General features: G+C 36.5%; 3 protein-coding genes across 4 annotated transcripts in view; 1 reads left to right on the top strand and 2 right to left on the bottom strand.

The window, feature by feature from the left end:
- Window positions 1–11,734: 11,734 nt before the first annotated feature.
- Window positions 11,735–44,487, bottom strand: LOC140171341 (glutamyl aminopeptidase-like). Its single transcript, XM_072194578.1, has 20 exons — window positions 43,591–44,487; window positions 31,912–32,065; window positions 30,619–30,744; window positions 29,474–29,594; window positions 28,836–28,990; window positions 28,412–28,525; window positions 24,848–24,982; window positions 23,263–23,328; window positions 21,383–21,448; window positions 20,781–20,947; window positions 20,002–20,081; window positions 19,539–19,675; window positions 18,920–18,975; window positions 17,919–18,066; window positions 16,883–16,956; window positions 16,298–16,399; window positions 15,004–15,174; window positions 13,457–13,597; window positions 12,335–12,416; window positions 11,735–11,963 (listed from the first exon to the last, which is right to left on the bottom strand). The coding sequence occupies exons 1-20, from the start codon at window positions 44,292–44,294 to the stop codon at window positions 11,808–11,810; spliced, it is 2,955 nt and encodes a 984-aa protein (XP_072050679.1). The 5' UTR covers window positions 44,295–44,487; the 3' UTR covers window positions 11,735–11,807.
- Window positions 44,488–48,459: 3,972 nt separating this feature from the next.
- LOC140171340 (glutathione S-transferase 1-like) lies at window positions 48,460–59,188 on the top strand. Of its 2 annotated transcripts, XR_011861587.1 has the most exons (6): window positions 48,460–48,787; window positions 53,360–53,452; window positions 55,329–55,441; window positions 55,933–56,034; window positions 57,158–58,538; window positions 58,804–59,188. XR_011861587.1 is itself a non-coding variant. In XM_072194577.1 (5 exons), exons 1-5 carry the CDS (start codon window positions 48,652–48,654, stop codon window positions 57,320–57,322), a joined length of 609 nt encoding a protein of 202 aa, XP_072050678.1. In that variant the 5' UTR covers window positions 48,460–48,651; the 3' UTR covers window positions 57,323–58,797. The 2 variants fall into 2 exon arrangements, 1 of the variants encoding a protein (XP_072050678.1); XM_072194577.1 differs by lacking the exon at window positions 58,804–59,188 and having other exon boundaries at window positions 57,158–58,797.
- Window positions 59,189–62,011: 2,823 nt separating this feature from the next.
- The window catches only part of LOC140170747 (sulfotransferase 1B1-like), a 9,855-nt gene continuing 7,839 nt past the window's right edge, over window positions 62,012–64,027 (bottom strand). Inside the window, exons 5-6 of the mRNA XM_072193977.1 lie at window positions 63,028–63,217; window positions 62,012–62,782 (exon numbers count right to left, since the gene is read on the bottom strand). Of these exons, the coding sequence (XP_072050078.1) occupies window positions 62,670–62,782; window positions 63,028–63,217 (303 nt within the window). The 3' untranslated portion in view covers window positions 62,012–62,669. The remainder of the gene's footprint in view (window positions 62,783–63,027; window positions 63,218–64,027) is intronic.

Here is a 64,027-nt window from a genome sequence, read left to right as displayed (position 1 = left end):
TAATTCACTGAATGGTGATATGGATAGACACATAATTCACAGCACTGAATGGCGATATGTATAGACACATTATAATTCACTGAATGATGATATGGATAGACACATAATTCACAGCACTGAATGGCGATATGGATAGACAACATTATAATTCACACCACTGACTGGTGATATGGATAGACACATAATTCACACCACTGAATAGTGATATAGATCGATACATAATTCACACAACTGGATGGTGATATGGATAGACACATAATTCACACCACTGAAAAGTGATATAGATCGATACATAATTCACACCACTGACTGGTGATATGGATAGACACATAATTCACACCACTGAATAGTGATATAGATTGATACATAATTCACACAACTGGATGGTGATATGGATAGACACATAATTCACACCACTGAATAGTGATATAGATCGATACATAATTCACACAACTGGATGGTGATATGGATAGACACATAATTCACACCACTGAATAGTGATATAGATTGATACATAATTCACACAACTGGATGGTGATATGGATAGACACATAATTCACACCACTGAATGGTGATATAGATTGATACATTATAATTCACTGAATGATGATATGGATAGACACATAATTCACAGCACTGAGTGGCGATATGGATAGACACATAATTCACACCACTGACTGGTGATATAGATAGACACATTATATTTCACACCACTGAATGGTGATATGGATAGACACATTATAATTCACACCACTGACTGGTGATATAGATAGACACATTATAATTCACACCAATGAATGGTGATATAGATAGACACATTATAATTCACACCACTGAATGGTGATATGGATAGACACATTATAATTCACACCACTGACTGGTGATATAGATAGACACATTATAATTCACACCAATGAATGGTGATATAGATAGACACATTATAATTCACACCACTGAATGGTGATATAGATAGACACATTATAATTCACACCAATGAATGGTGATATGGATAGACATTATAATTCACACCACTGACTGGTGATATAGATAGACACATTATAATTCACACCAATGAATGGTGATATAGATAGACACATTATAATTCACACCACTGAATGGTGATATGGATAGACACATTATAATTCACACCAATGAATGGTGATATAGATAGACACATTATAATTCACACCACTGAATGGCGATATGGATAGACACATATTCATACCACTGAATGGTGATTATGAATAGACACATAATTAACACCAAATAAACCTTTCCAATGCGAATATTGTCAGCAATGTTCAATAGTTAATCTTAAGGAACCAAAAGTAGGATATAGCCTCTTTAAAAGACACGTGCGGAGTCATACCTGTGCAATAATTATGAGCCCTGGGGAGGGTAAAATTGGGGGGTGGGCAAAGAAATTTTTTGGCATGCCTAAAGGGGAGGGGCAAGCAATATTTTGCTAGCCGGTGGGGGGGGGGAGCGAATTTTGGCACACGTTCATGGGGCGCCTTTTAAATAAAAGGCTCATGAAAACAGTACGGAAACGCTTTAATATGCAAATTTTCCTGTTTGCTGCACTCGCAACATATCTAGACCATTTAAGGTTTGCAAATTAGGGTTTGCAAAGGGGGGGGGGTTAAATACGCCTTAAAAATAATTGTTTTCACAATATTTCAACATAGAAAGGAGGATGATTTATTTATGCACATTTTGATATAAAACCACGTGATTCGTGCTTGATAATTATTTTTCTAACATATAAGGCATAATGTTATCATTGCCGGAGACCCCCTTTAAAAATGGTATATCATTTGACTTCAAACGATATCCAGAAGCGGGGTTATGGTTTGTTAAACTTTGCCCCTTCAACAAAATTATAGCTTTTTTCGTTTCTACCTGTGTCTCTTTTTCCACATTGCTGGCAATAAATATCAAACAGTCATAATTGGCGGTCATTTCAAATCATCCCCAAGTCAACGAAGTTTAAGAAAGTTCTCTCATTGTTAATTGTTGGTTATGCATACCTATACAAAATACAATGCCTGGTAACCCACCACCTGAACAGGATTTAGCAAAAGCAAACAAAGACCAGAGCTATTAAAAGTTCTATAGCCATCTAAGGTAGAAGCTTATTATCCACTTCAACAATAGAATAATTGATTAGTGTTTCACTATCAAAATGAGATCGATGTCGGGCCAGCTTAAGTTACCGATGAATATGACCTTCGTACACATTTTACACCGTAACTCAGAATACAATTTAGGGAATTTACGGCTCATTTGTGCTGCCGGGTCACATATTCGTGTCAGAAGTGTTTTGCACTGATTAGTGATTTGAAACGACACTTCAGAAATCACACCAAAGAGAAGTCACACCAAAGAGAAACCATATTAATATGTCAAGCAAGATCTCGAGATAAGTGCACTGAAAAATAAATCAGACTTCATACCAAAAATACTCTTTATCAGCTAGTTTTACTACAATTGCTACAGTAGAAGTGACGTAGTTAATCGGATTAACTACAATTGGAGGAATACAATTTTACTATCTACAACGTTATCGCGGTACCTATCACAGGCGGATCCAGGAATTTTCAATAGGAGGGGCGCCCAGCCACCGCCGCTATGCAAAATACACAAAAGTCAGGCGCCGCTCTGCAAAAATTAGATGGGGTGTGTGGAAATGTGGAAAAATGAAGGCCCAATCGAAGCCATTCGTGGACCATTATTCACCATTACTGTAGGCCTAATCATTCAGTTATTACTTAAAACAATCATAGACCTTAAGTGTACGGGTGTCCGAAACAAAAGCGAAAACGGCCAGTTGTTTAGGCATACGTAGGCTAGGGGTGTCGGGGCCGGGGGGATTTAGCAACATGAAGGTCCACTTGAAGCCATTTGGTGCATAATTTTTACACCATTTATATCATTGCTTTAAACAAAAAAAAGGCCCGAACTCAATTTGCAACATTTTAAACGTTGCCCTGGTCCATTGACCATGCTGACACTTTGTAAGACTTGAGACACACAATTACTAGGCCTACTAAAGCTGGCATAGATTGATGTCAGCATTGACTCCGTGTTAATACTGACTTTGGTGATATGTGACGGGCCCTGCATAAGCCTATCAGAGCTTTACTAGTATATCAGCGGGCTCGCAGTACTATGATTTTCACGTGCTTTTAGGCCGAGGACCTGCCTTCAAGCAATGCCTAAAATAATCACAGGCGTATAGGCCTATCCTACGCCTATTATTCCTTCGATCGACCCGACTGTGCAATTTTTAGGCACGGGCCTACTCAATTATGCATAATTTAACCTTTCTCTTCTCTTTTTTCGCTTTTCTCTGCTCATTTTCTACTTTTCTCTTTCTCACATTTCCATTTTTACGGGGCGCTCGCCCATCTTTCCTACTTTTGCTATTTTTTTACGGGCGCGCCCCTCCGCCCCCTGGATCCGCACCTGCATACAATACATACTGGTCGAGCTTATGATTTGAAAAGATAGCCACTTGACGATAATTTTATTCATAGCATGTTGCAGATTCAAGTATTTCTGGTATTTAATCCTAGCTATAGGCCTAATGACAAATGTATGTTGATGGTGCAGGTCTGAGCTGAAATGGGCTATGCAGCATGGCGGTGCCATATTCATTTGATATTATTTTTGAAACCAGTTGAATATGGTCATTTTCACAGTAAAGGGTGTAACTTTTGATTTTTAGGGTCAAAATTTCAAACCACTTAAATATGTTTCTGTTTACTGAAAACATGCATAGAAGCAACTTAAATTCCAGTAAAATAATGTTTCAAGGCTTAAACCTTTTGAAAACTAAAAAAAAATTTGACATTTCCATAACATTTTGGTTAAAATCTAAGAAAAATGTATTTTACATAACCTCAGAAAATTATGACATGAAAGCTGGAATACATGTGAAATCCCATTCCAAAGTAAGTCAACAGATATAAGTTACATTTTATACCATGTTTTGCTATGTTTGTAATTGCAGTTTTGAAAAATTTTAACATCAAGTGTCATTTACAATGGAAATTTCCAAACCTTAAACATATTTTTAAGTTTTAATTGGGTTCCTAAAATAATTTGAATGTCTAACTTCATGTACAAATACTACTTGATGAAAGGAACCTCCCAGCCAAGTTTCACAGAAATTGGAGTTATTTTTTAGAATTGGCAATTCAAGCGATTTGTGTTTCGGAGGCTTCAGTGAACAACACAGGTGATCATAAAAGTAAAATATTTGGCTAACTACTACAAGTTGACATAAAAAATAGGTAAAAAATATCACAATTACCAATTTTCATGCTTTGCTTCTAAGTATTGAATTTCAGTTGTGACAAAAATTAAATTATCACAGCAAGTCATTTTTTTTGTTTCGAGGCTTCATGTTAACAATTGTTAAACATTGCAGAAGTAGTTTTTTGAAAACAACAGTGTTGGGATCATCTAAGCTGTTATTTTCTTGTGTGTATTGAATCAATGATTCTATGCGGCAGATATTGTAGATTTATCACATGTTAATTTTTTCACCCATTTGTTAAGTATGGTGTTTTTTGCATGTGAAGCCTCCGAAACAGGCTTTTATGGGTATCAGTTTATTTTTCAAACATTAACCATAATGTCAAATTTTTTTTTAATTTATGACATTCTGCACATATCAAGTAATAATTACAATGCAGATATCAGTATGAAACACACTAATTTAGATATGCATAGATGATAATTAATCTTATTGTTGTTTCGGAGGCTTCATTTGTTTCGGAGGCTTCAATTGTTAACGGAAAGTTTGTATTGGGTCCCATTTTCAAACGGTAATATATATCTCCACGATTTAAAAACATGTGACTTGAGGATCTACTTTGCTACATTTTGATAAATATATGGGATGAGCTCTTTTATTTATATTTGCACAAGCTTGCTGAACAGTTTGTTTCGGAGGCTTCAAAAAAGTTAACGGAAAAACGGCTCTTTGAAGTCAAGATTTTATAAAAATTTTAAAAGCTTGCAAATCGACTAATTTTTGTTACCGATTTCAAGTTAAGATAACAACTGTTATGAATCAAGAAGAAGTGAAGAAATAACCAAGAATTATGAACCAAAGCTACACCCATAAAGTTTGTTAACAATTGTTAACGGAAAATGAAGCCTCCAAACGACAAATATCGAAGTCCGGTTCTCAAAAATACAGGGCTGTTCACAATTAAATCTAATGTGGCAGTGTTTACTGAACATATGACTGTACTTTCAGGATAAGAAAAATTATCCATGAACTAACTGAAGAAAACACAGGGTTTTACAAAAATGTTACTGTTTTTATAGTTTTTCAAAATGGCAATATTACGTACATTTAAGCCTGCTAAAACTGAACGCAGTAACTCCCAAAGCTGATTATGCTACCCAAGGTAGCTGCTAACTAGATGACTTATGTGGCCAAAAATCATGGAATTCTGTGGCTTTATTAGAACACTACGGATTAAAATGTTAAAAATCCAAAGTTACACCCTTTACCGTGAAAATGACCATATATCAAATTACATGTATTAACGGGCAATTTAAAAAACTGCAGTTAAATATATGTGTTGAAAGATGGCGGCAATCGCACGCAGCTGAGTGTATTGGAGCTCCAGTTAGTGTATTGAAAACAAAACCTGAGTTTTACCTGACAACAAATCGAATTTTCTTGTAATAGCAACGCCAGAAGGGGTACTGATCATGCGCAGATCGTAAAACGTGTCATTTCAGTTAATGAATGCTTTTGAAAAACGAATGGATTCGCCCTACTATCACGGCAATTTTTGACACGAAGATATAGGGATGATGACTTTTGGTGGGGGGGCTGACAAATATGTAGGGGTCATAAAATTTTAGGAGTTCTGAATGGGGTTGTATGAACAGGGGGTTAAAAGTTTTTTTGCACGCGTGTGGGGGGGGTATGAAAAAACTTTAGCAACATTAGTCCTGAAGCAAAAAATACAAATTCATAGCCTGAAATTTTTCACACGCTGCGCACAGTGTCGACACCATGTAGCCTACTAAAGATTTTTTCCCTGAACTTAATATTCCCTTGGTGAGCGACGGGCGATTGGTATTTCACCGAACACAAGAAAATGAGTCCTATCTGATTGGCTAGGACTCGATCGAGATTGCTCAGTGCTGAAGTAGGCCTACAAACTCAAAATGTAGAGATGTATTCAATTCGATAAAAATCAATATTATATTATTGACGCAGATAAAGAAAGTGGCATAGTTTCTGGATAGCTCTCGATATAGTGCATTGTATTATAGACTTGTGCAGGCCCATACGCAGGGGGGGGGGTGCGGGGTGTACAACAAGTCCCAAAGTTTCAGAACTTATGCGGCGTAGCTTTCAAAAAAAAAAATCAGGTTTTTCATCAAAAAAGGTCCTAATTTTGGAAGAAAGTTCACTTTTCACAAAATGCCCCCCCCTTATTTAAGTTTTAAAATTGTCTTGTCTTAAACTTAATTTTGAGGTTTGTGTCAGTTCCTTCGGGCTCTTTAGGGGTGGTGCAATAATTATGTGTACCCCGGGTGGTGATTCAAAATGCCCCCCCTTTGGCCATGCCAAAAATCTTTGCCCCCCTTTTGACGTGCCAAAAACCTTTGCCCCCCCTTTTGGCGTGCCAAAAAATCTTTCCCCCCCCCCTTACACATGCAAGATTTTGGGGAACCCTAATTTAAAACCTTAAATTGTTTTATCATATAATGCGAGCGCAGCGAGCAGGAAATTTTGCATATTTAAACGTGTTCCTAACGTTTTCCTACGCCTTTTTAGGGCATAATATAAAATGGTACCCAAAATATCTGTGCCAAAAATTGCCCCCCCTTTCGACCTGCCAAAAATCGCTTGACCCCTTATAATTCACCACCCCGGGGTACACATAATTATTGCACCACCCCTTAAATCATTAAAAGGCTGCAATATCTTTGTTCTTCTTTTAATATACATGTACAATGTAGTATTTGCGGACAAGCACCAACACTTTGCAGTAAAATTTCACTTTTATTTCAGTTCCCGTGACAAGCTTAATTGTTACCATGGCTACCAACGACTATGTAGTTAAATCCAGCTATAAAGCAGCGTGAAGGAAATTGTCTTGCTAGCTATTATAACTTCACTGGAAAGATATTTTTCCATAGTGGATCTGAAGTCCCAGTCTGAAGTGGACTCAGTAACATCAGGTAAACTGTGAATAGATCTTCTCATGATAATTGTATGCATCTTAACTCAACTTAAACGCAACCATGTTCAATATTCAATGTTCAATGATCAATATTGAAAAAAGAAGAAAGGAAGCTAGACATTTGAAACTGTTCAATTGTAAATTTTGTAGAATCAACCTCCATTCATTTGATAGATGGAAAACCCATGTTGAGACATATTATAAAATATATCCGTGCTTATAACAGGAAAAAGTGTGTGTGTTGTCCAAAAACCTTGACAAATATTGGTGTCCATGAAAGACATTTGAAAATTCCCAAGAGGATATCTGACAAATCATGTATAGAGTGTTTGCAAGGCTCTATAAATATCAAAGTACATAACAAGACTCGCACAAAAGAAAAACCTCATCAGTGTGAGTATTGTCAGAAATGTTTTACAATGAATAGTAATTTGAAAAGACACATCAGAATTCACACAAAAGAGAAACCATATCAGTGTGACTTTTGCCAGAAGAGTTTTGGACAGAATAGTCAACTGAAACGACACATCATAATTCACACAAAAGAGAAACCTTACCAGTGTGAATTTTGTCAGAATTGTTTTGCACGGAGTATTCAACTGAAACGACACATATTAATCCACGCCAAAGAGACACCGTACCAGTGTAACTTTTGTCACAAACGGTTTGCAGTGAATGGTGATATGAAAAGTCACATCAGAATTCACTCCAAAGAGAAACCGTATCAGTGTCACTTTTGTCAGAAGTGTTATGCACAGGATCGCTATCTGAAACGTCACATCATACTTCACACCAAAGGGAAACATCAGTGTGTCTTTTGTCAGAAATGTTTTGCAATGAATAGGGATTTGAAACGTCACATCAGAATTCACACCAAAGAGAAACCATATCAGTGTGACTTTTGTGAGAAGTGTTTTGCACAGAGTAGTCATCTGAATCGTCACGTCAGGTTTCACACCAAAGAGAAACCATATCAGTGTGACTTTTGTCAGAAATGTTTTGCACAGAATTGTGATCTGAAACGACACGTCAGTATTCACACCAAAGAGAAACCTCACCAGTGCCAGTTTTGTCAAAAATGTTTTGCATTTAAAAGTCATCTTAAAGTACACATCAGAATTCACAAAAAAGAGAAACATTTACAGTGTAAATATTGTCAAAAACGTTTTGCACTGTTTGGTGATCTAAAACGACACATCAGAACTCACACCAAAGAGAAACCCTGTCACGCGAAGCGATGATCTGAAGACAGCCAAACTCACATCTAACACAAACCTAGTCAGTGTGAGTCAGAGTAGTGTTGGTATACTTTACTTTGCAGGATGTGATGAAAATATATGATGCATCAACTCAAACCCTTCAGACGGCCCTGAGGTTTGCCGCATGACGCATGACGAGCTACGAGTGAGTGCAAATGAACAGTGACTATTGCACTCTCACATAGTGGTGGTACTACGGGGGAGGGCGCAGGTGGGCATTCCCCAATATTATTTTCTTGTTTGAGTTGTTTCCCCAGTAAAACACCAAAATTCCGAAAATTTCCAATTTTTGATTTGAAAATTGGTTGATTTTGCACCCCCTGAAACTCACTTTGCCCCTAATGCACCCCACACCTACGCTGCCACTGCTCGCACGGAATGCAATTTAGTCAACATACAGACCAGAGGTATTACATGTATGTATATAGCTGTAAGCAATGTAGGCCTATGTTATGCTCAAATGAGTCTTAGAACAAGTTATGCCTTAATTCAGTTGCAAAATTTACGGTTTTCATAATATGTCGTGCATGTTCACCACAGAGTGAGCCCGTATTTGAGACTTACGGCGTGTGGATTTGTGTAGCCCCCAAAAGTGTGGTCCAAAAACAAGCTTAACTCAATTTCAGGTTGATTTCTCACAGTTGAAATTGTTGTTTCCAAGTTTTTGTTGTATATCCTGAAAGACTGACATCTTTTTGAAAGTATTTGGTGAAAAATTGAGTGAGAAGAATGTAAATTTCGAATGTGGTGCCAGTTTTAAGGTAAAGGGTCAAAATAATGTCCACTCCACACGTGAGCCTATGGGAATTGTCTTCTTTTCAGACTTTTCAATTTTGTGATATGAAGCTTTGAAATTGGGTAAAGTTGTTTTTGGATCACCCTGTACTGGTGTGAAATGCCTGCAGTGAGGGGAGAGAGTATACGGTACGTGCCGCTCAAATTGGTCCGTTTTTGTAATTTTTGCAGAAAGCCCCCAGACTGGTGCATGTTTTGAAGTTGTCACAAACATCCAGGAATTTTGAAAGTGGGAATTTCATTATATTCTGGTTGTTTGCGTATTAATTTGCGATTGTGAACGAACTAATTAATCTTTTACCAAAGACAACCACTAAAACAATGATATTTTGTCAATTATTTAATACTTTCAAACATGTAACTTTACATTAATTAAAAATTAATCTTTTTGACTGTCGTGAAGATAAAACCTTTCGGGTTATTATGTCATTAAATTTATAATTATTATATCACATGAAGAGAGTTTTGTTGTTACGTTAACCTAATAGGTGGCACGAATTACATTCAATAAAATATGTGGGGTCAAAATAATCCTTTTTTAGTAAATATTTGAAGTCACTTTATGAGTCCGTAAAGAAAATTAAACTTGAAAGAAACACACAAGTGAATCCAGAAAGGTCAAATGTCTTGAACTTTTAGATTCAAAAAAGAGTGTAAATCTCTTTTTGGATTACTTTTCTGATATAGGCGGCATGAAAACAAAACAGAAATATTTTGACCTCACATTTTTTAATGTGCACATTTATCACAAAAAGACAACACTGCCATAGATTGTGCATCAGATGGATGCAATGAACCATGTATAAATCTATATTAATTACTTACGATTATCAATAAGATTTTACATGTGACGATGTGAAAAATAAAATAAACATGCATACTTCCGTGTTCTGACCAAGTTTTTCAGGCCTAATTTTATTAATTAAAAAGATTCTTTATAATTATTTTTACTAAATGTGATATCCTGATTTTAACTGTTCACCTTAATCAAGCCTCAAAGTAAGCAGATCTGGACCAGGAGCCACACATTTAGAAAAAGCAGCTCCTGGTCCTGTGATTATCTAGTGAATCATTTTTAGAGAGCTAACATGGCTAAGAGTCATTTTAATTTAAATTGTACACATTAAATACAAAACCTGTTTTAACTACCAAGCTCTGTTTAAAAAAATGTAGAGCCTGGTTTTTGGTGTGGACCAGAAGCCAAAATGTTATGACCATTTGGTAAATGGCTCCTGGGTGCCTGCTTATTTTGAAACTTGACCTTAATGCGCTATTATTGATGACAACTGTTTACAATATGTACAATAAAATTGTGCGTAGTTTATCACTAAAACTGTGAAGCATAATGTTCCTTAAAATAATGATGTTGTGAGCAAGTAACGGTTCAAGATTTGGATTCAACTCAGGGGCGGATCCAGGAATTTTCAATAGAGGGGGCGCCGAGCCACCGCCACCGCCGCCGCGGCTCGGCGCCCACACAAAGTCAGGCGCCACTCTGCAAAAATACACAGAGTCAGGCGCCGATCTGCACAAAATAGAGGGGGCGCGCGCCGCGTGCGCCCCCCTCTAAATCCGCCACTGCAACTAACGTGTGATTTTGCTTTAAACGTTTTAAGTTATTTTGGTTTTGATCAACAAATGGAACTAGTTCATGTTTTCTTCGTATTTTACTCGATATGTTATGGTAGTGTACAGGATCATACCTATCTACAAAGTGGTGAAACATCTACACAAATCGTTCATTATATTTACTTACGAATACAATAAAAACTTGAATTTCTACTTCCATTTCTGAATATTTTAAACACTGTAGTACTTTCATTGGACAAAATACTGATTGTCATATATCAATGCCGATACCCTGTCAATGCAAGGTCGTAATTATGGGGTATATATCTATATTCCGAAGTATCTTTGCTTCCAAAGAAGTTTATACTGAGCCAATCCGAATTTCAACAAAAGATCTTAATTAATTCCGACAAGTTTTTACTCCAAAAGGTTTATTATAAAGATAATTGCTCTGAAAATGGCAAGCATGTTTTTGCTGCAAAAAGTTTTGCTCCGAGGGGTATAGTTTCTCCGAGAATATAATTCAGAAAGGATTTTGTTTTCGGAGTATTTTATACCGCTATGCCTTTTTTGGACGAATGCCACTTAGTAATAAATACCTTTCTGAGTAATGACCCTTAAATACTTTTCGATGCCTGTCTGAATAATAACTTTTCGGAAATAGTCTTTTGGAACAATAATGAGCCATTCGGAGTAACGGCAGACATTACTGCAGATAAACAACGCTTTGGACTATATCTTTCGAACAAATTATCATTCGAAGAAAACCCTGCGTGTTTGAACAAACGAGCTTTCACTTCGGAACATCGCTCTATTCCCATAATTATTATTTTCTTTGGTATGATTTTAATTCTAAATCATCGCAGAATCATGTTAATTATGTTTATTATTCAACAAAAGCCACGACTTGACGATGGATGGAGAGAATTTGTAAAAAATGAAGAGTCATGAAAATAAATTACATCAAGTGCCTAGTATTTTCTTCCAGCCAGGCTTCAATGGTCTCTTCATTACGAGCCAGCCAGTTGATGTTGGTTTGCACACGTTCCAGGGCCTGTTTTCTAGCTGTTTCTCCGGCCCCTGCATCTGGATATTCAGCAAAGAAGTTGAGCATCTAAAAAAGAGAAAAGAAAGGGTAATGGATCAATCTGGTTTTGAAACGTAAACCGTAAATTTTGTCAAATTTCTATGCTGTACTGTTGGACTGAGAATAAATAACCTCGTTTTCACGTGTACTTGTGTATAATGCACATATTTTATTTTTTGTTAAATACAGTGCACCTTTAATCGATAAATGCGTTCTGTGTCTACTAAAGTTGGATATGACATCTTTGTTTTTGTTTTTTCCCAGAAATCAGAAATCGTGAAGTACAACCTTGTACTGGAAATGAAACCATAGGGATAGCATATAGGCCTCACACTCTTAAAATAAATACTAAAAATATATATCAAGACACGAATAGGAAAATAGAAGAAACAAAGTACCTCTTGTTGTTTCAGTTCAGTCGAATAGTATTCAGTGATTCCTGGCACTAGTCGGCCCAAATACCGGTTACTCAAGCCGAATCTGAAATAAGATTATTTCAGTAAAAGTGTTGTTCAATATTAAGTATTCCTGCATATTCAAATAAACATTTAATACCAAAGTCCCCACCGCTTATGGCATAACTTTGAGAGCAATTGACTTAAAAGGGCATTTAGTGATCCACAGCCTCATCCCCCCACTTTTCTCAAAAAAGGTTGAGATTTTTATACCACTGGAAACCTCTGGCTACATAATGTTTATGTACCAAATATTTCTTGCAAATTAATTCGTTTCGCAAAAATATCGTGAAATTTTAATTTCGTTCTGGTATACCAGAACGAAATTACAACACATTGTCTATATGGAGCAGTGTAATACACATAATCATGCATAACTCCCAAACACAAAATCGGAATCAACTGAAATTTTGGGAATAAGCTTTTTTCGTGGATATCTACTGGAAAATATCATAAAAAGAGGCTGCTAGGATCACGAAATACTCCTTTAAGGGTAAATACTCGTGTATTACACTGAGTTTGATTGGTCACACAAATATTTTTTATTTTTAGCAAGGCAATATGAGTATTGATCATATGAAATAAACAAAATAATGCAAATAATTCGTGAAAGTGTCATATTTTGTCTGGTTGGTTGTTAAGACGCGAAGCGCTTTTGTTATTTGTTAGCGATTCGAAAATGAATGCAATTTATTATTAAAGATTGATCAGCCGTTTCATTTCATTTTAATCAACTTCTTCGTTAATGTTTCCCTGCCTCTCCTTCTTTCGCCCTTTACCCCACGTGTCTCCTCTCCCGCTTCCCTCTTATCCTCTATTTTTACTTATCCCTCTGGCTCTAGTACTTCTTACCCGTTAACTGCTATAAATGTGAACACATAAAATGTATTTTTTAGACCAGTATAATAAATAGAAGGTCGATCATAGCTTGATGGTCACACATGCTTCGCCGATTGCTAAATAATATATCGCCAACCTATCGAACCATCTGTCTGGCAGAATAACTCATGTGTTCCAGGTGTCTAGATTTCAACTGGGATAACCATGACCTACAGTCATACTTACCTATCTACCAAAGCTTGCCAATTTTCTCGTACATAATCCCATACCAATGGATTCCCAACTGGATTATCGGCTATGTAGCCCATTACACTAAAATAATCCTGTTCCCGGATTTTACTCTCGTCCTCGGTATATTCAATGTATCTGCAACAAACCAAATGTATGTAAATATTCATTCGAGGTATTTCATTAGGTTTCACTGCCTGAAAACAATTGATCATGTCTCACCTCCTTTTTCAACCAAATCGACGGTAATAACTCTTATAGTGAGGGATCAACATTGAACCACAAATTGCCTCAGGCAAAACTCACTTCCTGGGAACTCAATACCACACAAAACTTAACTAACATAATTTATAATGCGCCTTTTCCTGTGGCTACAAAGCGCAACAAGCATATTAAAAAGAACAGCAAACATGATCAAATACAGAAAACAATATTATGGTAACAGATATGTCTTGAGCATAGTTTTGAATGATTCTAGAGTAGCAGCATTTCTGATATGAACCGGTAAGGTGTTCCACAAACGTGGAGCTGCCACTGAGAAGGCTCTATCACCAGCACCCTTCTTGGAACGAGGCACAAAGAAGGAAATACTATCTGCCGAGCGGGTCTTCATTCGCCCTCTGGGATGATTTTTTCGAGGTGAGGAAGTTGGTTATGTACTGGGGAGAGAGTCAATTCAGAGATTTAAACACATAAATCAGCGTCTTGTATACAATCCTCTCACTGACAGGGAGCCAATGACGTTGGCTCAAGAGAGGGGTAACATGCTCAAATTTTGGTTTGAGACATTAAACGTGCACGCTTATTTTGCAACTTCTGCAAACGATTTAGATCTTTCTTAGATATACCATTAAGTAACACATTACAATAATCAAGACGTGATATAATAACAGCTCTAACAGTATTATGGCAAGTATCATAATCAGTGTATGGGCGAATTCTGTAGATGTTTCTTATCAGCCAGTTGATAGACTTACAAGGTCATTTTATGTAACTCATTGACCCATTCGTGTCATATACTGCTTCTAGCTATAATGACAGCCTGGTGATCTGGTCAACTCATTGACAGATACATCAGGAGGGAATTCAATTTTTGATCAATTCTCTTCAGGAAGTGAAACTTAACGTCATGATATGGACAGGACATTATTTCATTACCATTATTTGTTATGTTAATCTTCAATGGGTTATTTTAAAATTCAAGTAGACAAAATAAGTGGAATGTACCATTCTTCTTCTTTTTAGCTTTTTTATCATCACCATCATCCTCATTGTCTCATCCTCAATCTCCTCATCATCTCATCATGATCATATCTCATTTCTTCATCTTCGCGACCCTTACTTCTAACGATTTATCCCTGTTTAAATAGCAGGTATCATATGATTATTTGTTTGGCAGGAGTAGCTGACCGTGTGACGTGAACGCTGTTAGGTTGGACACCAGGAGTAAGTTAACCAAGTCGAATTTTCTTCCTTCTTCTCCTCCTTTTTTGTATTTTTTACACTTCCACATTCTGTTTGTTTGTGAATTTATGCAAACATACCTAGATATCAGCCATACTTCACGTGTTCTTGCCAGCGCATAAAGTAATCTAGATTTTTCTGATGCTGACTGTGTTGTGGTGTATTGTTCCCATAGATAGTCCCAGTTATCCTGATTCCCTTCCTCTTGCATACCATACTGGTAGGCATTGCTGCGGAAATCTGGTTTCAAACTGAACAAGAAAAAAGTAATGTCCAAAATAAACAAATGCAACACACATACATACCAGAGCTCTGCATACATACAATAACAAAACAAAAATAAGAAACACATAAAACCACCCCGCATACACACCCCCACACACCCTCCTCCACCCCACCCCCATTTGTATTTGGACATAAGTGAGAAATATGCATCAGAATCCAAACATGTAATGACCAACGCGTAACCCATCTTATTCTGCATCTTGTTGCGACGAAATGAACGGTTACATAACACATGCATCTATTCACTTAATTCCAAGAAAGATCATTCCGTATAATGTACTAACATGTTAATGGGCGGTTTTTGTTTGTTTTTTTGTTTTTGTTTTGTTTTTTTTGCGAAATCCTTTCGTTCTCTCCATGTTTTCCTTAAACAATCTGTTTCTTGCAGGCGCGTAGCCAGTATTGTCAATCGTGTCAATTGTCAATGAATTGTCAACGTTAGTATCGTCACTATTCCCCCTCCTTCCTCCCCTTTCCCATCTTTTTCCCCTCTTCTTCCCCTCTTCCCTTCTCTTTCTCCCCTCCCCCTTAATCTTCTTCACACAATTATACAAACTGAAATGAAAACCGAATCTCCTTGCTACAAATTTTAAGTTTCTAACAAAAGGTAGAAACAAAGATATCGATAATCATGTCAGTCAAGAGCTTAGGCAGGATAATAGGAAACCACGTGACCAAAATTATAACATTTGAAATGAGGGAATATGAAAGCAAATCAAAAGTTATACTCAGGTTGTTCACTTCAGTGAAAGCATAAGATAACGCCGTCTTAGTATAAAATGGATAAGAGGACTAAATTTAATGAGGTACACAAACTTTAGGAAGGGATGAGCGAGTATGCAAAAAGCAAGCGGTTGTTGATCAAATTTGGAATGAATTGCATTGATGCGCGCATTATGTAATCGTACATTTTTTCACAACCAGTCAACTGAATCAAAAAATGTGTGTATTTGATGCAAATTAACATGAGCTACGCGCTGCTTTTTCAATTTTTGATTTCGATACCTACTTCTCGACTTATGTGCAAATTCATTCGCCCGATATTTTTATGAGACACCCTGTACGACGTGATAACTACTTATTTCTCACCTGGTTCCACTGGTAAATGTTCTGAATAACTCCACGCCTTGATCGAGGCAATCTGCACTACCATGCCCACAGGACATGTCAATAATATCAGACTGGAGGAAGCTAAAAGAAGAAGGAATACAAGGGATATGAGAGGCAGGCAACATTATTAAGTCCTAATTATCTTTGACAATGATTTTGATTTAAACTTTTGATCCTAACACAAAGAATTAGTTCCTACCTCGGAATTTTCAGAAGGTAGGCCTATCGCCATCATTCATCAGCGAGTGAGTGACTCTATCAGGTCGCGATTTTCTTGACCTGATACAGTCACTCACTCGCTGATGAAAGATGGAGTACCATCTGAATATTCCGAGGTAGAAATTAATTCTTTGTGTTTGGATCAAAAGTTTAAATCAAAATCATGATTTATACCAACACAGATGAACTTTCATGAATCTTTGACAATGAATTGCTGTGAGAGGGGATTATAAGGTATATGCATAACTATAATGCTCTTGTTTTACCAAATAAAATAATTGATATTTATCGACATAATCTGTTTCATTATCAAATAAATTAAAAAAACAATATGTAAAAACCTACATAGCCAAGTGTTCTGTAATATCGTTCCAACCAAGTTCGTCAAAACGTGGTTTAGATTGGGCTTCAATGTAGCGCTGTAAATAAAAGAACCTCGTTAGTTGCTGCGATGATTCAAGTACTTTTTAGTTATATCAGAATGTGACACATATTATTTTTAATTTATTTAAGTGATGTGATCAAGCAAAATAAGCCGGATGTCGGTAAATTGATTTAGAGATATAGCCAATAATAGTTTTCAACTCCCTTTGTATTTTATTGTTATGAGCAACACAAAATGGTCATATCTCTAACGTGGCTTTATGTCATGAAAGTAAAAACTGAACGTTGATTTTGATCGACATCGTACTCATTTAGCTTGAACGCATTATCTTCAGCCAATAGATTCAAATTAAGATCAAAACATATATTCAAACAACGCCGTGCTGGAGTAGTTAATTGTGAACTGGTCTAATATTTGTATGCAGAGTACAGTGGCGTAACTAGGGGGGGGGGGGCAACGTGTCCCGGGCGCCACTCTTAGGGGCGCCAAATTGACCAATTCAGCATCGATTCTGTGCCCCTCCAAGCGATGAAAGTCAACATTTTCGCGCGCGTCATGCGCATTTCAGCACAGAATCAATTGAAAGAACATTTTAAGACCGATATTCAACTTTTAGTAACCATAATTAATTAGTGGTAGGCCTTATTTGTCCAAAATTTCGCGCACTCCGCTCACAATTATTTCAAGAATTGGGGGGGGGGGCATTATGTATCCTTAGCCCTGGGCGCCACAACCTATAGCTAAGCCACTGCCCGTGTCAAAGATATTCTCGGGTGGGGGGTAGGGGCGCCAATTTTGTTTCTTGCCCCAGGCTCTACCAACCCTAGTTACGCCACTGCCAGTGTAGTAATGACCTCTGACGAAAATTGTTGTAGATATTTTGAAGCCGGCTTGACGAAGAATATGCAAATTCACAGTTATTTTGTAAGTCTTAATTTGTGGACAACTGTGGCTCTTACCTTAAAAGGTCTATCAACAGTATGAGCAAAAACTTACCCTAAATAATCCATAAGATGGTCGGAACCTTAACATTTCGCCCATCCAGAAGATATTACCAAATGCTGCGTCCCACGGTACGTAATCCCTCTCATTGATGAGATATTTGGTTAAATTCAAGGCGACGGTGTAGTCTATGTCCTCGGCTCTATGTGTAACAACATACAGATAAGATTGGACATTAGGTAGTGTTAGGACTTCATCTCCCAGAAGACAAGGTCTGCAACACCACATTCACAACCCTGCTGAAGACGTATGTGTTACACTAAAGTTGGTCATTCACACAGATGAATGAGTCTACACCACACAATTAGACATAAGTCATTATTCTTCTGATCAGTTTCAACATTCAAGTCACAGATGAATGAGAGTCTATACATTTACACGTTAGACTTCTGATCGGTGTCAACATTCACGTCATAAGTAGACATTAGACTTCTGATCAGTTTAAATATTCACGTCACCGATGAATGAGATCAAAGATGAGATCAAATCAAAGATAATTTACTAAATGGGTATGATTGTAACGTTAAATCCTGAAGTCTACCACAGATGTGGAAGATCAAGTACGTTTTAATAACTTGAAGCACCCTGCGTATCTGTCATGAAACTCTATCATGATTTTGCATTGAGAGAATACATACGTTGGTTCGCTTTAACTCGGACCGACTGGTTAAAAAACCACAGAATAAGTAGTTCACCAGTATGCTTCTACTATATTAATAAATACGTATTTATAAATACGCACGTGACCACCTCCGCGCTACCATAGCAGCTTGTAGACAGTAAGTCTCGAAGTAACCTTCGGGTGGTCTTCCTGTACATTTGAACGCAAATGCGGCAAACAACACGAGAATACTGTGCAGCAAAATTGTCTATTTCTGTCAACTTCGCGATTATATTATAAACGTTTCCGTCCATGTATATTTTTTCCGGCGACAAATACTTTCAAAATGCTGTTTTTGACAATTATAGTCGAAGCCTACTGTTCGCTAGCTTACCTGGCCAAGTTAAAGGCATCATCAATCAATCCCGACCTGTCTGCAGCGGAAAATACCTGCATGAAAAGTACATTAATTGAAGATATATCATTTAGTGATTGACTCACGCATGATAATAAACCATTATACAAACAGTACGGTACATAAACAAAATACAAAAACAAGAAAAATCCAACATAGCTATAATTTATTTTAAATATTGTGTGTATTATTTATTAGTTAATGCGCATCACTTATTGACAGAGAAATCGGACTCCATAATGCACACGAACCGAGATGTTGATGCGTCCAATGTACGAGCCCCGCTGGGTTAGTGCATTGAATGCATCAACATTAATTAGCACAAGTGCATTATAGTGCCCAATCTCTCGAGAACAAGGGATCCGCATATACTAACCTATCTTATACACGACAAAGAATTTCTGCTATTTTCTATAACAAACAACATACTAAAATGTCGGAAAATTTGACCAATATCAATGCACCCCGCCTTCAAGACTAAATGAATCAAACCTGCAAATCTCGAATGGACAGCCAGTAGAACGCGACTACTGCGCGCGAGTGCAATTATACAATAATGCACTATTGAATTAGCGTTAATGAAAAGACCTAGGCTTACGGTATGGTCCGAAAGTAGCTGGTCGACCAAAGAATCCCATGTTTGGGTGTCATAATTGACTCGGTAGTAGCCAGTTTGTCCTACGTTAGCAATGTACCAGTCTGTTGTTGGGGCACCCGGCGGCCAATCAAAGGAGGCTGAGTATTTAAATAAAAATGCAATTGTTAAGAACTTGGGAGATGATAAGAAAATTTACAATGAGGGAGGAGAAATAGATTATGGGGAAGGAAGGGAGAGCGAGAGATAAGTTCAGTGAGGCAAAGAGGGTAAAATAAAGCAAGATTCAAGATAGAACAATAGTTTCAATCTGACTCTCAACAGGTGCCGATGAGATAAAAAGTTGAATAAGTAAATAAACCAGACATAAACATGACAAATCTAAGCAGAAGACTGTGTGAAAATATAGTTAAAACTAATTGAGAAACTGAATCAAACAAACCATTGAGAAGATTTGACCACTTACTTGAACTTAGTTTCATACGTGATTGCGTTGGCGTCGTGTCGGATTGGAAATAGTAATCAAAGAAGATGTCCCAATTGTAACTGTGATGGAAAGAATCATCATCATTACAATTACAAACAAATATTGCCATCGTCGCCATCATCTTCATTATCACCGTCATTTTCATCAGCATCATCATCATCGTTTTCATCACAAACATCATATTACCATCATCGTCGTCATCATCATTGTCGTCAACATCATCATCACCGTGATCATCACAAACATCGTATTAGGCCTACCATCATCGTCGTCATCACCATTGTTATCAACATCATCATCATCGTTGCTACTCAGATTATAAGCTATACTTTGATCAGCTCATAATCGGCGGGCCTGATAACATCGCGGATTAATATCAAAATATTTTATTTTGATAATTTTGTAGTGACATCTCGCCAGAAGCATCACAAAATATTTATTCAAGTCATATAATTTGTCTACTTTCTTTAACACAAAATAAAGACCAGACAAGTCAACTAGTAGCACTCTTGACGTGGGTCTATTTTTCGGTGTAGTGGTAAATGCCTAACATTTCCCGCCTATTACGAGCTGATCAAACTATGACCATTATTACTACCATGATCATTCCACTTTTCAAAATAATAAAGTAATAGAGTTCTTTTGTAAACTTGTTTAAAATCCAAACATTTCACGATACTCTTCGGTAAAAATAAGATATAAAATAAATGAATAACATATTCGTGGTAAGTATATCAACCAGTGACTGCTCCACTTACCCATAAGGACTACCATACTCGTCGGCAGTTTTATTGGCCATGGGGTCGACTAAGAACCATTCTTGATTTGCCTGAACCTTGCTTCCATCCCTTGTTAGATTAACGACAGGGAATCCCATTTGTAAGGTCCACGTGTCCATGATTTCGCCTACGTCAATTCCACTTGCCTAAGAAAATGAGAAAATTAATAGTTTTATTGTCGTCCTTGAAGAAAGCACGTAACAACCACATTTATTATGTTTCATACATATTATTTACATTACAAGGTATGTACCACGTTCCGTCCAAATGGTGGTAGTTACTCATTCCACATTTTTTCTGTAGTAGTGCCCCTAACATAATTTCGCAAAATTCTCATAGAGCATGATATGGCAGTCAAGGCTTTGTCAAGTCACGGCGTAGTATAGATTTATTCAACAGTGGCTTCGGAAGATTTCAACAAGAAGGGAGCTGACAAAACGGAATTATGTTGATGACTTGTTGTAGAGGTGCCCTAGTGAGGGTCCCCATTGGAGTCCGAAGATTTGGCCCAAAATAGCCGTTTTTTGCGACGTGCAGTTAAACAGATCGTAAGTTATCTTATAGGAAAGTAAACGCCCTACCTCTTGAAGGGCATCCCAAAGATCTTGACTGACAGCGTTGTCAAACTGGAATCTCTTCAAAAATATCTGAAAAAAATATACACGATATGACCGTTATAAGATGTGCTACAAAGATAAATATTAATTTCTTTCACAGGTACAACTTAAATACTTGAAACTTTAATTCAGAACTTTAATTTGGTGATTTTATATCAAACAAAAATGGGGTCACAAAAATGTTCATGACCAGGTTGGGTTCCTTGCGTCAATCCTTCACAAATATAGATACCTTTAATACGTTCACAGATATGAAAATATCCCGTCAAATACAATCCCTCCTGGATCCATCTAAATTGTAAGAAAATGCTTAACAGGAAAATTCAGGTAATTACTATAAAACAAAGCTTTACAATTAAAATTGTTCCAAACAAAGTCAACACGATGCCAGTCGACAACAGAATATAAATTCGGTATTTACCGTGATTTACATGAACTAGTAAACCTGGACTTCAGAACTAAACTCCTCAACAAAAGTTTGAAAGTTGTTTCAAGCATCTATATCTCACATTGTTTGTGACATGTTCATACCATGTTGCATATCAATGGATAGCTACTTTATTCTCCTTTACAGTGACACCACATTCATTTGAAACAGTAACTTTTGTTACGGCTGAGTACACGGCTTGTGAATTTAGTGGGGGAAACAGAATGTGCCAAATTGATCATTATTCTGTGCTCAAACAGCACAAGTCACTAACCCCGATTGCGGGTAGGAAAACCATATAAAACCATATTACTTGATGCTTGATGCTTAAACTCCTAGAAAGTTTCCACTTGTCCAAGGATGATAATAATGATCATATGATTACGCAGCCACAACAGCCAGGCACCTCATCCTCATGCTGCTCACCTGCCTGGTCACAGGCTGCTGTGGGATTCCATTTCATACCACCAAATAGTATTATACGGTCGTGCGCCCTGAATGCATTTCTCAGAAAAACCCATGGATGGCCTAAAAGTAAGCATTAAAGTGAGCAGAAATTTGCATAACTTTGGCTAAATTTGGATTGGTCATGATTAGTAATATCAAATCCTGCAAGTGTACCGCAAATGGGCGAGATCGAGTATTTTTGTAATGATTTTAAGCAGTCTTTTCTGTACAAAAACACTGGCATGATTTTGCAGGAAAATTCGGTAATTCCCAGACATCATAGACTTCGAGGGCCAGTCTTAAAAAATAATGACGGTCAACCTATAATTTTCCCAGTCAGAGGGATCAGGCTAGGGCTAATTTCATCCATCATAGCTGTCGCTAAGAACTGAGTCGCTCTTGCGAAGAAAAAATGACGTTTTCTTGAGGCGAATTTAGTACATATCCATGTGGATTTATTTGGTGGTGTGATATCTTCAACCAGGATTCGTCGCAGACGACGTGGTTACATTGGCTACTCTGGCACGCACAGCACGACCAAGCTGGTCCAGCAAGTGTTCTATCAGGTTGAGGTCTGGAGGCAGGCCATTCTAATCTTTCTACTCGTATTCTGTAGGTAGTCGTTCTATCGTTGACTACCTGGCTATGTGGGGGCGAGCGTTGTTATCTTGGAGGATTGCATTAGGTCCCAGATTGTGAAGATATGGGATTGCAGCTTGCTGCACAGAATAATGGTCAATTTGGCACATTCAGTTTGAGACCTCACTACATTCACAAGACCTGTTCCAAAGGTGATTGTTTCAAATTTGGTATCATTGTAAAGGGGAATAAAGTAGCTATCCATTGATATACAACACGATATGACCATGTCACAAATAATCTGAGATACAGATACTTGAAAAAACTGTCCAAACTTTTGTTGTTGAGGTGTTTTTTTTCAAATAGTTCCCTATAGAGCATTAATACTTACCGTCAAACCTTCCCTAAATGCTTCTTCACCGATAATGTAATTCATCATGCGTATCACGGAAGCACCCTAGAGAAAAATATTAATTGTGTCAATAGGGTAATTTCATTACTTGAAGTAGGGGAAGCGCTACAGGTATAGTATATGCTTCAATGTAGTTCAATGCTTCAGGAACAAATCCATATTAATATCCAAATTTAGATTTAGAATAATTACTGTTGAAGTGTCATAACGTTCTTTACCAAAACATTGTGCCGTTACGATGATGTACTCAGTCAGCTACCTGCACAACCGATTCTTTTGTTCTGCAAGGCTCACTCAGTCATTTAATGAGGCAATACAAACGATCGAAATTGGTGTTGAAATGAGCAAAAATTTTTTCTCTCAGCCAAATGAAAAGCAATAATTTTCATTTTTTCAGTAAATGGCTGGAAAAACTATAATGCTTGATACTGATTTTTTTTTAAATCCTGGTGTTAAACTTAGGCCTGAAATTCAGTCATTTAGTGTAAGATATTCGATTTTTATAGGCTTCAGCTCGGCCCGCGAGCTTTTTCTTGGATCAACCTTTTAGCTTTTCAAAGTAATATAGTTCGCTAATGAAGGATTTTCCCCAACTTTCTAAAGCACATCACCGTGAGCTATATATCATAGTTTTGTCAGAATTTCCGTTTTGATTTCTAAATCAACACGTGAAATCTAAAGGCTAGTACTAGCATTGTGGATCGATATCCCTGGGTTTAAAAGGAATACCGGCATGGCTATAGTGTTGCCAGAACTTCAATATAGCAAAGAAATTCCCAGACCTATAGCGCTCCTACTGATCATGTTTAACCAGAACACCCAATTGGGGATTTAATCGCTGGTCGGGCAATTTGCTTTCAATGAAAAATTGACCTGGATAACAACAAAGGAAATATCGACTATTTCTGCTGGTTGCTCTCGAGATAAAAGTACTCACCATTGCCTACTTTTACTTAGTTTGACATTTTCGGATCATGAATGGAAAAAGGGTAAAACAAAACGGAAATTCTGACAAAACTATAACATATAGACCCACACGATGTGCTTTACAGAGGTGGGAAATATCTTTCTTTAGCAAACTATGTTAGTTTGAGACGCTAAAACATGAATTCCGTAAAAAGCTCGCAGGCGAATTCAAGGCCTATAAAAATCAAAAATATCACACTAAAAGACACAATTTGATGCTTAATTTTAACACCAGGATTTAAAAAAATGTATATCCAAGCACCAAGTTTTTAACTGACATTACTGAAGAAAAAAAAAATATTGCTTTATATTTGACCGAGAAAATTAATTTCATAGCAAAAAGGTGTATCTCTGAATTGTGCTGATTTTTACATGTATCGATCGACTTTTAGCGCGACTAAGCATTTCTAAAGAATTGGTTGTCCAGGCGGCAGACTGTACTTATTTTTAAGATATAGCTTAATTTAACTGGGTAGTAAATTATTTTCTGAAAGAAAGTTATAAACTTGAAAATAAAATCATCTTTGACCAGGATTTGAACCCTGCACCTTCTTAAACATGTTAAAACAGCATACTATTTTCACTTCTGAGTTCTTACCTTACTGTAAGAAATGGCGTCAAAGATCTGATTGATTTCATCAGGATTGTTAACTTCTACAACAATTGGATGGGAACTGACTATCTGATCCAGTTCAAATACATAATAGATCTCGCCCGTCACGAATTGATCCAGCTGGAGGAAAACAACGACATTTCTTCGTTAATAACATAAGGATATATTTTGAACAGAAGGAAAATGATGAGCAAAGGCGTTAAATGAAGCTTTGATGAAACCTTTGTTATGTCAGTATGTGAATAAAATGGGCTATTCCAGAAAATAAGTGGAAACCCCCTACAGAGGAATAACTTTTCAATCAAAGAAATGTCTGGATATCCAGGCCGGCTTTCTGAAAACGACTGGAATTCCAGTTGCAAATATCGCTTGAAAAAGTCTGGAAATCCAATGTATATATTTATATATCCAATAAAGGAAAAATCACGGAAATGTCCAAATGAGCTCTTAAGGGATCTGGAATGAGCGTTTCGACAGTATTTTTTGTGGGACATGAGAGCACCTCAGAAGTATCGAATTGCGTTCTAAATACGAAGCATGTCTTTCTGATATCAAATAATTTTCATTTTTTGAAATTCACGGTATAATAAAAAATTTTATGACAAATTATTAATATTTGATATTTTTCACATATTTAATATATAACAGTCCTCTAAGTAAATTATATAAATCTAATGATATATTCTTAAAGTGTATGTAGCTGGGAGGAAAAGCCGACGATCAATTGAAAATTTTGACCTTTCATATTGAAGATATGGATTTTTTCACCAAAAGACCTATTTCTATTATGGTGTTTGGGGGGAAAAATCCATATCTTCAATACGAAAGGTCAACATTTTCAGTAAATCATCAGAGTTATAGAGTTAACTTCGAGTACTGTTAAATATCAAAAATATCAATTTTTCATGATTTGCCATAATATGTGTATTACGTTGCGAATTTCAAAAATCAAAATTATTTGATATCAGAAGGACATTCTTCGTATTCAGAATGCAATTCGATATGTCTGATGTGCTCTAATGTCCCACAATAAATAATGTCCAAACGTTCATGCCCCTTCCCTTAAATTGAGGAGTTCTGATTTTGAACTATTTTTCTGCTAGATTTTTTCGCCTTTAGACACTTTAAAAATCTGGATTTCCAACAGTCACGACTAGACAAAAAGTCATGAAGTCCGAACTCCTCTATAGGGGGTGTGCATCTATTTTCTGGAATAGCCCAATACGACACAGCATGCGGCATTAAAGTTTAATTTTGAGAACACTTGAATGAATAATAATGCCTTCTCCTTGATACTTAACACTAACAAGGGCGATGTAGGACTAACTGTAACACTGACAAATAAGGCTTGCGGCCTACAGGATAATAACAAAATAAGCGCTGAACAAGGAATGACCTGTTCCTTACTAGTAGTAGTACTATTATCTCCAGACACTGAAATGACGAAAACACTTACACCAAAATTTGGGCCTCTTGTCAGCCATTCAGAAAGAACGCATAATTTATTCAAGCAATGTTTTTAGAAAATTCCCTGGAATCAGCCAAATAATAATGATTTCTGGACAACTTTTTCGCCCGAAGTAAATACCCGACCGAGCATCCCAACAATTGCTGGGACGCTAGTTGCGCCTATAACCCAAGAGTTCCCCTTAACAAACTGGGAACTATTTTGCTAGGCACTCATCTAGCGATCAACTCCTTATCGAGGAGGAAAAGTTCCATAACCAATAGACAAATATTTCGCTAGGCAATCCTCTACACGATCATCTCCTCGGAGGAGGAAATAAAAAGATCCATAATACCAATGGAGAGAATATAAAATGCCGCGGACTTACATGAATTCGCTAGGCAGTCATCTAGCGCGTCAAAAGAAATTAAATGGCTGATACCTTTCTCATTTTCCTATTATATTCATATTCAGATTACATAGTGGACATCGGTAAATATACCCACGCCAAATACCCAGTAGGTAGATGCCTACGGATATTGGAACTACTAAATAGAATTTATTAATGTAGTACATGTATAATTCTGTACATTAAATCGATCATTTAGAAAAATGATCAAAAACTACCACAAGGACTACTTGTTAACATCCGTACCCTGTACCATGGAATAAGCTATTTCTGATCCCCTCATTTCCTTTGCTAGTAAATACCGCAAGATCCACACTTGTGATTATTTGCAGACCCTCTGAATTTTACGGTTGAGGCCTCTTCACCACAGTGGACCATTAACCCGATTTTTTTTTTTTGAACATGTTGAAGGAGTTAATTGCAAACCCCGTTATTTTTTCGCTGCCAACGCCACGCAAACACAGTGCCATGCTCTGCACATTTATGATTTTTTTTCGAATACATAACTAGGATACCATGTCTAATACAAAAGGCAGCCTTTAACAGAAATTAACGCGATAACCAGCCGGCTGCGCAACTCATAAAAACTTGAACCCAATATTTCATTTTTATTTATACTTTGATGAACAAGAAAATCTGAGGGCATAGTACTTGGCCCCTGTCTAGCTATCCCATGCCAACCTGGTATTAATTCCTCCCTTCCTGCTATAAATAAAATTACTCGACCTAAGACTGAAGGGTATTACCACCTAAGATTGAAAGTGGTACCAATTGTATCGATTTTGTTAATGCTTCTGAAGACACATTAGATTGAACACACATATACAAAATAGAATTTAAAAAAATACAACTGCGCAACAGAATAGAATGTGTTGCTGAGATAGAAACTGAACCTAAAGTGATCTACTCACGCACACTCTCACACCCGTATACAATAGTCATACTACTATGTAACTCAACAAACCTCAATGTAATTAGAATATTATTCAAATTCGGAGAACTATCAATCGAATATATTTTCATTTCTCCTTCGTATTTCATCTCATTCCTAATTACCTTTTAATTTGTACTTTATATGTACTTGTCTCACTACTGCGAGACTTAAATTGTATGACACACTATCAAACTCTTTAAATCAATTTTAAACATATATCAAATATGACATATGGGAAGTGGTGGGTGGGATAAAAAAATTCTGCATCTGTTCTTGCTGAAAAACTGACAGAGAATGACTTTAGCCAACAAAATGGCCACCGACGGCCCCGAGCAAGGATGCCCGTGATTGGCCCTCCTGAAACCAAACAAGGCACCCAATTGGCTCCCCATAAAAACATCGCGTGACCTCACGAGGGCGATCCCATTTCAGCTGCAGGGATAATTTGTGTTTCATTTGATGTACAAATTAAACTGCATTCTATATACTCAGTCAGTCGTATTTGGTTTCATAAATACATGGTCTAGCCAGCTCATCAATCGGTTAGGCGTTAAACTTACGAGGTGCATACAGAACCAAATTTGCTCGATCTTTGGATCGACCGTCGATGCTGCTTGGAAGCTTGTAATAATCAGAATTATAGGTAAATTTGTATTCGTCAATCATATTGCATGCACAGATTTATACGTAATCGCGATTAACCTCTTTGGTTAGTATAATAGCCGAAAGTGGTGCTAGGTCTACCACTGAAAACCTTACCATGTTCCATGTTGGTTCTGCCTCAGCAGCGCCAAGATATTCCAGGTAGCTGGCAAAGCCTTCGTTAAGCCAAAGATCATCCCACCATTTCATTGTCACAATGTTACCAAACCACTGTACAAAGTAGAAAAATAAAATTCAGAAAAAAACCACAATTCAGATTAAAGTCTTTGAAATCTTGCTGGCTTATTCTAACATACCAACAACAAGCTACACATGCATCAACGGACACAATTGGACCCCGATTTCAGTAGAGAGACACTCCATTGGTTCCGGCGGTAACCATAATAAACACTACGTCAATCCATGAAATGGCGCGAACCATTTCAACCGTAGGTAAAGTGCTTTGTTTCGTTTGATTGACAAATTCATTAGTATTTTACACAATACCATGATTACTAGTACCTGTTTTACTGATACTCACCATATGTGCAAGCTCGTGTGCTACAATCACATTAATTCTTTGCTTATTACCCTCTGAAGACTCAAGAGGATCGTATAGTAGGTACCTTTCTCTGTATGTGATAAGACCCCAATGTTCCATGGCACCGGATACAAAATCAGGAATAGCGATCATATCTAAAAACGAAACCAATCAAAACACATTTGAACTGAAACTGAAACAATCCTAAAAGCAACCAAACTCATAAATACTTATCGAGTCAAGTCGAGGAGATGAGAAGGACGTGATGTGAGGGAGGAGCCGGTGGAGGGAAAAGAAGATGAGAAAACAGGAGAGGAGAAAAGAAGCATATACAGAAAGGGTAGAAGATAGGAGACGCCAGAAAAGGAGATGGTATTAAAGGAAACAAGGCAGAATCATAGAGGGAAGTGCAGAGATGAGAGGAATGAAGAGCTTAGTTCCAAACCAGTTAAGTCCACAAACACATGGTAAATAATGAATTGTTGATGTTACAACTCATTGTTGCTAACATTTGACAAACATGTGGTTGTGGATTTAACATGGTTTGGAAACAAGCTCTTCAAATAATGACAGTAAGAAAGAGAACGAGAAGTTAGTTTTCAATCCAAAGTATGCAATTTTGCTTTGTTAAATCTTACCCAATTTTGGCAGTGGATAAGGAAGATCAAAATATTCTTCATAAAAAGTGGTGATGTTGAGTCCGACTTGTAAAGCATAGGCAGTTTGGTCAACTTTATCAGGTGGAGCATATACACGGAACTGAAACGGATAATAATATCTCGAGGATTACTTAGGACCAGATTAACACGTTTGATCAAAACTAATTGACATCCCAATTTTTTTTTGTTTCTGTTGAGGAATAATTCAGAAAATTTTATCACAAATGAATGGCGTATCATTACAAGATCGTAGCACTGTAACCATTGGTAACTGTGCGTAAAACCAAGGTTTGAAAAAGTAAAAACCAAAAACACCACCATTGGGAGGTAAAAACAAAACAACCAAGCGAACTTCGTTCTTTCGTTTTTGTACGTATAACATGTATAATAATTGAAGGCGATTCATTATAATAACGTTCTGTAACTTCATAAAGACGTGTGGTAGTTATCGTTGTGATTTATACACATCGACACTAAACTGGACGGTCGTTTCAAATCAAGATCGGAAAGGTCGGAAAATCGCGGTATTTATTCATGGACGGTACCCTTTTGAGTGAAAATGCAACTTACTTAGCCAAAATCAACATGGATCATCGCGAGCAATATTTCCCATAGGTACCGTATTACGCGATTTGAAAGAAAAGGGCAATAATGTTCGTCATTTTTCGGCACTCAAAACTTCATATTGGCAACATAAACAACAATATCTTACACTCCTCAGTAACCGGAATTATTCAGTAAGCTAAGGGGTCAAATTGGCGGACAAGAAATGTCTGAATCCAATCATGGTACCCATGGTACGTCAGTGCGCAGTATTCATTGGGGGCAACTACAAATCACTATAGTGTTCGCTCAAAGTGCTGGCGTACACCCCCGGGCGTACACCACTGATGTACACGGGCGAGCGCTTCAAGACGCCGCATAGATTCTCGCGCAAAACAGCAGCCTCAACACTTTGACGTCACAGCCACATCAGGGTGAAAAAATGGTATAGTTAGCCTATTGATATTCGTCTGTAAGCAGAAATAATGACGATTGTATTACGTGTACGTGAACGGTTTTCAAGATTGCTGTGAACTTCAAGCTTTGGGGGAGCATGGCCCCCAGACAGGGCCGTAACTTACCGGTCTATCCCCGCTAATAAATCCTTCAGTATATTTAAAGTCACATACGATGAAGATAGCAAGGTAGGTACTCATTTTAACCGACGTCTCAAATAGTGTAGATGTCCAATCGCCATCTGTTGTAACCTATTTACAATTAATTAAATTAATTAACGAATGATGACAATAATAATAATAATAATAATAATAATAATAATAATAATAATAAATAATAATAATAATAATAATAATAATAATAATAATAACAATAATAATAATAATAATAATAATAATAATAATAATAATAATAATAATAATAATAATAATAATAATAACAACACTAAAACAACAATTAAATAAATGAATTAACGAATAATAATAATAATAATAATAATAAAAATAACACTAACACTAATACTAATAATAATACTAATAATACTACTACTACTACTAATAATAATAATACTAACACTAATAATAATAACACTAATAATAACACTAATAATAACACTAATAATAATAATAACACTAATAATAACAACAACAATAATAATAATAATAACAACAACAACAATAATAACAACAACAACAACAACAACAACAACAACAATAATAATAAACATAATATAGGCCTTTAAAGATGACACTCCCATAAAAAAATCTGATTTGGAATTATTTATTTCATGGTATTTGACTGTGGGACTAAGTGGACTTTCAAATCCTTGAAAGTACTGATTAAAAAGATGTTTATTTAATCAATAAATCACAACTATGTGATTGAACTATGATAACCCTTATTCAATCCTGCGTAAGGCAGGAAACTAATTGACCCATTACTCAGAACAGTAATTTGGCAAAAATGCAACTTGTTCCTGGTTTTGTCAGAGCGGGTCATTATATAAACAAATAAGTCAAGCTTCTAAATAATACATACGGACTTTTTAAAAATAAAACATCGAATCTGATGGTAAAACATCAGTAGTTTCTCCACAAAATACCGTAAACGTTCGCCTAATGGCGCACCTGGGTTCCTTTGCCTTGGGGTAAATTTCATGTACAAATAGAGCTCCCTCCACTAAAAATCGCAACAAGAATGAAGAGTATGTGCCCTTATTTGCAGGTGGGATTTTTTTATGGGAGGACACTTTTGGTTTGTGTCTAAAATTCCAGTTATGTCAGAGAGCTCATAGCGCCATTAGGCGAACGTTTACGGTATGTGACTATATTCAAAATTTCGGGCATCCATTTATAGTTAAAGATAGAAGTAATCTATAATTATGTATTATTTACATGATATTCTACTTGATTTCTTACCGTTTTAACAGGCATATTTGACAAAGCATTGTACACAGATGCATCCATGTTATGTTCTAGAGTAGTAGTGAAGTTAGCTTTGAAATCTGGTTCATCAAGACAAGGGAAAGCCCGCCTAGCATCAGTTGGTTGAAATTTACTGGTAGCCAACCACCTGCGTGTAGAAAAATAAGTAGGAGTTATAGCTAACAATTTTTGTGCAAACACACATTACAAGTCATGCTAACACTATGGACTACAATGGCCACACCCCAATGGCATAGTTCTTGTTTTTGTACCCAAATTTTGTAAGGTCATTCAATCAAAATATACAAATGTATTGGGCTTAAGGAATTGGGCTGATAGATGAACTTGATGTTGTGGATCCTAGTGTATGATGCCACACATTACAAGTCATGCTATGGTGCAGGCCTCCTCCCAATGTCATTATTTTCTGGGGGATTGAAAAATATTATCCCGTTTTGCCAAATGAAACATTAACATACAAAAAGAGTGCGAAGAGTAAAAGCCATGAGAATCACTCCAAAAGAGTGAAAATCACTCCTAGAATAGCGAAAACTGAAAACCATTCCTTAAAGTCCCATTAATTGATCCCAGCGAAAGTGCAAACAAATTATAGAATTGTTTCAAAATTGCTTAAGAGTGAAGGATAAGTCATTCAAATTGTCATATGGTATTTTTGAAATGAAAAATTTGGCAAAAAAACCCAAAGAAAACACCAGTATTGCCGAAGTTGAAGCCCCATTCAAATACATGTACAGGGTGTCCCAGAAAAAATTTAGAACGTAAGTCGAGAAATAGACATCAGAATCCAAAAATCTAAATATCAGCGTGTAGCCCATCTTATTGTGCATCTTATACACTAATTTTACTGGAATCGGTTGACTGATTGCGAAGCAATGTACGATTACATATTAACGCACGTGTCAATTCACTTCATTCCAAGATTGAAAGAAAGATCATTCAACACAATGCGCACTAGTGGTTAACACTGTCAATGGGCTTCATATTTTGTTCGGTGAAATCGGTTTCTTGCAAAACATTTAATTAGGTTTTGTTCAAATTTGAAAACCTGCACGATATTGACAAAATAAAAGCTTGCATGTAAGATGATGCTCGGTACTTGTAAATATCTTTTTCGTTAATGTTGATATAAATGTTGTATAAAGAATTATTACATAAAGAATTCCAGCTGCATGGCTTAAAAAATACTCACACACATTAATGTTTTTGGAATATTTCCAATAAATTTTAATGCAAAGTTAAATCTTTTAAAACTCCAACATTATATTTAATGTTGCATGGTATCAAAAATCACACGTTACGCTGTAAGCACTTGATCATTGTCATTCTTGGCTCAAATGTTCTTTGGAAAGTTAAAATATAACATATTTGCACAACCTAAGAATTAAAGTTGGAAACCTTCCAATTGCAGAAATCAAAATTTTCTCGATCAAGCTGTTATTCATCTTCAGTGAAAGCATGAATAACATAACACCGTCGGATTATAAAATAGATAATGTGGACTAAATTTAATGAGATACACAAACTTTAGGAAGCGCTCAGCGGATATGAAAATAGTGCCTTTTGATCAAACTTGGAATGAACTGCATTGATGCGCGCATTATGTAATCGTTAATTTCTTCGCACCCAATCAACCGAATCAAATACAATTTCGTATATGTGATGCACAATAAAATAGGCTATGCGCTACATTTTAAATTTTTTATTCTGATGTCTATTTCTCGACTTACATTCAATTATATTCACTCGGTATTTTTTTTCTGGGACACCCTGTATAGCTATAAATTAAAATACTGTTGTAAATTACAGTTTCATGTAAAATGTTTTATTTTGTCTTAAATACACAGTTTTCGGCTCAACCACTATCAGGCTGTGTTAGCACATCTATGACAATAACAAAGGTACCAAAATCGTCCGGATGACCAAATCACTGAATCGGCCTTTAAAGTGTGAAGACCACTCTTTCAAGGTATGATATTTAAGGGACATTAATTACTCTAATCAGACCTTGAAAGAGTGGTTTTCACTCCTCTCACTCTTAGTTTTATACATGTAGGCCTATAGCTATACAACAGTAAGTAGTGTTGATTATTCCAAACTGTAGATTGAATACAATTCCTGACTTTTATTGGATGTGTATACCAGTTAGACCACGGCTCCATTTGCCCTAATAATCTTGTGTACATTTTCAATATCTGTGATTTTATATTTATCCAATGTAAAGGTTAGACTGTTCATTTTCACACTCACTGTCATGCATTCCATTCGAGATCCCCCTCATCTTTTGTCAAACGTGTATCTTTAACTTATCTATAAACCGTCATATCGTATTAGCAGTAAAACTAACAAGACAATTATACATCATCACTGACCGTTACTAAATCAAAGACCATTGACTTCATTGAGGCGAGTTGCAGCCTTAAGGCCATATTTGTTAAGTTTTGGTAATCATTTTCTGGGCTGAGCTGCCAGAGCATGGTAGACACGGGAACGGGCTACTTTAAAAAAATCATTTCTCTTCCCCAGAGGCTTATCAACCGCGAATTTTTGTGTTTTTGCTATAATATTTTATTATGAAGAACGTAAAAAAAATACTTGTGTCACCTTTTCATGTAACCTTTACGTACATTTTATTTCTGCCGGTGATACATTGATCTTATTAGAAATGAGTCAAGGAAGCCACTTATCAATTTATGTTCCGTGTATCGCAGTTAATTGAGACATGCCAAATCAGTAGGCCAGAACGAAAGTTTTCTCTAATCCCTACCCCACCACCAGAAAAAAAATCATGCACATGGGGAAATAAAAGCTAAGAGCATTGGGATCTCACGTATTGAAAGCATACATTTTCTGGTGAGTGTGGGCTTTGTCTACATGGTCTATATTTAATGCATTCAAAATCGAGTATATTAAAACCTACGCTCGGTTTACTGTTTCAGCAAGTATAATTACATGGTGTAATTTTTCATCATTTCAGTTCTAATTTGTGTAATTTTTCATCATTTCAGTTCTAATTTGATAATTACGTTTATTTATTGCTCCTATCGATCATGAGTGACCCTCTTATTTGCTTGTTGAACAATTGCTTTCTGTTCAGTGTATCAACTTTGTATAACACAACACAAAAATAAATGAACAGTAATAAATGAGATAAAAGAATACACGGATGCTATAAATGTTTAATTAAGTTAAAGATTAAAAGGGATCCGTTATCGCTGATTCATAGTCACGCCTAGCGATAGCGTACAATAATTGTTGATTTATATTATTTTTTCAATTGACTTTTTATCAAATATGTTAAATAATGTATACAAATGAAAACACATTCATAGATTATGACGGTTTTTGCAATAACAATGCGTTCTTTGCTACCATACTGTAATCCTTCAATCTTAAAAACAAACTAATTTCACGTAGTAAAACATTCTTGATATTGGCCCTACATCCCAATAAAATACGCATAATATAGTTATATCTTGAATCGGACTTTGTCCTTTGAATGTAGTGTTTGTAAGCCACAATAAATAGCTATCAAATATAAACCTTATCACTCGCTATCTGCTTACAATCTGTCTATGTTAATATGATAGACAAAGGTTAGACTCTTTCGATCAGATACAGGCTTTATAAATACAGTAAATTAAAACACTGGAATTACTTACGTCAGACATGGGCATTATACATAATTTCAAATAATCTTGAAAATCGAGCCATTTGCATGGAAGGTTTCACATAAATTATGTGATCTTATTGTCAAGCTTTAAAATAAGCGGACATTGCTCTTGCTTCACTAAGATTTTACAAGAACCAGGAGCAATTTCGGAACAAACAGGAGCAATTTTATTTTCAAATAGTAAATTTATCATTTTCTTCATATACAATACAGCATACCAATACCACTGCATCAAGTGCAAAACTGGAAGCAGGGGCAATTTGTTTGAGAAAATTGCTCCTGGTTAATTCATTTGATGCGTATATGTCTTAATCTTAAAAATGCCATTTCTTTTTCTTTTTTTAATTGGTTCGTGTCGTGTCTTTTAAATGTTGTTGTATTCTAAAATCCATATATTTTAAAGTTATCGTATATGCCCTATATTTATTTCATCCGATATCAATATTTCCACCCCTTCACGTTGCGTTTTCATAATTTGTACGCCTATCGCCTAGGTGTCATCTCTTTTTATAGATTACTGTTAGGGCAGGGCTGGATATGACATACACGTCTGCTATGCATTACTCAGTAAGTTGATGTAAGTCGTTGCGTCAACTTTCTGAGTAATGCCAACGCGTACAATTTTGAGTAACGCTGACTCGATATCATTATGTTGGTCGCACTCATTTGCACTTACTTTATTGAGTTGTCACAACTCAGAAAATGAAACTAGCTTAGCATAATTTTCTAGAGGTGTGCTATAATATACAAAATTTTGCACTGATTACAAAAATAAATATTTGAATACTGCTAATTGTGCAGAAAATGATCCAATTACGTGAATTAAGTAACAAAGTACCAAATTGGAATAACTCAAAACAATAAGTACCGGTAACTTAATATGAACGAGTTACATCAACTTACATGTTGAGTTACAATAACTCAACTAATTGGTTCCCTGAACTTGAATTCAGAAGTTGGCATTACTTAAAAAGTTGACGCAACGACTTACATTTTTAAGTTCGGATAACTAAAATGAATTTTGGTTTGGCAACTTTTACACTATTTTTGAGTTGTCCAAACTTACTCCTTTTGAATTGCGCCAACAAGGCGAACAAGTCATTTCTATGAGTGTACAAAAAGAAACAAACAAAATAAAACAATCGAAGCAATATAGCTATTTTGTAAAGTTTGAGGCATTTTACTGAACATTTGGAAATACTCTGAACATATCGGAGATAGATCCCGGGAGATAGATTAATTGAGTAGCGCAAAGTATCAATATGCCTTTTGTTTGTAGCAAATAGGACATACGGTTTTCATAATACTTGTATCCATTTATATTTTCTTTGTATCTTGTATGTGTGTGTTTTTAGCAATAATCAATATATCCTAGTTAATGAGCTACAATGACTGAAAAGGATCAATTAATAATATAAATGTTACCAGTGGTTTCCTTGACTCGGTATAAGATCAATGTATTTTAAAATTGTATTATTTAAGCAAAAATTACATAAACTGGAAATGGCCTGGCTCCGGTTCACCTTTTAGTGAAAAACTCACCTCCACAAGAGTGAGAAAGAGTGAAAGTCACTTCAAAAGAGTGAACATGAAAGTGAAATAGAGTGAGAAGAGTGATCTTTCCAAAAGAGTGATAATAAACTCCAAATGAAATGAGTGAACGTGAGAGTGAAAAAGAATAAACCACTCCTAAAAGAGTGGAAACCACTGTTTCAAGGTATGATACAATTAAGGGATACCTTGAAAGAGTGGTTTCCACTCTTTTAGGGGTGGTTTTCTTTTCTTTCTTTTTTGGAGTGCTTTTCACTTTTTGAAGTGATTTTCACTCTTCTTTCTCTTTTTTCATGTTTTTGCAGAGTAAGTTTACCCACACTGTTACATTATAGAGAGTCATAATACTTCACTGAAAGTAGGCTTGCTCAGCATTGTGTGAAACCCCGGGTGAAACCATGAATCGTTTCTAAAATGTCGGGTTATATTTAACGTTTTAAAACGTTTTGTATGAAAACACATTACAACAATATTATTAAAATGTTTATAAAATATTATTGTACACTATTTGCAAACATTTTCTGCCAAATATTTTGTCAACACTTATGTTATAATATTTGCACCCAGCAAACACAGAAATGTTCTTAAAATGTTTTTTTTTTTCAAAACGTTTTAATAATATTTAAATGTTGGGTTATATAAAGGTCATGAAAACGTTTTTAAAATGTTATTGCAAACATATTTCGAAAGATATTTTTTCAACCCCAAAATAACATTCTGTTTAGAATTTTTTGTATTAAGTTTTCACAAATGTTTTTGGAATGTTATTAAAACGTTTTTATAATATACCCTTTATATAACCCGGCATTTAAACGTTTTCTGTTAAACATTTTGTGTTTGCTGGGCAGTAGATTATCAAAAAATGTTTTTTAATGTTATGAAAACGACATAACATTTATATAACCCGACATTTAAACGTTTCCTGACAACCTTTATAACCTTTTGCGAATGATGTCGAAAACGTTTTGTGTTTGCTGGGTAGTTGTTGTTTATATATATGGTCGAATCCAACGAAAAGTGTACACGGCATGTTCAGGGCCATAACTTAAAAGTATTAATCAATTGGCATTCGTTTTTGTATTGTGTTTATTCGCCTTGATCATACGCTTCGCGCCATATATAATAAGACCCCTTTTGTGAAAAACTTAGACACAGAGACCCCAAAACATGCTATTTTTACCCATTTTTCAAAATATTTCTTAAAGTATTTTTAAAAACATCTAAATCAGTTATGAAAAGAAGTCATTGGAATGAATCTAAATTGATTTCCTGAAAGGAGTGTATTCAAAGATTGCCTGTTCAATTTTTCACATATTTGTACATAATTATGAATTTTTGTGATAATTTTTTGAGTGGTATTTTTTACATTACCTACGAATACAATTGTTCATAGCACTAGATATATCTTTAAAAATGGAAATCACTAATAAATGCGCAATTGATACAAGCTTTGATATGTCCAATACTGAAATGCATTGCATTCGGACATCTTTATTATTGTGTTTAGCTGCCAGAAATTCTAAATGGCACAAAGGTAGGTTTGGTAAAAAATATGCATTACCTCCGAATACATGTTAAAAGCTGTGCCATTTCCACAAAGTGAGAGAATAGTAAACAATAGTTAAGCAATAGGTGCAGGGTAATACACTCTTTATTTCTACCAAGTTTCAATAACCTGCGTTTAAATATTTCTGAGATGTCAACAATAAAAGCAAGTATTCGTAGGTAAATTTCGGTAACCGAATGTTACCTACGAATACACTTTGACATCATGACAGTATTGTGAAACACCGCCATTCATGCCAATGCCCATATTGGTACATATCGAATGCCTGTATGTTTGCTATCAAATCATATGTCAATGAAAGTTGCGAATTCACACACATGCCCACTATGCAAAACTGAATACGGCTTAATTGGTGAAAAATATGTACTGAAATAGACGACGGTCTGCTCATTTGAAAGAAAAATCAGATTCAAAGAAGATTAGAAGGGGATAACTACTTGGATTTGTCAACTGTCATGTGTGCTTCATTTTAAATGTTTACCAACCTTCTGATTTCTTAGTAATTTGTGTCCAAATTGATTTATTCGAAGGTAACTTTTGACGTTTTCGCTAAGGTTACCTACGAATACCATGACAAAAATTACTGTTCTCATTGTCTCATGATCTAGACAACACATTGATGGACCCTGGTATAAAGCTAATTGTAGTTGCCCTCAAACGAAAGGCCACAAGACGTAACTGACTCCAAGATGGACTTCACAAGTCTGCAATAACGGTTTTAAGCGATTTGTGTGCAATTAAGCAAATTAAAGTCACTTTAGTGCCTTTGTTTCTTACTTCAATCCTCTTTCAACCGTTGTGAACCGACATTATTAATACATGATAGGGTCTAAAGTATCAATAAACGCACATAAAGAAAATAATACATTCAAAGTGCTTTATAAAATGAAGTTTTGATTGCGATATCCACCAAAAGTCTAATTCTTACCTACAAATACTGAAATGTTACTTACGAATACAGCATAATACATGACATGTGTAATGAAGTGTCCCTACCAATGGAAATTAATTGTCAAAAACTTTAAGCGGTACCCCAGGACACTATTATTACCCATATACGGATTCATTCAACAATTATTTATTATGTAAAATTGCTGATTAACTACTTGTATATCAAAATGAAGTGGTCAAAATCTTGCTAAAAGCATCAAAAAATTTTGATCTAAGGTAATAGCATTTATTCATTTGGACGTACCATCTGAAAGGGATCTAAAAACTACCATTTTATTAATTCATTGCCATAATAGCAAAATTTAAACCTATAAACTCAATATAGATATTGTTAAATCGCTCACGTTACCTACGAATACCCGGGTTTCTTCACCTTTTCATTGTATAAAGCGTTAGGTGTATGCGTATAATTCCAAATATTCTTGAAAACATATATCATACTCTGGTTAACAAAGTTCCTTGTATCTGATCCAGAAAGTTCACTTACTTGTGTACGTTTCAACAACACCTGTTGTCTTTATCAACACTTGATTGGTAGTGACTGCTACTGACAACCGACGCTAGAAGTAGTTCCAGCGTTGATCTTAGAGTTGCCAGTTGATTTTCCTCCAAGGGATTTTTTAGGTCCCTGTTTCAGAAAGTCATCATATATGTGAGATATACTGCAACCATCGGTTACAGTACTTCGAGATGGCTCGCTGATATTTTAGGTGCTTTGGTCGGCAATACTCAACACCATGTTAAGAATTCTAAGCAATTGTCGGAAGATCTTGCAAAAGTGGTTATTGATGAGGAAGACATTCTCAACTCCCACGATGTGGTGAGCTTATTCACTAACACACCCATCGACCAAGTGTTAGACATTGTTCAAAGTAGACTGGAGAAAGAAAACGTGTTGCGAGTTTACAACAAAGAGACAGGGTTTAAGTTAACAAGTGAGGATGTGGTAGAACTTCTTGAGTTCATACTAACTACCACATATTTTACCTTTAGAGGTAAAATTTACCGCCAGCTGTTTGGTACTGCGATGGGCAGCCCGGTATCTCCGATTGCGGCTAACATATTCATGGAAGCTCTTGAACAGCAGGCGATCGCTACGGCACCCTTAGATTGTAGACCAAAGCTATGGTTGCGTTATGTGGATGATGTGTTAGAAGTTATCAACAAAGATTGCGTCCAACAGCTTACCGACCACATCAACCAAGTTGACAAATCGGGGTCAATAAAGTTTACTTTTGAACAAGAATCCCAAGGTAGCCTCCCGTTCCTAGACACGCTGATAGTGAAACAAGACGACGGCACTGTAAAGCTACTGGTCTATCGTAAGCCAACACATACAGACCAATACCTGAACTATCAGTCTCATCACCCGTTACATCAAAAACTTGGTGTGATACGCACATTGTACAACCGGAAAGACAGCGTTGTGACTGAAGAGGAAGACAAAGTGGAAGAAGAAGAGAAAGTCAACGAAGCCCTTAGAACATGCGGGTATCCTGATTGGACCTTTAAGAAGGTCAAAGACCAATTACAGTGTGTCAAACCCAAGAAAGTTAACAAAAAGACTGATGACAAGACCAGAAGTAAAGGCATGGTTGTGCTTCCCTATGTTAAAGGTGTTACTGAAAGAATTTCTAGAGTCATGAAGAGTTACAACATTTCTACTGCGATGAAACCGCACGACACTCTCAGAAAACAGCTGGTACATCCTAAAGACAAACGCGATCCTAACAACACCACGGATGCGGTATACAAGATACCCTGCAAGAACTGCGAATTGTCCTACATAGGCGAAACAGGTAGGAAGTTTGGCACGAGACTTGAAGAGCACAGAAGTGAGGCAGAGAAAATGAGCAAAACGGTTACCACCAGAGCAGGTAGAAAGGAATCGCTGTCAACTATACACAAGTCGGCCATCACTGACCATGTCGTCGACAAGAATCACATCATTGGATGGGGGGAAGCTGAGGTCATCGGCACGGAGCAAAATAGATACACTCGCTGGATAAAGGAGGCTATAGAAATAAGAAAGAGGAGGGGCACCACCATGAACAGAGATGAAGGACAGTACCAACTATCTCACATATATGATGACTTTCTGAAACAGGGACCTAAAAAATCCCTTGGAGGAAAATCAACTGGCAACTCTAAGATCAACGCTGGAACTACTTCTAGCGTCGGTTGTCAGTAGCAGTCACTACCAATCAAGTGTTGATAAAGACAACAGGTGTTGTTGAAACGTACACAAGTAAGTGAACTTTCTGGATCAGATACAAGGAACTTTGTTAACCAGTTTACTATACCGATCCTGATGAATCTGTTCAATCATATATCATACTCGTTCTTATACAATGTGTAAATTGATTCATACTCATTTGATAAATAAAATACAGAAACTGACCTAAACTTCATTTTCAAAAATAAACTAGCATAAATTGACTAAGATCATATTGATCGCGTTATAAAAATAAAAACAAATATTTTCTGGTTAAGTTAGCATTTTCCTGACACCCTGTGGTCTACATTACACGAAAAAAGCGTTAATGGGATTATTCCATTTGTTTTAGGTTGATTAGTATTGCGATAGTGAAAGCATCCTAGTGGTATTCGTAGGTAACATTGGGTTTTGATATCACATTTACTATCACACGTCCTAGATTTATTTTTCAAGATTAGTAATGGCACTTTTGGTTCCTATAAGGCCAATATGTCATCAATCAATGGGCAAAAGGAAAAAATTGTGGAGACATTTTTATTTCGGACTTTTATTTTTGGCCCGTGGACACTTTTGGTTGGATTCGACCATATCCGTGCACATAGCAGTTTAAGCAAAATGCCCTGAGTCCTGACATGACACATTTTGTGTTACAATATAAACACTGTGAAAAAGTCAGAAAAGAAGTAAGAAGTCGCGATCGTGACAATGAACAACTTGCAGGTGAAAAATGACAAAAGATGGTATGTAATAGGTCTCCGTGGTCTGCTAGGTATACATTGAAATTGAATTACTATGTATATTGGTTTAATGCACTTTCATATTTTAAAGGCACTATGTAGGTCTACTTATACATGTAACATAACAATTTCCATTCATAGATTGTATGCCCAAAGTGATTTAGCTTTTATATATTTTATTCAATTTGGCACATAAATAAAGAAAAACTTTACATTCTTCCAAAAATTAATTCATTTATTTACTTTTGCTTATTTATTTCACTCATCTATTTATTCCACTCATTTATTTTAACATTAAGGTGCAAAAACGTGGTCAGCACATGGAGGTAAATAAATACTGCACAGGGCAGGGTCAAGTTAAGGTTTGTATATTTTTACTCGTATAATGAAAGTGTTTTACACCAGACTGAGGAGGAGAGGGCTTAACCCTGCATTTTTGCGGCTCAACAAGATCAAGTGCCAGCCTTAGGGGTGGTGCAATAATTATGTGTACCCCGGGGTGAATTCTCAAAATGGTCTGCCAAAAATCGCTTGCCCCCCCTTTGGCCGTGCCAAAAAACCTTTACCCCCCCCCTTTCGACGTGCCAAAAACCTTTGCCCCCACTTTTGATGTGCCAAAAATCTTGCCCCCCCCTTACACTTGCAAGATTTTTGGGAACCCGAATTTAAAACCTTAAATTGTCTTAACATATAATGCGAGCGCAGCGAGCAGGAAATTTTGCATATTTGAACGTGTTCGTAACGTTTTCCTACGCCTTTTAGGGCGTAATATAGAAACGGTGCCCAAAATATCTGTGCCAAAAATTGCTTGCCCCCCCCCCCTTTCGACCTGCCAAAATCCATTGACCCCCCCTTTCGACCTGCCAAAAATGCTTGCCCCCCCTTTTGGTCTGCCAAAAATCTTTGCCCCCCTATAATTCACCCCCGGGGTACACATAATTATTGCACCACCCCTTACCTTTCTTCCCCGGCAGCGTTGGTATATATACTCTTGTAAAACCCTACAATCTTCCCAACAAGTGAATTGGTAAAGTGCAGCTCAATCTCATACTCCCCCGGTGTCAGCTCGTCTTCCATTTCTATAACATAGAATTCATTTGGTTGATAAATAAAGGTGTCTGCGATTGGTAATGCCGTACCATCTTTCCGCCTCACAATTGAGTTGGTTATGGTAAGCTCCTTAAAATGAATTCTTGGGTATTTGATATTTTCTGTTACAGTGATCTGGATGGTGACATCACCATCATAAGTTTCAGCAGCAAGATCTGGTCGAAGTCTTAAGATGTAATGATCTGCTTGCAAGGACTCGGGAAGGCGAAGTTCGCACCATTCTCCTTGACATGGTCCAGGTGTAGGGGACACAGGTGGTTCTTCTGTAGGCATCCGTTCTGTTGTTGATGGTTTTCCATTGCCTGTTGTTGTTGGTTCCTTAGGTGGAGGAGAAGTTCCTTTGATTGGTCCTTCGGATGGTAATTCTTCCGGTGGGATCTCAACACACTGAGGAAGAAGTCCACACAATAAACCAACTACAGTAGTCATTACCACGACGAGTAGCACCCATGCTATAAGCTGGCTTTTACGGTAATAACGCTTACCATCAGGCCTAGGGCCTGCGCCATCTGTGAGTTGCATGTTACTATCAAACGCATCTTCTGCCCCCATTTTGGTGTGCAAGTCAACTTCCTGCCAACGTTCTTGGCCTGCCGTTTTGACTGTAAAAGTAGGCTCTATGTAATATTTAGGCCTGGTTCAACGTTTATCAGGTAGCTGCAAGTGCGATGTCTCGGTGTGTTTGCAATGGGCGAGTGCAGATCAAGGGCATTAAGCGCGAGCGATAACAACGCAAATTACTGACCTTTGCTCTCTAGGCTATGTTCTCATAATTGCGATTTTGAGCTGTTTTCGTGATGTTCGTGGACCTTCTCCGAGGCTTTTTCGTAGTAGTACAGTATTATAATATAGAGGGCAACACGACCACGTTGTGTAGATTTCTTTTTGATAGGGAGGGGGGTCGGTTTGCAATAGCAGAACGTTTTATGGTTTATTCTAATTTACCCGGGCTGCATGGCCTAACTTATAACTCCAGAAAACGTTTGGTAAAGACGCTAATCTGGGAAACATTTCAGGCATGAGAATTTTGGTTTTAATCTGAATTCATTTTTTAGTCAAAATTTAATTTCCTGAGCCTGTTTTTCATTTTTGCTTAAGATGGGGACTCGTAACGATTGCGCTATTTACTGAAGTTATAGTAACAATTTTATATGGGTCATTTGGTTTAATAAACCATTAACTTTAGCTTATCTGCAAAGATCGTGATAAGTCAATGTCTTGAATAATGAGTATACAGGTTGTCCCAAAAAGATCTTATCAGGTGGTGAATACATTTTGAAAAAAAAAAACCGGTGAAATATATAGGCTAACTGTACCGTAAAGAAGAGTAATCAAGCTTTAATAACTTGATTTCACTTCAATCGGTAACCAAAGGAGTCCTAAATTTACTTGGGTCTTGGGGAGATTTCTGAATTCATCATACAAAGCGGACTAAATCAATACTATCAAAATGCATTAATTAAAAGTGTTGAAACTTCTTAATTATTCATGCAATAGTGTATACATTCATCATGGAAAGGAAATTAGTCTGATTCTGAATATAAACACAACAAATTTGAACAACATGATTATAAGTCGAACCGCAGCCTGATACGGCTCTACCAAACTTTACAAACAGACCAATATGATTGGTCTATTTGCTCAGTTTTGAATATTGTAAAATAGTGTATGAAATAGTGTAAATTTTTGGAAAGGAAATAGTCACTGATTCTTTCTGAAACACAGATTTGGTATAAACACAACAAATTTGAAGAGCATTACAAACTCTGCACTGTTAAACCGCTGTTTAAAAGTTTAAACAGTGCTGATTAGCGGATGAGCTGAGCCAGTTGTGTAAGAAACAACTTGTTTAAAATTCTTTTAAGAATTTTAAACGGGATTTTAAATATTTCGTATTGTTGAAATATTGTTTAAAAACAATATTTTAAACAACTGGCTGTTCAGTTCACTATTTCGTTAATCAGCGCTGTTTAAACATTTTTTAACTGCGTTTTAACATGATAGTGTAGTAAAAGGAAAAATTTAAATGTTTTCTTTTGTGTGTGTTTTTTTTTCTAGTTTTATTTTTGTTTTTTAAGTTGTTTTTATCGTCATATTATATTAAACATCGGCTTATCGACCAAAATAAAGCCAAAATATAAAATCTTATTTAGATGAGGCATAACATCTGAAGTGGAAAGTTTATCCTAAAGAATTAAAGAATTAAAGACCATCGGTTTCACCGTTTTTCTAGAATTATTCTCCATCCGAGAGTCAGAGTTAAGATCTCTATTTTGGGACACCCTGAATTTCCATGGGTTACCTTTTCTGCATGCAGGATAAGTATTTGAAATGCATGTGGTTCAGACGTTTCCACAAAGTAAAAAATAACGATTAAGTTATTATTTGCAGCAGAGGCCTGCAGTTCGTTGTTTTATAAGAGGTCTGCATGCTGTCCCGGGTTCCTGTCGTTTGGGGACGTCAACTGGGGCATCAGACTGCCGTCTCATGCATGATACGGAAGACCCGGGTTCGAATCCAATTGATATGCAAGTACGTTTTCTCTTCTTTCTAAGAAAGGGAGCGTATGAGAGCGTGCATTAAATTTTACGTGCACATAATAATTTATGATGATTGATGAGGCATGTAGCAAAAATCTTCAGTCAGAGCTAGTCCGCATGTGGAACAGCTAGGACCATTATTATTGAGGGCTCTTGAATTTGGAACTCCATTGGTCGTAAGTGTTTACAATCGAAGTCAGCTGCCTTCAGTCCTACTGGGCTTGCGGCATTTATGCTTTTAACATCGTGGTCCTGGACCACAAGTTGCGGACAAAATTAGATATTTGCGTGTGAGTGAGTTTAGGTTGGTGATTCCAAATTTCCAATAGTGTCAAATAAGAACGCCACCACTAAATTCGTGCATGTTACTTTTTCAGGATGGCGTTCGTATACAACTATGCTATACAAGCAAAGGGTGTGATGGATGACTATTAAGGGCTCGGCTAGCGACGCTTGCAGGACCTGAGAGCACATATCAGATTCACTAAATTGCATTCTGAATACGAGGAAAATTCTTCTGATATCAAAATAATATAGGCCTAGATTTTTTTTTTTAATTCGTGATATAATTGAAATTTTATGGCAGACTATTGAAAATTGCTATTTATTTTATTTTTTATATTTTAACAGTCCTCGAAGTAAACTGTAAAAATCTAATGATATGTACTCCGAGTGTACTCCCATATGAACATTTTGACCTTTTGCATTGTTGATTTTTTTTGGCACTGATATCTGTTTTGAAGTCTGCCCGCTGACCATGTTCAATACAGAACAAAATTATTTTAAAACGCTGTTTTTATTATATTTTACTCATTATACCGAACCTAGCAACATTTTTAACAGTGTACCTGTCCCTAACTTTGTCAATAGATTGTTTGTGATGTGTTCAAAATATTGTGTGGATATCCGAAGGATTTGCTTCGGTTTTATTCTGTTACACTCTTTTGACTCTCTAGGAGAAACTATGAAAACTTTATAACCTCTTTTCAAAAACTAGCTAAAACTGTACCACACCACGTGCGTTTTATCATCAAAATGAAAACAAAAATTGATGCGTCAATACACGAAAACCATTACCATTGTGAGACAAAGACAAATATACCAAAGCTAAGAAAGGTAACTTTGATGTTGCTTGCTGTAGTTGGCTAAAAAATCTAAATGTAAAATGAGGTTTTTGTTAAATTATTTTCCCGGGTGGGTCAGGATGTATGTCTCAAATAACTTATTTATTGTCAAATCAGTGCAGAGTAGGTTGGATATGAAAATTGAAAGTTAGAACAAATTACTAGTACCATACACTTGACTGTGTCTTTTTTAAAGACTGTTCTTGTTTTATTTTGTTTTGATTATTGCTTTTGATTACTACTTTTTGCACGATTGTAATATCCAAGTACGCTTGAAATATTTTTACTTTATCCACTTTTGGCCACTGAGCAGTCGATATCTACTCATAACCAAAAAGGGTTCGCATAGGCCAGTGAGGACTATACTTTTTACTTTTAGACATGAAAAGGGTTCTGTAAAGGCAGATGAACCATTTTGGGTTCTTGCAATTCCCTAGAACCCTGTCTTTGTGACAGTAGAATCCCTATAACACCTTTGTTTTGTGTATAAGGTCTTCAATTGAAGTAGCATGGTAGACACCAGAGCTGTTAATCATTTGTGGTTATGTAAAACGAGTCAGTCAAAATATTCAAAATTTCGATTTTTAGCATAAGGCCCGAATTGGAAATGCTATAGTTTCCCAGGGAAACAGCAGACGGCAACTATGGCCAGACGCAACATGGGTAGGTTTATTTCACCTTAAGGCATGGATAGCTCAAGTAGAATTTCTAAAAAGTGGACCTTTTTCGATAATACATTCGCTTAATATGCTAAATTTGACTTATTACCCTTAACATTTAACGGAAAACATGAACAAATGGTTCACTTCTTATTTTTGCTTTATAATTTAACCGTCTTCATGTTCTTGGGTACGTTTTCACATTTCTCCTTAAAGGGGGACCCTTTCTCAATAGAGAAGAGGTACGTCACACCCCAACACATGGGTTAGATACTGAGAAACAGCCTTTAGTCTAGTTCTGAAAATGCGAGTTTCCCTTTAAACCACCTGACCTGAATGAATTCGTATGAAAATATCTAACTCCGGTCACACTAACTCGACACCGGATTTTTATATTATTGTTGGACTTGCACTATATTGTTGTGGGTATATCTCAGTGCGTGAATGCACGAATGCACAGTTTGCTAATTCGTGTGCCAGCTTCAGAACGTATAGTGTCAAATTTAGAATATAAAAAACAAAACTGCAAATAAACTGAAAATTGGAAAGAATATCTGGAAAAATTGCATTGTAAATTGCAAACAGAATGCCGCAGTACAAGTTGTTTTACTTCATCAGCAAGGGGCGTGCTGAGTCCATCCGTCTTATGTTTCATATTTCTGAGACAGAATTTGAAGATGTCCGGATCATGCATGTGGATTGGCTGCCGAAATACAAAGCTGGTAAGTATTAGTATATCTTAAATATAAGAATATATTAAATAATAAAGAATTTTGTTGCCGAACCATGGTGAAGTGGATTGGGGGATGGGTTTAATAAAGTGGAGTAATAAAATTAATGAAACATCAAAACAGTTAGATAATTTTTGTGTCCCTTGCAAAATTACAATACTTCAAATTTGACATTTTGTTCTGTTCCCTGTTTTGCCAAATGAGTGAAACGGTGAAAATTTACCTGCCCAGCGACGCTGTACTATATTATCATGTATGATATATGGAGGTGTGTAATATAGCATTATGATGAAAGCTTTCAGAATATTTTCAGCTCTGAAGCCTCTGATTTGTAATTTTACACTGAAAATTACCTTACATTTTGTAAATCGACTAATTACACAATGCAGTTGGCGCAGTTATGCTATACGAATTGCGTGACTAGCTAATGATTCGGTCAATAATCAAGGTCCAATATAATATTTGTTTGTATCGCGTATCGAGCACCAGTGACCCCAATAACGCGCGTTATATAAAAATTAAATTTAACATCCATTATTGTATAAATAGTAACAATTAATTTCACGGTGATGAAATTTCACTTACAAGAAGAGGTAAACAATGATGTACTAAAACAACATGAACATGATTAAGGGATTCTTTCTTGGTTCATTATAATTTATTTGTAAAAATTCATAGTAAACGTTATATAAAATTGTTCTTTCTTCTTCCAAATCAGTAAAAGATATCAAAATACTGTAAGTAAATTTGCAGGTCAAATTAATCTGGTTCGTTGAGCATAAATTACTATAATTGTTAAGGTAAGGTAGTACATTTTGTAGTCACTTAAGGTGACACCTCCTTAAAGTTTTCCAATCAATTTTGTTTTTCAAGTAAAATTCGTAGTTTAACAAAACAACGATTTACAATGAAAGTCACATGGGAGATTATTTAATATGTCTGACACTTTATTTAAACATTTGTCGTGATGTCCTAAGTTCATAGCCATTTACCCGGCTCGTTTTTACAAATGGACTCGAATTCAATATTTATAGTTTTGGGCGATTGCCGGGAAAAGGTGATATATTTCGGATATTAATTTATCTTCAAATTTTGGACAATCAAGTGCCAAGAATGGGACTTTGAATTTATCACACATATATACACACTCCACGCACCCACCCATCCCGTCAAATACACGCCTACCCACCCCACCCGTACCCACCCCAACACTGGCACATCCCATTAAAGGGCAGGTCTATTGCAAAAACGAGTCGAACGAGACAGATTTGGCCTAGAAAAACGGTGACGTCATGAGATGTGCCCGCTTTGAGAAAAGGGACTATCAACGCTCTCAATGGACAGAACGTATACTGTTGTTGTTCACAGAAAATTATTCCAAATTAAGTATTACAAATTTAATGGTTTTTAAACATATGGATAAAATCTTTTGTTATATATTAGACAATTGTGATATTACAATTCATATATATATCAATATCATGAGAAATATTAGGCCTAAAAATAAATACATAATTTGAGCTTAAAATTTCATCTGAGACTATAGCATATAAACCGTGTTAACCCAGCAAACACAAAACGTTTTCGACATCATTCGCAAAAGGTTATAAAAGGTTGTCAGAAAATGTTTAAATGTCGGGTTATATAAAGGGTATATTAAGGGTATAAAACGTTTTCATAACATTTATAAAACATTTTTTGATAATCTACTGCCCAACAAACACAGAATGTTTTACAGAAAACGTTTAAATGTCAGGTTATATAAAGGGTATAATACGTTTTAATAATATTCCAAAAAAATTTTTGATAACTTTATACAAAACATTCTAAACAGAATGTTATTTGGGGTTGAAAAAATATTTTGCGAAAAATATTTGCAATAACGTTTTAAAAACGTTTTCATGACCTTTATATAACCCGACATTTTAATTAAAACGTATTAAATAAAACATTTTAAGAACATTCCCGTGTTTGCTGAGTGCAAATATTTTAACATAATGTTATTTAAGTGTTGACAAAACGTTTGCGAAAATAGTTTACAATAACATTTTTAAAAACATTTAAAAAATATTGTTGTAGTGTGTTTTCATATAAAACGTTTTCATGACCTTTATATAACCCGACATTTTAATGTTATTAAAACGTTTTTACCTAAACCAAAAGCCAAAATATAACTTATTTATAACGTTTTTTAAAACGTTTCTGTGTTTGCTGGGTAAGTCCACAAACTCATGTATCTGATTTCCCTGTTTATTGCAATGCTATATAGTTTCAGTTGGATGAAATATTACAAAGCAAACGCATAGTAACAATACTGTGTGGGCTTTGTTTCCGAAATGAGAGCAATAGTGTGCATATTGTTATGCTGCATTGTTATGGTAAGTGATAGTACAACTCATTGTTGCTAATGTCAAACTTGTCAAAGTATTTGTGATTGTATGATGAGAGCATGATAAAGTGCCCGCTTCATTTACCTACGTCATCAGCCAAACGGGAGGCGAACACGTACGCTTCAAACGGGGGAAGACCACGTACGAGGCTGAACTTTACCCACACAATTTCTCCTTTTTCGGGAGAAATACGCACAAACAAATTGCAACAAGTGTCAACTTGTAATATTTATTCTCTTCGAATAGAGATAAGCTTGTTTTTGCAATGCCCTTTAACACAAGTTTAAGCGACCGCTTATGGGTTAGAATTTCAACCAGCCTATACAGTACACCAATGCACTCTCAGTACATTGGATAAAAATGGATGGGCAGAAAACAGTTGGTTAAAAAATGTCCAACAATGGTTAAGATTCTTGAAGTTGAGCAAAATACAGTTTAATACATGGATGGTCAAACCTGTCAATATGGTATTTACATAGGTTGGGTGAATTCAGGGTTCAAAATTACCAATGTTGGTTAAAAACCTTGGTAAAGAAAATTATTTTCCCGCCAATAAAGTTGGGCAAAGTATGGTTTTGCCCAACCATGGTCATATGGTGTTCCTTTGCGAACTGTGATTGGTCATTTGTGTTGGGCAGAAATGCATTGCAAACAACAAGATCAGGGCCGGATTTACCTTTTTGGAGGCCCTGGGCCAGGCCAAAATTTGGAGGCCCCAAACTCATCGTGAAGAAGGCTTAAAGTGGCCAGGTTTCCCTTTAGGTATAAGATCGACAGTAGCGGCGGGAGCGTTACAATATTTAAAGGGAAACGAGCTTTTTTAAGGACATCTGCGCGCAAAGCCCTCGAAAAAATTCAATTTCAGACTATTTTAGCACAAAGTGAAGGTGAAATTTGCTATATAATGGGCCAGTGCACGATTTTGCAATTTTAACCTTTTTGGGCCCAAAACGTGGTGTTTTTCGGGTTAAAAGGAAGACGCCGGGCAATTTTGGGGCCAACAAAATTTGGGGGCCCTGGGCCCGGGCCCATCTGGCCCAATGGTAAATCCGGCCCTGAACAAGATGACCGATGAGTGGCTTACTGCAAAGCTTGTGGATTGGGGTCTTCAAGATCTATTGGAGACATTTGAAGGTAGGAAAATATATTATGAAGTATATCATTTTATCGGGTATAACACTTAGTTTAGTGTGTGCGAGGCCGAGACTGCGATCAAGTCTTACGATGATTTATCGGCGACAACTACAACCGGTAAGCTTAATTTGTGCATATAGGCTATTGTGTATCATGTTACATATTACAATACATTGCGTGCATACCGTCACTATCATGACCATGTACACAGGGAATATTCCGCTTGCTAGCCCCATGCAAGCACAAGCGGCATTGACTGTTAAGCTTACCGGTTGTGGTGGTAGAGCTGTCGCCGATAAATCATCGTAAGTCTTGATCGCAGTCTCGGCCTCGCACACACTTAAACTAAGTGTTATACCCGATAAAATAATATACTTTCTAATTTAATTTCCTACCTTCAAACGTCTCCAATTGTAGTTCATTGTGTACTCATTTATCCCGAGTGTGCATGAACTAACCAACATATTGGTTAAAATGTAAACAGTGAAATGAACTTCCCATTAATAGTGTTAACCAACTATTGCTTGTATTTTGCCCAACATCATTACCCAACGAGTTGGGTAAAATAATATTTAACCAACCACGAGTTAAACTGTTAACCAACCTTAGTTGGTTAAATTTTAACCAACTGTTGGGCTGTCATGTAGTGAATATATGGTTGGTTAAAATATTAACCAACTTGGTTAAATATTTCTGTTGTGAGTGTGCTGTAGTCGAGGACCTCATCATGTCCGAGGCCAAGGTCAAGGACTACACGTCCAAGGCCATGGACTACATGTCTGAGGACCAAGGACTTCAAAACCTGTCCTCTAAGGAGTCCTCGAGGTCAAGGACATGACAGTACTCGAGGACTACAACACTGCTATCATGAAGCTCCCGTGGCTAAGTGGTTAAGACACAGGTCTCGTAAATATGAGGTCCCAGGTTCGATTCCCAGACGGGATCACTTTTTCTACTTGTCCCCTTTATTATTTGCGACGGCGAACCTTGTGAATATAATTTATTATTTTTATTTATTTGCCATCTTTGTTTGCTACAGAAATGCCTTTTGGTCAAGTTCCAGTTTTAGAGGTCGATGGAGAAAAACTTACACAAGTCAAAGCAGTTGCTCGGTATGTTGCTAAACAAACAGGTATGTTCGACAAGAACTGCTAGCGCTGAAGGTGAAATATTATCATTATTATATTATCAAAATTGTTATTGCTGTTGGTTCCAATTATTATGGTTTGAAACTCACCCGAGATCCATTAAATAATCAGTTATTCTGGTGAAAGATAAAATTCACCCCATAATAGATGACCGATGGATCCCAAAGTTTCACTGGGAAAGACTCGCTGAATACACGAACAGAAATAGACGGATAACATAATATAACTTCACAACAATCTTTAATTCCGCATCATCAAATCAACAAAGTATCACAACAGAGATTACGGATTGAGTACGCTTGCGATCTGTCTCCATCAATAGGTGGTCGCCAAATACGATGATTCGTATTTACAAGGGGGTGACACTAAATTCACGGTTGTTCTATTAGCAACGCAAAATCTATGAAAAATTCAGCTGGTTTACTAGCTAGAAAGTGAGGCCAGTTATCGATCCGTTATAGCTCGTTATGAATAATTCATGTTCGACCCCTTGGATCATGTTAATTGAGTTTGGCAAATAACAACGTTGTTAGTTTTGCGAACTTTGCCTGTTCAATGAGAGTATAGCGCGCCCCCAATACATCTGGGCACAAAACAGGCGAAAACGATCCAGTTTAATGAAATGGCGGACGGGTATTCCCATCAGGCACCAGTGATATGTTTTTTCAAAGAAAGTCTACTAATTTGATATGAAATGACATTTTGCAATAGCAAAGTCAAAATTAGGACTTGCTGTCAATAATATGAAGGAAATATGTGACAGAGGCAAGGGGGGAAATACAAGTAGTATTTAAGTTATAATAACCTTTGATACCCGACCTGACCTTCCATCATGGCGCCTTATTCGTCTTTATGTATTTCTATTATGCTCTCAAGTAAAATAAATAAGTGTATGTGCATGATGTGCAAGCATACTCCAAATATTTACGGTAAATCTGAATAGTGGTCACATGTTAACATATCATGTGTTCGGGAAATCACGTGGCAACATTTTAAGATTTCAGGCTTGTTTACTAGTTAATTGCCATTTGTACTCTTTATTATTTATCTTTGTTAATTAACATATATTTTAAATGCTGATAAATCGTGGTTGGCTACCCATGATATCTGTTAAATTCAATGTTTTATGAATATAATTCTACCACGCAGAGGGGGTCACGCAGCAGAATTTCACATCACCTGACTTAGCTACATTTCGAAGCTCTGCTCTTCAAATTCATGTAAATTTCAAAGTTTATACATTTAATATATTTAATATGATACTAATTTTTTGTTATAACTAACTGGTACACGAAATATACTAGCTTATTACCTATACAGAAAGGTGATTATCAGCCTTCACTCAGCAAATTGACATGCCCGGCATATGCAGCCATTCTCCGTCTGGATAACATGACTGTCGCCCTCAATACGTCTGGGCGCAAATTTAAATAACAATACGCTATTTACATATCAATGCGGCCTCATGCTAATTAAAGCTGCCCCATCCAGGAGTTCATCTATGGTATTTAGCCAGAATCGATGAGAGATAAACCGTGGAGCGATATATTTAAATAGCCTAATTGAAAAAGAGAAAGAAAATAGCGCCATAACACAAAATTCTCAAAGACAGATATCTTATCACATTGGGAATAAAAATCTTCAACATTTGCTAACCTTTTTACAAATTAATGCAAGGATAGAGGATAGGTAATATTTTTAAAACGCAAGTTGTAAACAGTTTCATAGATTAAACAGCGATGTGTAAAAGTTTGACCAACCATTTTAACAATACATTGAATACTAAACATTTATTACAAGTTTATCACGTGTGATTACCATGGTTACTCGTACTCATTAATTACTTTTGAAACTTTTCAGGATTTTATGGAAAAAATGACATCGAATGTGCCAAAATCGATGAGGTTATTGACCTATGTGAGGATTGGCATCGGCCTATCAATGATACATTCCTTGTATCGCCTGAGGAAAAGGTCAGCAGATAAACAATAAACAAACAAACAAACAAAACAAAACAAAAACAGAGCTATAGAGATATAGCCTGTAGTCACCAGCATTATGTGGCTATTTCCTATTTTGTGCACATTGTAAAAAATATTTTACTCAACACTGAGTAAAAAGGTCACAGCTCAACATTTGAGTAAAAAATTACTCAACATTGAGCTCATACTAGGTCACAACTCAACCGTTGAGTAAAATATTACATTTTTACTCATTTGTTGAGTTCTGACCTATATGAGCTCAATGTTGAGTAATTTTTACTCAACCGTTGAGCTGTGACCTTTTTACTCAGTGTTGAGTAAAATATTTTTTACAGTGCACAGTTATAGAAAACGTTATAGCATAATGAATACTTGTTGAACGAGTATTCAACTTCGAATCCGGGCGCCGTCGAATTTGTAGATTATGAATCGGCCCTTACAATCCTAGATTTCATATAATGATTATTATTGACATTTTCCAGGAATATCTACTGAAGAAAATAGGTAAATTATCAAAAGAAATTTGTAACAACTTGTTAGAGATATTGAAGCGAGGGAAGGGGACATATTTTGTCGGCGATAGAGTAAGTATTCTCCAAACTATTTCTTAAAATATTAAATTTTCAGTTTCTTATATGATAGTAAAAAGCATTTACAAATTTGGATTTTGCAGAAAATCCCATTGAACAGTCCTGTACAATGATTTTATAAAGTCGATAATATATTATCGACTTACATCACATGGGCGCAGCCATTTGCGGTTGGCGCCAGGTTATCTGGCATGTGGCTTGAAGCTCTGCGGGTGGTCTTCTTGTAGTTTTCAATGGCAAGAGAGGAACTGTTGTCATTTTTCTGCTTAGAAAATTCTCTCGATAACTTTTTAAATCTCTCGACAAAGATTTTACAAATATTGTTTTGTGCATTGTATGTGAAATTTAGAATCACCCAGTGCTCAGAATTTTTGCCGTAAGCGGTTTATCAAAAGTCATGATTCATTTTCAAAATTCTCCTATTCATTTGTGTGTGAAGCTGAAAATCATACAGCCATCTGACAATGGGTGGTCTGTTAATGGCTGCCTCCATGAGCTCTACTCGATAATATATTATCGACTATATAAAATCATTGTACAGGACTGTTGAAATTGAACAACCAGTTCCAAAGATATGAGCAATCAAAGAGTTTCCAAAACAAGAGGAAACAAAGGAAATATTTCCTTTGTTTGGCTATATCTCAAAATCAATATTTCCGAGTTCCGACTGATTTTGCTTGATCGCATCACATATATCCTTCGTATAGATGAGTTGATCTATGATTGTTGTTTCATGCCAGGCAAAATAACACAGGAGTGTCTATGGCAGACCACATAAATCTCTTAAAAACCCAACTTTTAAAAACCTTTGAAGTTTTGTGTGATATTATGTATATAGCTTGATGCATTTGTAAACAAGTATGATAACATTTTTAGTAGTATTTGCTTTGAAACCAAAGTTAATGAAAAAAAAATCAACTTCTTCCATGTAAACTATAGTGTTTTTGCCTGGCAGTTTTGATCTCAGATCAACAGAGGGCGTATCAAATGTAAACACATGTCAACTCATCTATATAGTTTTAGACCTAGTAGATAATGCTAATATAAATCCGAAATTACGGCACATCCGGTCCACACAAATATTCTGATGAATGCTTATTTTGCTCTCTCCTTTCAGCTGACGCTGGCAGATCTATATGTCTTTGGTGATTTGGAATTCTTGTCGCTTTGGGTTGATAACATGTTGAAAGACTTTCCGAAGCTCGTAGAATTCAGGGACCGTATTGCAGCGGAGCCAAAAGTGGCCGAATGGATGGCGAAGCGTCCAGAATCACAGTACTAACACTATATGCAAAAGGTGGCCTATTGGCTGGCAAAGCGATTGATTGAGTTTCTGAACGCGTGCCTTATGGTTAATTTGGCACCTTCAAACATACAGTCTCAAAAGTTAGGTCTTAATACTAGTAGGCCTAGTAGGAAACTTACACCATGCAACAATGCCCAGAATTTATTTGCTGTATTCTGCATCCCCATTTCTCCAATGAGCACCAGATGAACCAGCCTTCCTTTTCCGCGCTACTAATCAATCAAGGGTCGTAGGGAGTTTGATTGACAATGACGTCAGACGCAAAATAGGGCTTTTTTTTTAAATCAGACTTGGAGTATTACGTATTTAATGTGCGGAGCTTTTCGCATAAAGCCATACATGGTAAAGTATAGTGTCGTAGCATGAGTTCCAAACAACCTCCAATCGCGTTTTGCACTATAGCCTAAGCTGAAATGATTTGCATTTATAAGGAAAAAACACACAAAGAACAACATCAAAATTGTGGTACGATTGGAACAGTGAAACGTACTTGATATCACATTGTCTGACCATAAATGCTTTTTATTTTTCAAAGACAACTAAAGCGATTTCATTTTACCTGGTTTGTAAATCTGTGGTTCAGAACAAATCATCTTTCTCCCACTTTTCAATAAATTGTTATTGTTTCTTGTAAAGGCCTACATGTTCTTTCTAGTTGGATTTCTTTATTACACTATGGGTATAGACCCGAACGCCATGTCTCTACAATAGTGTATTCAACATTGTACTGTACTTTAAAATTTAATCACTTTAGTCCCTGCTTCGACCATATATTTCGTCCAGGAGGATGACACTCACTGAAATGGGTGTTCGGCCAACAATGACCCCCATTTATCACCTCCCGTTCGCCCACTTACCCCTTTCGTGGTCCCTTTTAAATAATTCTGATTGGATTTGTTTATATTAAGCTCTCACCGAATGACCCATTTTGTACTCAATTTCGACTCCTTTTTTGACATTTTGTATTGATACTATTATACATATCCCTAAATTATCTAGTATTGCTGAATTACACCCATTTAGAGGATTCTCATCCAAAGACTTGGGCTTATCACCACATGATCCCCATTTTGATGTCAAATCTAACACCGGAAGACCCCTAGTTTTGAACGACTATTCGCACACCCCCTTCACTTTGAAAGTCGAGTGCCAGCTCCCCCATCCCCGGATTGATCCAGTTCGTGTTACGCAGGTCAGGTGGTGTATGACGTGCAGTCCCTAAATTCAGTAAATTTTCATCGTCATCCGTGTAATTGAATGGGATTATTTTGAAATTTTAAAACGCTTGAAATATCACAAACAAATGGGCCTATGTTAATAAGTAATATAAATACAAGCTAAAACCGTTGGGGTTCGATAATGAACCCCATAAACTAACCAAGTATATTGAAAATACCATACGGCCGGGCGGTTTCACAAGTTGCCGGCTCGATCATGTCATCCACCACCTGACGCAGGTATAGTACTTCGAATATCTCATTCTAAATCATTCTAAATGTATAACTTATATGTATATAAAGACAAAACTTTGTATTAAATCATGAGTAAATGTTAATGTTTTGATGCTAAATAATAGGTATGGTTGAATCTGAATTTGATGTTGGTGCCTTCAAATGCATCAAGTGCACGCCGCGTTGCATCAACCGCACGCCATGTTTCGGTTCTCAACAGTGGTGGGCATGATCTGACATCTCCTGATATGTTTTGTATAGGAATGTTCATGATGTCGAATATACTGCTCTTCATGAGGCACGTGAATTAAATCAAATTCAATTATGCCGTGATTTGACTCAAGTAATGTACAGTGAATATAAATATATTAATCTTGTGGTCATGTAAAACAATAATAAATATCCTATTTAAAAAGTATCAGTCTCACTTTGTTTTATTTAGCTTGAAGTTATTCTCTTTGACATTCTCGCTCATTATTATTCCCCCTGTCCTTTGTGGAACTCCACATTTTGTACCTCTCTGCTGCCTTTTCCCTTTGAGCTATTCCCCATATTTTTCCTTATAATTCGCTATCGTAGACATGACGTCATATTCGTAACCCGGGATTGATAACCCCCGGGCGTTAGCGACTAGATCATGCTTTCGTGAGAACCGTAATGGCGATATCAATGTATGGAATTTATATATCAAATTTGTAAATTACCAGTTATATTTAAGACCTGAAACCTCATGATTTCAGAAGGAAAACGTCTTGCAAAAGCTTACTAGGCAGTGAAACCCATAAGAAATGGTTAAAACTTGATTTTCAAACAGCAGAACATCGACGTGTAACAGCGTAGATAGCGTCGTCATGCAACCGCTTGATCCATCACTACGGAAGTAGTTGTGACCTCGGCAGGAAGTAACGTCGGACTAAGAATCAGAGCGATAGCGAATAATAAACTGTTCGGGTTTACACTCATAAGTACATTGATCATCGAAAACATGGCACCTTCATTAAGGCTTTACTTTGTACCACCAAATCGGCAGGTGAAGCTGCGTCCGGCAAAGGTTTATCATGCCTATAATGATCATGATAAAATGCCTAGTGCCGATTTTGCATAAACAATCGGTACAATATTAGCAAATTCAGTGTTGAAAATCTTGTTTTACTAGAACTTGTAAATGTAATTTCTTCAAATTTGAAAAGAAAACGGGAAAAATTGAGCGAAGTTTCTGGCGAAGTATCTTATTCTCCTACGCAATTTGCAAGCTTTATCAGTATGAACAAAATAACTGAAAAAAAAATGAATGGAAAATAAATTTAAAAAATAGGGTCTTTTGGTGACAGTGATACTGAAATTATGAATTTCGGCCAATTTCAACATCCTCCACTCTTCTTTCCTCTCCTGTCCCCGACTATCTCCTCCCGTCCTCGCCTTTCCTCTTATCCCCTGACCCCTTCTCCAATTTGCAAGCTTTATAATAATTTGATGGTCAAAGACTGAGAAATAAATTTGACCTACATGTGACATTCTGAGGCAGAAGCAATTATCAGATTACCAATCAAAATATTGTTAGGCCAATGAATGGAATCAATCATTAGCTTTGATTGAAGTTGAAGTTTGAAGTTGTGTTGGGCGATATAAATTCCCCGTTTCGTCTCCGTATTCATGTGCCGATTTTTCGCGATTTAACGAACCATTATGCCTTCTTCTTGGAAACACTGTTTAGTTTATTTCGATGCTAAACCTTTTACGAGTAACTCCCGTCTAGGCGAGAGTATACATACAAATCGAGGGTTGAGAACCAGAAAGCTTTAACTCGCTGTTTGGCCATTGTGAGATTTTGGTTATAATCACCAACACCCAAATATTTTTCAAACCATACGTAATCACATCTCAATAGAGCAAATTGCATTGTAGCACAAAGCCTCAACTCTGAGTTAAGGGTTTCTGGCCTTAACTGAATTTGGTTCAAACACAGAGATAAGGCTTTCTGGCCTACACAATTTAGCTATTATATTGCTATTATACATTCCAACGTAACTAAAAGGAATATAAAAGAATACCGGTATCTTAAATACCACTATTCTTAATCATTATTGACATTTGTTATAATGCCCATCCCATCTCTCTTTCATTGGCGATTGGGCCAGACTCCTCCATGTAATGTTTGCTATAGGGGGATCGCTACACCTCCTCTACAGCGAGTCTGTTACCTTCCCAGAATTTAAGAATACCGGTAACCATTTAAACACCTGGGTGGAGAGGAGTAATCGAGATAAAGTGCCTTACTCAAGGGCACCGTGCTCCCTAATAATGAATATGATACAACTATACCTTTATCGGCCGACAAATTTATATGTAATGCCAGCTTACAATTCGTATCGGTGCCACACATCGGAATATGTGGTGGAGGAATGTGAATGGTGTACTGCCCACGTGGCAAGCTAAGCGGCTCAGAACGTGGGACTAGCTACGCGCAGCTTCTTTCTCGTTACGTGCAGCTTATTAACCAATCAGATTCGCGGTTTTAAACACGTGGAGCTGATGTAAACATCCTCTCTCACAAATATTACGTTGTTAAGTTTTGTAAATGAAAATATCTGTAGTATATCAGCAAAAAATGGTATAGGTGCTATTAAAGTAATATCTGAACAGAATGATGATTGTTCTATATTTAGGGGGCTATCATTTTCTTCGGAAGGGGGTCCTAAATATAGGGGGTCATATTGTTTTGGAAAGCAAAATAAGGGGAGGGGTCATAAATTGATAATAACAAAATGTAGGGAGTCATAAGATGTGTTTATTGTATTCAAAAGACTGATTTCAATACAATTTTAGCCTGTCTAGCGGGTAAGGTGTATCGGTGGTGGGAGCCGGGGTCATAACATTTTGATGCCAAAATAGTTAGGGCCGCAATTTTATTGACGCCGACTTTTTGTAAATTTAGGACCCCCCGAAGAAAATGATGACCCATTACCATATTTACATAGTGGCATGTGATATCGCTTTCCCTGCAATATCTTTACACAGCGCTTTACATCAGTAGTAGTTGTTGTTTGACCTTCATATCCCCTGCACGGCTAATACAGAACACGGTGTAAACTTGGAAATACTAAATAAATATGCTTTGTGTCATTTTAGCCAGGCATTAGCGACATGTTCTCTTGACACGTGCTGTGATTTGGCATCCTTACCCGCTCGTTATCTATGCTAATTCTGTAAATTAATTACAAGATAATAATTGTGAAAGAGGATACCTAGCACTATACTACGCGCAGCTAACGACCCAACCACGTGATTAAATTTGACTATTTTGATTGGTCAAACAGCTGCTCGTAACGAGAAAGAAGCTACGCGTAGCAGTTCCACGCTTTTGGGCCCCTTGGCTTGCCATACACGTGACCACATGGGCGTAGACATTACAGCGTCTAGACAGGATGTCTGGAAAAATGACCTTTGGTACAGCGGGGGTCTTATTGTGTATTTCAATTGGAAACGCGGGATGCATGTCCAAATTTCCTAGCAAATTTGTCATTTTTTTGCAACTTTGTAGTATTATTGCAAGAGTTTCCGTCGATAACTTTTTTTCCGTCGACCAAAACTTTCAAAATGTAGTTCTTGAAAACATACTAAAAACAGAATCTCCCAATGTTTAATTAAGTTGCACATTAAATTTTCAGCAATTTTGATGATATTTGTCTAAAAAATTCCTATCTCTTAGCATTGTAGCACATCTACTACTGATCACTTGGTGGTCTTGGTATGGCGGCGCCCATGGGTCACGTGGGCATTCAATTTAGTGCCTTTTATTTAATACCCTATGGTAACTGGTAAAAAGTGAACCATCATCATGTCGATGTTTTTCTTCTGCTCTTGCTTCATGATTATATTTCAAATTCAAAGTCTATTCCGGATCCAGCCATCTTCTCTTTGTAGACCTCGTCGAACAATGCATTCAGATCCCCTGTTATCTTGTCTTTCCAATTGCCTACTTTTCCTACAAAAAATAAACAAACAAATAAACACAAAATGAGTAATGTTAGTACCAAACGATTTTGGGTGACAAATCTTGTTTTTCAAAAGCTAGACTTCCGTGATGGATTCCGGTATAATGCTACCGGCGCTGTTTTCCTAAATGTATACGTTTGGTTGCTTGCTTGCTTGTGTGAATGGCCGCTCTAATCATGCTATATATAAGACCATCGCCCATCGCTTGTCACTAAACTCTAAATATAGCCATACCTTTGTTGAGATATTTAAGTTTGCCAAACGCCCTCGTATGTTTAATGCCCCCTGGATTCTCTTGCTCATGTTTGTCGTATGTTTTCTTCATCTCGCCCAAAGTGGAAAAGTGGACCACCTTTTCGGCAATTTCGTCGGATAATGGCCTACCGAGAAATGTAGCAATTTTCCTCACTTCTCCCAGGAGGTCCTGTAGGAAAGAATTTCTAAAAGACATTATTGTATGGCTGCGACGGATAATAGGCTTTCAATATTTGGTAAAAATACGTTTGAGGTGGAATATCGATATATCAATACTATTGATATATTTAACTTCGATGCATTGATTGATTTTCCTGACAGGTTATAGCAGCCTTGCCTTGCCACAAACCATAGTGAACTGACTGCGTTTTAATTTAAGATATTTTTTCCTAAGTGTGCAAATTAAAATAAACAATGCAGTAAAATAAACAATATTGATAGACAAAGAAGTTCGTGAAGGTGTATTTGTCCAGATAATCGCACCTTTAAGTGCGATTATATCCATAGAGTTATTGCAATTTAGGAACGCATCATTAGATATTATCGGGCGGCTAGGGAATTTTTTGACAAAAAAATTGCCTCACTGATGGGTAAAAAAAATTGCCTCACTGATGAGTAAAAACAAAATTGTCTCACGGCTAAGTAAAAAAAAATCCCTACCCAGCTCTGTATAAAGGTATTGGAAAAAAAAAGACAACTACGCAGCCAAAGGCGGCGAAAACAAATATGCCTCCAAAGGTAGCGAAAAATAAAATCGGCAACTTCGGCAGAAAAAAAAAATTATGCCTGACCCTAACTCCCTAGCCCTCCCCCGATAATATCGAATGGTGCGTCCCTTATGCTCGTGCGATAATGTATTACTCAATATTTAAGTTGACTGGTTCGTTGGTAGCCAAGTGTGTATGAAACCCCTGCTAACCATCAAATTAACGCAATCACATTTTGTTTTTTTGGGTCTTGAAATAATCGGCTCACATGC

The sequence above is a fragment of the Amphiura filiformis genome, chromosome 15, assembly GCF_039555335.1.
Source record: "Amphiura filiformis chromosome 15, Afil_fr2py, whole genome shotgun sequence".
Lineage (NCBI taxonomy): Eukaryota > Metazoa > Echinodermata > Ophiuroidea > Amphilepidida > Amphiuridae > Amphiura > Amphiura filiformis.
This window is presented reverse-complemented; position numbering and strand designations above follow the sequence as displayed.

Coding starts and splice junctions, on each gene's coding strand:
- LOC140171341 (XM_072194578.1), bottom strand. CDS start 44,294: ATGGGGGCAGAAGATGCGTTTGATAGTAACATGCAACTCACAGATGGC. Junction 23,329..24,847: donor ACGCCATTTCTTACAGTAAG/GTAAGAACTCAG, acceptor ATTTTTCTCTAG/GGTGCTTCCGTGATACGCAT. Junction 19,676..20,001: donor ACGTATGAAACTAAGTTCAA/GTAAGTGGTCAA, acceptor TTAAATACTCAG/CCTCCTTTGATTGGCCGCCG.
- LOC140171340 (XM_072194577.1), top strand. CDS start 48,652: ATGCCGCAGTACAAGTTGTTTTACTTCATCAGCAAGGGGCGTGCTGAG. Junction 48,788..53,359: donor GCTGCCGAAATACAAAGCTG/GTAAGTATTAGT, acceptor TGTTTGCTACAG/AAATGCCTTTTGGTCAAGTT. Junction 53,453..55,328: donor GTATGTTGCTAAACAAACAG/GTATGTTCGACA, acceptor GAAACTTTTCAG/GATTTTATGGAAAAAATGAC.